General features: G+C 43.3%; 4 protein-coding genes and 1 pseudogene across 4 annotated transcripts; 2 read left to right on the top strand and 3 right to left on the bottom strand.

The window, feature by feature from the left end:
* The first annotated feature begins 35225 nt into the window (after nucleotides 1-35225).
* Nucleotides 35226-36305, top strand: LOC136536424 (putative cyclin-dependent kinase F-2). The gene has a single exon (XM_066528731.1). It carries the CDS (start codon nucleotides 35226-35228, stop codon nucleotides 36303-36305), a length of 1080 nt encoding a protein of 359 aa, XP_066384828.1.
* A 4939-nt stretch (nucleotides 36306-41244) lies between these two features.
* On the bottom strand, nucleotides 41245-57552 carry LOC136536423 (zinc finger protein ZAT10-like). Its single transcript, XM_066528730.1, has 2 exons — nucleotides 57312-57552; nucleotides 41245-41720 (listed from the first exon to the last, which is right to left on the bottom strand). Exons 1-2 carry the CDS (start codon nucleotides 57550-57552, stop codon nucleotides 41245-41247), a joined length of 717 nt encoding a protein of 238 aa, XP_066384827.1.
* LOC136513345 (uncharacterized) lies at nucleotides 42334-43298 on the bottom strand. Its single transcript, XM_066507343.1, has 5 exons — nucleotides 43181-43298; nucleotides 42980-43090; nucleotides 42789-42873; nucleotides 42613-42705; nucleotides 42334-42531 (listed from the first exon to the last, which is right to left on the bottom strand). The coding sequence occupies exons 2-5, from the start codon at nucleotides 43048-43050 to the stop codon at nucleotides 42334-42336; spliced, it is 447 nt and encodes a 148-aa protein (XP_066363440.1). The 5' UTR covers nucleotides 43051-43090; nucleotides 43181-43298.
* On the bottom strand, nucleotides 43728-45689 carry LOC136513338 (uncharacterized; annotated as a pseudogene).
* On the top strand, nucleotides 46501-50158 carry LOC136513333 (protein BONZAI 3-like). The gene is made up of 15 exons (XM_066507323.1): nucleotides 46501-46544; nucleotides 46649-46703; nucleotides 46787-46837; nucleotides 47039-47086; nucleotides 47519-47664; nucleotides 47745-47793; nucleotides 48228-48284; nucleotides 48435-48605; nucleotides 48695-48829; nucleotides 48927-48988; nucleotides 49071-49158; nucleotides 49252-49363; nucleotides 49449-49525; nucleotides 50016-50033; nucleotides 50129-50158. The coding sequence occupies exons 1-15, from the start codon at nucleotides 46501-46503 to the stop codon at nucleotides 50156-50158; spliced, it is 1143 nt and encodes a 380-aa protein (XP_066363420.1).
* Nucleotides 57553-72089: the final 14537 nt, after the last annotated feature.

The following is a 72089-nucleotide window of genomic DNA, read 5'->3' as shown; positions in this document are numbered from 1 at the left end:
GATAGATGAGGTTGTAGACTCCACCATCGGTTGCGAACTGCTCTCCTTCCTCGACTGTTATTTCAGCTATCATCAAATATCCCTAAAGGAAGATGACTAGATCAAGACGTCGTTCATCATGCCTTTCAGTGCGTACTACTATACCACCATGTCCTTTGGACTTAAGAATGTCGGGGCAACCTACCAAAGGGCCATCCAGATGTGCCTCGATCAACAGATCGGTTGCAACGTCGAAGCTTACATCGATGATGTGGTTGTCAAGTCCAAGACTGCTAATAATCTCATCGCTGACCTCAAAGAAACGTTCGCCAACCTAAAAAGGTACAGATAAAAGTTGAACCCTTCAAAGTGCATCTTTGGAGTTCCACTCGGCATACTCCTGGGCTACATCGTCAGCGCCCGTGGCATCGAACCCAACCCCGACAAGGTCTCCGCCATCACCAACATGAAACGTCCGACATGCGTAAAGGACATACAGAAGCTTATAGGCTGCATGGCCGCTCTAAGCCGCTTTATATCATGCCTTGGCAAAAAGGAGGCAGATACAGCTTTTGAGCAGCTCAAGTTGTTTTTAACGAAGCCTTCGATTATGACGGTGCCTCGACCAGATGAAACTCTACTGATCTACATCACCGCCACTTCTTGTGTTGTTAGCACAGCTATCGTCGTCGAACACGAGGAGGCCGGGCATGCCTATAAGGTGCAACATCCGGTCTACTTTATCAGCGAGGTCCTTAATGAGCCCAAAACTCGTTATCCTCAAGTTCAGAAACTGCTATATGCTATTCTGATCACGTCACGCAAGCTCCACCATTACTTCGAGATTATAAGATTGCCATGGTCACCGAGTTCCCTCTAGGGGACATTCTCCGTAATAAAGAGGCCAATAGCCGCATCATCAAGTGGGCTGTCGAGCTCGGCACTTACTCCATCGAATTCAGAAGCAGGCCTACCATCAAGTCATAGGTGCTCGTTGATTTCGTCACTGAGTGGACCGAGATCCATGAGCCCATCGCCACTACTTGCCCCTAGCATTGGGTGATGTACTTCAACGGCACCCTCAACATCAATAGTGCTGGTGCTGGCACTCTGTTCATTACGCCGACCAAGGATAAGCTCTAATACGTTCTCCAAATATATTTTCTGGCCTCCAACAACGCCGCTGAATATGAAGCACGTCTCCATGGACTCCGTATAGCCGTTGAGCTTGGCATCAAACGTCTCATGGTATACGGGGACTCCACGCTGGTCATCAACTAGCTCAACAAAGACTGGTCCTGCTCTAGTGAGAAGATGGACGCATATTGCGCCGAAATCAGGAAACTCGAAGGAAAGTTCTACGGTATCGAGTACCACCACGTGGTACGAGATCAGAATCAGCTCGCCGACCACCTATCTAAGATAGGATCTTCTTGCACCATGATTCTGCCTAGGGTCTTCGTTCAAGATCTCTTTACGCCATCCATTAAGGAAGAGAAGGAAGTTCAAGAAATCCCCCCCCCCCCGAGTAGCTAGTACTTACAATACCTTCATCGACCGCCGATTGGAGGGAACAGTTCATCAAATACCTCACCAGCATCGAAGTACCCGCCGACAAGACTGAAACCGAATGCCTAATCCATCAAAGCAAGCATTACGTGCTGGTGGACGAAAGCTTGATGAGGAAAAGTGCCAAGGAAGGGATAATGCAGAAATGCATCACCCAACAAGAAGGAGTGAAACTACTTCTTGAAATTCACTCTGGTTCCTATGGCAACCACGTGGCCTCGAGAAACCTGGTCGGTAAAGCTTTCCAAGCTGGTTTTTACTGGCCCACGACCATCTCTGATGCAGAAGACCTTGTCCGACGTTGTGAACGATGCTAATTTTTCGCCAAGCAAATACACGTGTCGGCACAAGAACTGTAGACCATCCCAGCTTCCTGACCTTTTGCATGCTGGGGACTGGACATGATCGGGCCCTTCAAGCCAGCGCTAGGTGGTTTTTGGTACGTGTATGTCGCCATCGACAAGTTCTCCAAGTGGATCGAATACAAACCGCTTGTTTCGGCCACTGCTAAGAAGGTAGTCGAGCTCTTTGAAGATATCATCCACAGATTTGGTCTCCCGAACAGCATTATCACCGACCTCAGAACTACATTCACTAGTCATCATTTTTGGGACTTCTGTGAAGACTGATGCATCTTCATCAAATACGTCTCTGTTGCCCATCCTAGAGCCAACGGCCAGGTCGAACGGGCGAATGACATGATTCTTGATGCCCTCAAGAAGAGGCTATAATAGAAAGAGGAAAAGCATCCGGGCAGATGGCTCAGAGCTACCAGCTGTGGTCTGGGGACTGCGCACTCAAGCTAGTCGCAGCACCGGTGTGTCTCCATATTTCTTGGTCCACGGCTCTGAAGCCATACTACCAGCAGACATTGTCTTCCAAGCACCTAGGGTGGAACATTATGATGAAGAGGAAGCCACAGCTGTTCGGACGGAGGATGTCGATAGGGCCGAGGAAGAACGCATGATCACCTACGCCCGCATAGCCAAATACCTAGAAGGTTTGCGGAGATACTACAACCGCAACATCAAAGGTCGTTCATTTGCTGTCGGCGACCTCGTTCTCCATAGAAAATAGAAAACCGAAGGGATGCACAAGCTCTCCTCCCCCTAGGAAGGGCCTTACGTGATCAAAGAGGTTACCCGACCAGGGTCTTATCGGCTATGTGACTTGGATGGACTCAACGCCCCCAATTCATGGCACATCGAGCACCTGATACGTTTCTATCCTTGAAACGCTCCAAATATGTATTCTCCACTCCATAATGAAAAAAGTTTTGGTCACCATAATTTGTCTCCATTATATCTCCATTATGGTTTTATCTCCATTTGCAGTCGCTAGGTCTAAGCTACTACTTAACAAACTCCAATGCATGATCTCCATAAACGCTCCACCACGTTTCTCCATATCTCCAAAATATTTCACCGACTGCCGAGCAGCACATGTTCTATTCTGTGCTCTATGGAGAAGGCCCAGTCTTCGATCTCTCCCTACATGTGCTATGGGCTCTACACTCTGCATTATGGGTGGTTGGTTACAGTTCCTTGATCATGCCTATTCCTCCTACACATGCATGGGCTCTGCGCTCGATGTTATGGACTATGGGCTAGCCAAGGCCAAGAGCCTAGAAAAGAACTAACTGCTCGGACGCCACTTATACTACGTATATCTCCTAGTTATTTCACCAACCGCTGAGCAGCACACGTTCCGCTCTGTTCTCTATGGAGAAGACCCAATCTCTGATCTCTCCCTACACGTGCTATGGGCTCTGCGCTCTGCGTTATGGGTGGTTAGCTATGGTTCCTTGGTCATGCCTGTTCCTCCTACATGTGCACGGGCTCCGCGCTCGACATTATGGACTATGGGCTAGCTAAGGCCAAGAGTTCAGTAATGAACTAACTGCTCGGACGCTACTTATACTATGTATAATTGCGTTAGGGTTAACACTACAACGATTTTTTTCACCGCAATACTAGCAAACTGCATAAACATGCACATGTCACTTTACAACATTTATACATATATATAAATGTCTGTCTACGCCCTTGCGCGTTTTCACTACGCTCTCCAGTTATTACAGAATTTTCTCCGAGCAGATCATGGGGCTTCGCCATCGTCGTCCATCTCGCCAAACAGGTCAACGTCGTTGGCTAGTTTCTTCGCCGCGTCTTCCACCTCATCTTCCAGCTACTGATGCTTCATTGCCTCCATCCCTCTGGAGAATCCAGACCCTATCGTTTGAAGGTCAATGGATGGGTAGTGGGACCGGACCACCGCTAGGGCGTGTGTAACGACAGTGATGGTGGCATCACAGTTGAAGCTTTTGAAGTTCTCCCACGCCGCCTTGTACCTATTGATGATAGTGTCTGGACATGGCGGCCCGCCGTCGGGCTGAGGATCCACCTCTAGGTCAACGTAGTCGAGCACCGGCTTGATTCCGACAACTACGGCGTCGAGTTTGCTCCTCTAGGTCCTGGCCTCCTACTCCAGCACATTGAACTATGCCTTGGTCCTCCGATGATAGTCTGTAGGCATCACAAGGATCAGTCAAACAAAAGAAATCAATTCAGCAGTAACTCCGACCATGAAGTACTCACCTTTCAGCTCCTCAACCAGCTTCTCCGCTCGCCCAGCCAATTTCTTCTCCTCCTCCTAGAGTTGCCCGATGGTTTGGCGTAGCTGGCCGAGCTTCTCATCTTGGTCTACAAGCACAACAGTCATCAGCAACAATATGATTGTTCAACAACGCAAAGCAAAATCGCCGATACGCCATACCTTTTCTCTGCTCGGAGACGTTTCGGAGCTGCTTGGACTTCCGCTCCAGCTGCTCGGACACACTCGTCAGCCGCTCGGAGATGGTAGCTAGCTGCTCAGACTTGCCCCACAACTGCTCAAACATGGTCGCCAACTGCTCAGACAGAGCCCCCTTTTGGTATTCCAGATCCTGCGCTTGAGACTCGGTAAGGTCCCGCTCGCGCTGGGCCCTCTAGACATTTTTCTCCATGAGCTTCATCGCCTCCTTCAGCTTTGCGTTTTCTTCGGCGAGGGGCTCCATCCTCTTGATCAGTTGGCGCCATTGTTTGACAGTTCGAGCTATCACATGCAAAAGCACTAAGACTATGACAAACTCCAATCTCCAATGTTAAAGATGAACATTGATGATGTAATGCCAACCTTGATCTGCTTCATTGCCATCGACAGGGTGGACTCCAGCCTCCTGAGCTCCCTAGTGGTGTCCTCCTCCTCAACGACCACCACTTCATCGCCTCACTTGCGGAGGATTCAGCCAGATTGAGGTCATGATTCCTCATGTTCGATCTCTTCCACCTCGTCCTCCTCCTCCATAGCTGGTGGCACCACCAGGGCGCTCGGTGGTTGGCAGCGTGTCCGATCACGCCCTCCGACGCCTGAGGGAGCGATGTCTGCTCCTCGAGCACCACCGGCTTATCCGCTGTGGACTCTAGGGCGGCGTCGGCAACTCCAGCGTCCACCTATGAAGACCCAACGGCCACCGCCGTTGCCCCAGGCACCGCCGCTGACCCGTCCACCATCGGCGCCAACTGTTCGCCACCCCCAACTCCGCCGACAGGGGCGCTTGACTCCTTCGTAGGCTACCGTGCACCCGAGGACTCTGGGATGGCATATGCCAGTGTCGCCTCTGCGCCGGGACCAGCCCCTGGCTGCTCGCCGGTCTGGGTGAATGGATTCAATTCTTCTATATGCCTCGCTCTGCATCAAATTAGCTCATCAATCACCGAAAGAGATAAGGATACGATAGCAAAATACCAAAAAGGCAAGGATACTTACGTGTCGGCCTACCGGTACACTTTTCTGAACCAGCGCTGCCTACCTGAGCCCCCAGGCGCGGCCCTGGGGTCGACTCCCGTGCCCTGGGGTGGAGGTCTCGCGGTCTTTGCCGTTGGCCTCTCTTCCGCCCGCTGCTTGGAGACTCCCTTCGCCTGCTGCTCAGGGACTCCCTCCCCTCCCTTCGATTGCTCCTCCGCGCGCATGTTGTGTGGAGATGTTTTAGTGCTAGGAGAAGGAGCTACTAGACCCCCATCATCATCCGATCACTTAGACATTGCCGCACTCTACGTCCGAGTGGTCTGGTCACCACCAAGCGAGATATCGCTCGGCTTGCGGGGAACAGCACCCGCCATCTTCCTCTTCTTTCGAGCCGGCTCATCTACCACTGCCCTCTTCTCTGTACTTTCTCCAATACCGCGGGAGGACTCTTCGTCCGACCAGCGTCCGCGCCTTCAAACTCCGACGAGGCACTGACGGCACCTTCCTCAGGCTGAGCTAGTGATCGGACATCTACCGCCTGTGGCCAATCGCCCCTCGGCACGCCCGAGAAGTACACCGCTCGTTCCTACAAATGGATCTTTCCATAAGTGAATCAGTTCACTGCTCGGCAATGGTACAGGATAAAAAGCATAAGGAACTAACAATTGGGATGTTTACCTAAGGAGGTGGGTTCATACAGTTGTAGGCCCTGGTCTGCTCGGATATGCTGAATGAGGCATTTGGAGCGAACAACTCTATGGCCCGCTCGAGCACATCGTTCCTCGTCAGCCTCTTCGTTTTCTCCTGGGTGCTGTTGGTGTCCCCCTTCAAGTCGAAGCCCGCATGGGCCCACTCCTTGTAGGGATAGAAGCGGCGCACTATGAAGCTCGCCGCCACCAGTCCGCCATTCATCTTCTCGCCTTTTATAAAATTAAGGAGCTCCCTCACCTGTTCCATATCCGCACTGCTCGGCTTCTCCGACCAGCTCTTCTGGCTCTCTAGGATGTGGTCGACATCGCAGCGGATGGCAGGGTGGCTCTGCTTCATATAGAACCACCTGGCATTCCACCCCTTCAGCAAGGTGTTCAGCGGTACAATGATGTACTCACCTGCCATTTTGTCGTGGAGTTGAAGATACATGCCACCGACCACCTTTGACCCGCTGCCACCCTTCTTCTTCAGCCAGAATAGATGACGGAAGAGGTTGAAGTGGGGAAGACCTCCGAGATATGCCTCATAGAAATGGATAAAGATGGAGATGTGCAAGATGGTGTTTGGGTGGAGATTGCATAGACTAACTCTCTAGAACTCTAATAGATCCCTCAAGAAAGGATGAATAGGAAATCCTAACCCGCGCTAGAAATAATCCTCAAACACTATGACTTCGTCGATATGAGGCATGGGGAAGGGCTCATCGCTGGCTGGCCGCCATCCGACGGTGACACGGTCCAAGAGAATGCCGGCCTCCACCATCCTATTGAGCTCCGCCTTCCCCATGAGCGACGACACCCACTCTTTGTCATGGCTTACTCTGGCGCTCGCCTTCTTTGGGTTACCAGCTCCCTTTTTCGGCGCCATCTCTCAGATCTGGTTTGGGGATTGGCGGTGGAAACGCGTGTGAATATGAATCTGGAAGCGCAAGGGCTGAGGAAGAAGATGAAATGACAAAGTGACAAAGGTGGGAGCACGGGGTGCGGCGGCACAGTTATAAAGCACTCCCCCTACCTTTTCACATTCGAGGGTTTTTAGGAAACCGCTCCGCGATTTGCGCCTCTCTGAATTCTCCGAAATGGCGTGGTGGGCCGTTACCTAGGCTTTCACGCAACTGCAGCCCGTATCGCCCATTTATCACTACAAGTTGTTACTGCTCACCGAATATTCGCCGACATCTCCGCCATCTGTTATGGCTTAGTAATTACTACTGTACATCCATTACTCCAGTTTTTTCTCCGTGATTTGTTTTCTCCAAGGTTTCCACTTGTGGCTCGGAGACTGCCTCCTCAACATGACGTGGCTCCTCACCGCACTAGGGACTTTCTTTTGTTGACTACTATTTCTGACCCTGGCACCATGTGACTACATCACCTACTATCAGGCTTGGGGACTAAGTGGGCACACTTTACCTTGCGATGAATGTGCTTTTCTCATTTCAGGGCTACGCTCAGGGACTGTTTGCCTGCTCGGCTGGTCTTCTACTTTTCTTCTACTTTGGACCCTGGCACCACGTGACTACGTCACCTACTGTCAGGCTTAGGGACTAAGTGGGCACACTTCACCTTGCAGTGAGTGTATTTGCTTTAATCTGGAAGACTCCGTGCCTCTTGAAGCTGAAGAAGACTATCTCTCTTTCTCATGGTCGGACTCTAAGTGGGCACACTTGGTCCACTGCGAGGAAATTTTCGATTCTGAACTTGAGCTCCTTACACCCTTATGGCAAGCCGTACTTGGGTTACACTGCTCGGCGATGGTTCACACTGCTCAGCGATGGTTCACGCTACTCGGCGACGGTTCACGCTGCTCGGCGATGGCACACAACTGCTCGGCAACTCATCACGATGGTCGGACCATGAGTTTGACTGCTCGGCTTTGTTCGCAACTACTCAGACAAGCTCAAAATGGTGTTGCACAACGGATACAAGGCGCTCGGGGACTAGTTGTGGAGGGTACGACCCTAGATATCCACGGCAGACCACATGGGCTGCGCCCCCAGGGGCGGCCCGGCCTACAAGATGAAGCCTTGCGGGGCACAACATTGCTCAGCGTCTTCCGCAAGACACCAGGAAGATATCCTGAAGATACTACGAGATCTGTTAGGATACGTATGATCACATGATTCATGTAATCTGTTATTACTTTCCGTTTATCTCCTAGATTTAACCGACTTGTAACCCTGCCCCCGGACTATATAAAGCGGGCAGGGACCCCCTCTAAACTCACGTAATATCATACGATAGCCAATACAATCCAACAGACCATAGAAGTAGGGTATTACGTCATACTAATGGCCTGAACCTGTCTAACTCGTGTGTCTCTGTTGCCTTTTTGTTCTCAATTACACGCATCTCTGCCAATCAATCTACCTTCATGGGATACCCCTCGGAGGACTGCTGACGATATTCTGTCGACACTCGGCAAACATTCTTGCACTCAGCAAACACCAAGTTTTCGGTAGTGCAAGCTAGCAAGAATGTGAAGCGCGGCTGTCTCTCCGCCTCTGGCCCTGGCCACACACGCACAGCAAGCAGCATAGGCGTTAGGCAAACCCCACACATCGAATTTGTAATTGAATAAAGAGTCAATTGAAATAACATAGATACTTATCTTTATTGTTTAACACTCCACTATGCCAAAAATAGCACACAAAGAAAACACCCAATTGACGTAGAAACGGAACACGTCTCTGATATGTGATCATATACACATCTAGATGAAACGTGTCTATAATGTGTTGGCTCAGAAAATATAGGTCTTCCGAGAACACATATCACATATGTGGGTCAAGAAAACAGATATGCGATGATTGATTGAGATGTGTCTGTGATACAGGGGAAAATCACGGACACGTATGAACAATCCGTGTCACGGGCATAGGTCAAGGACCCAAAAATATTATGAAGTGTAGCACACCACACTAGGTCACGCTAGGTCGTCCGCTACCTCATATTTCTCTCATGTGTCTCTTTGTCTCTCATGTCACAAGAGCCCACCACCCTTCCACCTTCTTGTGTCTACCCCTCCTCTTCTCCCCATGCCTCTCAGCCACTAGTAGGGCATCATAGTCCGAGCCACTTTCTCCTTCCCACTACCTCTCCACTATTGCCCCCTCCACCTTCCCAACACCCAGGGGCCAAATCAGCTAGGGGCATGATGATTTGGATTGCAGTGCGATGATTCAGGTGTAGCGTCGGTTCTAACAAGTGTACAGTGGATCAGGTAGCGGCATGACCCCACCTCCTTCCTGGATTGCTGCTTGGAGAGATTTGGCGAGCACCCGTTCATGCGGCACAACTCAAGTTCGGGTGCCGCTAGCCTTCGTGATCCTGACGTCGACTGACAGCTCTCCCTGAGCGGTGAGGTAGTCCATTGCTCATCCCGATGTCGAGCGATACCCTTTACCCAGCAACCTCAAGGTGTGTTGCCTCCTTTGCCTTTGCCTTTGCCTACCCACCCAACTCAGATTCATCATGCTCACCCCGCACCTTGCTGTTGATTTCTCTACAGGGCTACACATTGATCTGCTTTCGCCTCAAAGATTTCTACACAGTTGCCTATATCTCCGCATCAAGGTGAGGTGACCAGCAACATTTCCAGAGCAAAATATTGTTACATGATGCATTCATTTATAATTATTAGGTCGAGCAAGCAACAGACAACTAGTCCATTTATTCCTTTGCCTTGATGATTAGATTATACCATAATGAAATTTAGTTTCAAATATTATTACCATAAAATCATTGCATCTGAAAACTCAGAGAGATCCTGTTGCACACGTGTCCCCATGTACATTCAACGGTGATGTATATGGGGGCATATGCCCCCTAGGCAAATTTTCTTCATCCGTAGTTATTTGGCACATTTGTACTCCTAAATTCATTAGTTGAAAGATTCTGTGAGGAAACCTACTCTCAAATTATTAAAGCTGAAGAACTCTTAAATTGAGAAAATATGCATAGAATTCTAGAATTACACCGAAAATTCCATTCACTTTGAGATTGATCACTTCAATTGAGGGGAGAAGCGACATAGAGTAATGTATAGACCAACAAGACTACAATATTCCATGCTAAAAACCTAAAGACGAGGAACAAAATTTCCAAGAGTTCTGCCTCGGCCCGGTCTTAACTTCCAATAGCTAAGTTCACTCAGTCAAGGTAGAACTCTCTCAAATTTGTGAGTTTTGACACTAGTGTCTTGAAACTAGGCTCTTCTAGGAGCAAAAAAATATAGCTATCAACAACATTATATAGTGTGACTATTTTAGCACCATCAATGCTATGGATTGAAGAAACATCAAATGATGTGACACTCGGGAGTTTGCCAAACACAATTGGAATTCATCATAGAAACCTCTGCATAAGAAAGGTTGAGGTGTGTGAGTACCAAAAGCCTCTCAAAGCTAACCACCAAAATACAGGATCCTTCAAAGTCACTCTTACTCAGATCAAGTCACTGGAGTGAGGTGAGGTTGAAGAGCTGAAAGGTCCTAATGGCTAGAGGGGGGGTGAATAGCATATTAAAATTTCTACAACAACACTTAACAAACTGGTTAGACAAATATGAGGCGAAGCGAGTGTCGCGCTAGCCAACTAAAAATGCAAGCCACCTACCACAAGTCTAGTTTCTAGAGTCTCTATCCACACAATGGCTATGTCACTACACTAAGTTAGTATGCTCTCAAAGGCTAACTAAAGAGCCACACTAATCAAACTAACAAGCTCTCACAACTAACTACACTAAAGAGCTTGATAACTAGTTTGCGGTAATGTAAAGATAGAGAGCAAGATAGTTATACCGCCATGTCGAGGAATGAACCAATCAATCACAAGAATGAAGACCAATCACCTCGGAATCAAATAATGACACAATAGTTTTTTACCGAGGTTCACTTACTTGCCGGCAAGCTAGTCCTCGTTGTGGCGATTCACTCACTTGGAGGTTCACGCGCTAATTGGCATCACACGCCAAACCCTCAATAGGGTGCCGTACAACCAACACAAAGATGAGGATCACACAAGCCACGAGCAATTTACTAGAGTACCTTTTGACTCTCCGCCGGGGAAAGGTCAAGAACCCCTCACAATCACCATGATCGGAGCTATAGACAATCACCAACCTTCGCTCGACGATCCTCGCTGCTCCAAGCCATCTAGGTGGCGCCAACCACCAAGAGTAACAAGAGAATCCTGTAGCGAAACACGAACACCAAGTGCCTCTAGATGCAAACACTCAAGCAATGCACTTGGATTCACTCCCAATCTCAGAAAAATGATGAATCAATGATGGAGATGAGTGGGAGGGCTTTAGCTAAGCTAACAAGGTTGCTATGTCAAAGCAAATGACCAAGAGAGTGAGCCTGAGCTGGCCATGGAGCTTAAATAGAAGCCCCCACGAAAAAGAGTCGTTGGCTCTCTGTTCACTGAAAAATCGGAGCGATTGGACGCGCTGGTCAGATCGACCGGACGCAGGACCCCAGCGTTCGGTCGTGCGATGCACGCCACGTGGCCCCTGTTTCAAATGCCGATCGCCCGATCTCAACGGTCATCAATGCACTTAAGTTGTGACCGGACGCACTACAGTGTTGGACCGGACACAGGACCCCAGCGTCCGGTCACTTCCAGTAAGGTTCCACTCGCGACCGGACGCGTCCGGTCATGCTCGACCGAACGCAGGACCCTAGCGTCCGGTCACTTCCAGTAAGCTTCCAGAGGTGGAAATTCGCGATTGGACGCGTCCGGTCATGTCCGACCGGACTCGCCCAGCGTCCGGTCACTCACAGTCTTCTCTGTGCGTCGCCACATCAGCAGGCCCGGACGCTGAACAGTGTTCAGCCAGAGTCCGGTCGCCTGTGTCTGGTCAAGAGACTGAGGGTGGCCTTCACTGTGCGCCACTGACCGAACGCAGGACCCCAGCGTCCGGTCACTGTGTGACCAGCGTCCGGTGCACTCTGTGAACCCCTGTCTTTTCTGTACAGGACGCCGGTGGCACCGTTAGACACTCCGCCGCTGAAGTTTCGAACCCTTATTCCCAAGTGCTAAACACAATGTGTATCACCTTTGTGCATGTGTGTTAGCATATTTTCACAAAAACATTTTCAAGGGTGTTAGCACTCCACTAGATCCTAAATGCATATGCAATGAGTTAGAGCATCTAGTGGCACTTTGATAACCGCATTTCGATACGAGTTTCACCCCTCTTAATAGTACGGCTATCAATCCTAAATGTGATCACACTCTCTAAGTGTCTCGATCACTAAACCAAAAAGCTCCTAACAATTTCACCTTTGCCTTGAGCTTTTTGTTTTTCTATTACTTCTTTTCCAAGTCCAAGCACTTGATCATCACCATAGTATCACCATCATCAAGTCATGATCTTCATTTGCTTCACCACTTGTAGTGCTACCTATCTCATAATCAGTTTGATAAACTAGATTATCACTTAGGGTTTCATCAATTTACCAAAACTAAGCTAGAGCTTTCAAGCGCGCTTTGTCAAAACTATAGCTATATAAGCCATGACTACTGAGGTTAAAAACAGTGAAGTGGTCCTGCTTCCTATGAAGGAAATGTATTGGTGGAGTAGTTGAAGAGGAAGGATCGCTTGAACTGGAGTGTTGTTACAGCGGAAAAGTTATTTTTTCCTTTAAAGGCATGTGCCCCCTTTGTGCATTCGATGTGTGTGCAGCAGGATCATGATGCATTTTGTTCTGAAGTGCAAGGAGAACAATGGCTAACTGTAGTGCATTAGTAGCACATACGAGATTGACAAAATTATCATAAGCGTTTTGTTGTCAACAAACATGCACCTGTTGTCTTGCTACGTATAGAATAGGGTTGTTACTTCTTGAATTAAATTAGAAAAAAAGCAAGTATTCATGTCAAGTCAAAAACTTAAACCTAAATAGATAGGTCCCACTACTAGTAATTCAACCAACTTAGCTACGGTCACTTCATTAAACTATTATCCTTTCAAAGGTCATTGCTAGTGAATCATACACCTATAAACATCTTGAAACCGATAGCTTTAAAAATTCATAGCCACGCTACCGCTGGACTTCATTCCACTTGTAGGTAACTTGAGTGCCTCCCAAGAGGAGGAGAGGTAATTTGTTGAGTTGGTAGAAACTTAACCTTGGGTCCTACTTGAAGTCTCATTACATCTAACTAATTATAAGTTGTGCATTTAAGTTTATCTAGTGTTATCTATTTATCCAAACTTACGGAGATCATCAAACTAGAGCTAGTTATATTATTGACTAGCGTTAGCTACTGCGCGAAGAAGGTAAGCCACACTAGTAGAACACATTTGGAACATATAAATGTGGTAAGGAAAGAGTTCAAGTTAAGAGGTGCAAAACTCTCAAAACAGGACGATGTATCGATCCCATGATGTGAGTGAAAATTGACGCTGCTGGTCAAAATTTGTGCAGTACCACATTGTCCAACTGTGACTTTATTGAAGAGTAGTATGCTTGAACAAAAGCTATTACGAATAATGCGGCCTTCAGTCAATGGGATAATCTCCATATCGCGTATGTTGGTTGTTCCAGATCCGGGAGCCTACTGCTAGCTATTGGTTTCGAAAAAGGCACGTCGCTCGGTTGATTGGCGCGGATGCATGGTGTGGCTTGCACATGCTGTCCATCCATCCATGGATGGAGTCGCTTTCCCCGTCCCATCTCGTGCACGTCGGCGCAGCACTTGTAGGCCTACAGTTACATTTTTTGTGGCCTATAGGAGTACTCCTCATATGCTAAAACTTGGGATTTCCTGCTTGGATTTTCTCTCCACGTAGCCTGGAGCGGGCAGACAAAATCCTCCCCTGTCGCTGCCACCAGGGGACACAGGTACTCTTGACAATTGACGCTGCTGGTCAAAATTTGTCCCTAGTATTATGCTTGCTGCCATATAGGTAGCTTTGATTTCTTTTTTCTTTGCCCAAGAGAGACGCTACTAAAAAAAAGATTTGTAGCGACGCTTCTTTTTTAGACGGCTTTATATTGAGCCAGCCTTATAAATGGTGTACAAACGACCCGCCTCTATAAATCTATTTGTAAAGGCTGTTTGTGTAATTAGACGCCCCTATAAATGGCTCTATTTGTAGGGACGACTCTAGATTTGTAGGGGCCACTCTATATTGAGTCGTCCCTATAAATAGACGTCGAATAATAAAAATTAAGCACTAACATTTGAATTTTTTCAAACAACCTTGGATGAAGAAATTATCAAAATAAAAGTTGTAGATCTCGAAAAGTAATGAAACTTTGTTGTTTACAACCTTTTCATTTGAAATCATTTAGTGTTTCAAAATGTTGTTTGAAATTCAATTTTGAAATTATCGGAGAACTCTGATTTCTCTTTTTAATCTCTGGCTAAAACTTATAACTAGTTTTTCTCCCTCGTACTAACTCTAAATTTGATGATTTTTTTAATTTTTTTTCTAAAATCATGCTCTATCAATTTACTTTGTTGTTACAGCTATTATTTTGTCAATCTTTTCATGTGACAGTGTTTTATCTATTTAAATTTTGAATTTTAAAAAATAGCAACTTCAAATGTCATTTTAAAATATTAAATAATTTCAGCTGAAAAAGTCATGAACATAAAAGTTGTAGAACTTATCAAGATCTACAACTTTTATTTTGATCATTTCTTCATCCGATAAAATGGTAGTAACATTGGTCACAAAATTTACATCTCCCTTATAGTTTCATAAACTATAAGAGAGAGATGTGAAATTTATGAATAATGTTACTGCCACTATGTTGGATGAATAAATGATCAAAATAAAAGTTGTATATCTCGAAAAGTTATGAAACTTTGTAGTTGACAACTTTTTTATTTGAAATCATCTTGTTAAGCAAAACTACATTTGAATTTCTCAAATTTGAAATTTGGATTTTTCAAACGACCTCGAATGGAGAAACAACCAAAATAAAAGTTGTAGATCTTGAAAAGTTATAAAGCTTTCTAGTTGACAACTTTTTTATTGAAATCATCTTGTCAAGGAAAACTACGTTTGAATTTCCAAAAATTGAAATTTGAATTTTTTAAACGACCTTAGATGGACAAACAGTAAAAACAAAAGTTGTAGATCTCAAAAATTTATGAAACTTTGTAGTTGATAACTTTTGATTTGAAATCATCTTGTCAAGGAAAACTACATTTGAATTTTTCAAATTTAAAATTTAAATTTTGTAAACGGCCTCGGATGGAGAAACTACCAAAATAAAAGTTGTAGATCTCGAAAAGTTATGAAACTTTGTTGTTTACAACTTTTTCATTTAAAATCATTTAGTGTTTCAAAATGTTGTTTGAAATTTAATTTTGAAATTGTCGGAGAACTCTGATTTCTCTTTTTAATCTCTGGCTAAAACTTATAACTAGTCTTTCTTCCTCATACTAACTCTAAATTTGATGATTTTTTTTAAATTTTTCTAAAATCATACTCTATCAATTTACTTTGTTGTTACAGCTATTATTTTGTCCATCTTTTCACGTGACGGTGTTTTATCTATTTGAATTTTGAATTTCAAAAAATGATTACTTCAAACGTTATTTTGAAATATTAAATGATTTCTATTGAAAAAGTCATGAGCATAAAAGTTATAGAACTTATCAAGATCTACAACTTTTATTTTGATCATTTCTTCATCCGATGAAGTGGTAGTAACATTAGTCACAAAATTTACATCTCCCTTATAGTTTCATAAATTATAAGAGGGATATGTGAAATTTATGAACAATGTTACTGCCACTATGTCGGATGAATAAATGATCAAAATAAAAGTTGTATATCGTGAAAAGTTATGAAACTTTGTAGTTGACAACTTTTTTATTTAAAATCATCTTGTTAAGCAAAACTACATTTGAATTTCTCAAATTTGAAATTTGGATTTTTCAAATGACCTCGAATGGAGAAACAAAAAAAATAAAAGTTGTAGATCTCGAAAAGTTATAAAACTTTATAGTTGACAACTTTTTATTGAAATCATCTTGTCAAGGAAAACTAAGTTTGAATTTCTAAAAAATTGAAATTTGAATTTTTTAAACGACTTTGGATGGACAAACAGTAAAAACGAAAGTTGTAGATCTCAAAAAGTTATAAAACTTTGTAGTTTATAACTTTTTGATTTGAAATCATCTTGTCAAGAAAAACTACGTTTGAATTTTTCAAATTTGAAATTCAAATTTTATAAACAACCTCGGATAGAGAAACTACCAAAATAAAAGTTGTAGATCTCGAAAAGTTATGAAACTTTGTAGTTGATAACTTTTTTATTTGAATTCGTTCAGGGCTTCAAACAATTAATTAAAACTCGATTTAGAATAATACGTGGGGAACCAAAATTCAATATAGACACACTTAGAGTGTGAGGTGCAGTGGTGACATGCTCAACACCACGCTAAAACTTGCAACGCCAAACCACTGCAATATCCGATGGCATTGTTGGCATTTTTTTTTTTGTTTTTTGTTTTTTTTTGCAAACGGTGCGTTACCTACGTACGCGGGCAGTTACCAGTTAGGCAGAGGCATATATATGTAGGTTTAGGCAGCGATATATCGATGGATGAATTTGTCATGTCCGTGTGCAGTGTGCGTGATATATATGTTTGTGGCGGACAACCCACGGTATCTCACCTCCCAGTGGCATGGATGGAAGCTAGGTACTACAAGCGATGACTGCGACGTCTGAGGACCAGCACGACACCAGATTTCTACGCGGTCTATACAGAGGGCGGCTGGTACCGGCCGGCGGCCTTTCCTTCTGCCTGATCGATCGTTTTTGGTTACTACCTCAGCTATCTCGAGCTCGAGCTTAGCTTGGCCTACCAACTTGCTCTCCATTATTTGGCTGCTAGCTGCATAGGAGTACTCCAAGCTATATGAGTGTCCGGTAAACAGGACAAGTAGACCCAAGAACCAAGCGACATATATAACCGCACCCAGGAACCAAGAAGCGACATATATAACCGCACCGTGTTGGCTTAGGCCGAAATTTATAAAAAAAAATTATGGCTGAAAAGTAGTCTGAATAAGTTCAAGCGAAACTGATATGATGCGTTTATTCAGCATATGATCTTGCAAGTTACTGCATCATCACAAAACTAGTGCAATTCTGGAGTTCACTTTCCCCCTTAAAACAATTTTAGCTTTCAGACCAGCTAGCCGGAAACCTGCAGCTTATGAAATCCACGACTCATGGACTAAATTCTTTAGATAATGGATATATAATCTGACATCTTTAAAGAAGATGCATCGACCCAAAATTATTTTAAAAATATAATTAAATCACTATTTAGAGAGTTATTTTTTTAAATAAAAATCGCTTTCTATATCTTTATACCCTCTAATATATTTTTCTATATTTAGGTATGTTTCAGCTACCTTGCATAACAGCGACTAGCACAGTACGTAGTAGGGTTGGCATAGATCGAGTGGCCGGGAAGTCAAAAGCGTGATTTGGATCACTTCTTCCTGTCTATTTGGAATTGGTAGAGGGGCAGCGCCACGCCAAGCAATCCACGGTCCTCCTGCACGGCTTCATTTGGCACTCAGCCAGTGGCATCGAATCTTTTTGCACTGAGACGGCCTCTATGCATGCTTTGCCGTATGTTAACCCTCTCTCACTTTTCGAGCTTAGTATGTAACCACATGTTTATTGTGCTTAATAACGTACTCCGTATTTATATATATAAAGTATATATAAAGCCTATTATTAATGTATTCCTATATATATAGATACAAAAGGTACACACATGTATTTTCTCCTTAATTTGAAGGAGTAGATAGGTACATCGGATTTCGAATGCAAGGGAACTATATATATATATATATATATATATATATATATATATATATATATATATATAACCACGGTTCTACAGCTGGCTATAAAATAACTTATTCTGTGGTCACTTTGAGTTACGATAATTACTATGCTAATTCACGAGAGTATAGTAACTCCTTACTATGTGATTTACTATAACGTTATGGTAAATATCCTCATATGTTATGATAACACAACTATCGTAAATATGTATTCACTTTATCGTAAATTAGTATATAAAATTATCGTAAATGGAGGTGGCTACAAAATAACTTATTCTATGGCCAGCTGTAGAATAGCCTTACCATATATATATATATATATATATATATATATATATATATATATATATATATATATATATATATATATATATAGACGACAGGTCTGATATGATGCATGCAGATGTAGTGGATCGCGCATTCGCACATCACTGTCGATTCAAAAACACACTTCACTGCTGGATTTTGAACCGACAGTGATTGGGGATTGACATCACTGTCGGTCCTTAAAAACCGACACTGATCTACAGGAAACAGTGTCGGTTCCTGGCTCCGCCCAGCAGTGTCCAGTTAAACAACACTATCGGTTTGTAGTGCCAACCGACAGTGATGGTTGCTTTAAGAGTGTTGGTTCTTGGCTCAAGCCAGCAGTGTTGAGCAAGCCTATACTGTCGGTTCATGAATCAAACCGGCAGTGTTGTAGTAAATATCAGTGTCAGTTCATGGATCAAACCGACAGTGTTCTTGTAACTATCAGTGTCGGTTTATGGTTTAAGCCAGCAGTGTTGAGCAAGACAACACTGTCGGTTTGCTTCTAACCGATAGTGATGGTTACAACAACACTGCCGGTTTGTTGCTAACCGACGGTGATGGCCCATTTGTATTTTATTGTTTTATAATTTATTTTAATTTATATTTTTTTGTGGAATCAGGTTTCACTTTATATATGCTACGTAGACGACAGGTCCATCAATATTAAATATTACAAATGTTACGATTACAATTCAAATGTTTTTATCCATATCTCGATCCCTCAAAATAAAAAAGAAATATTCTTAGACTTCACACATGCTTCTCGGACTTCTTATAATAATCTGGCGAGCCGCTCTGGGCCATACTGGTCCTTATACTTTACGGATTGTGCAATGGAAAATACTCCATCTTTTTCCAATACCTCGGCTAAGATGAATTTTGCCATCTCCGATTATAGTGCGACGATCTCCATGTCTAGCAGCCTTCGTGCTTATATTTCTTGCGCTGTCGTTCAAAAAAGATGATATCCAAAGAGGAACAGTAAATTATTTTGTTGAATTATTAACAGACATAAATGAAATGGGGATTATACACACCTACTTATCGGCTTCTTCTGATTTCCCGCCGATGTAGCGAAGCATTGCCTACATTATATAAAACCCGCATTCGTTGTTTCTCGTCGGCTGTGATAGGTACTTCCCCTCTATTTCGACAACCTTAAATGGGACCGGCGTTCCATCGATATGTCTTCTTCGAACACTGAGCAACACTAAAAGGAGAAACATTAGAAAGCGGTATGTGTGATTAGAAAATAATAGTTATTAGGATCGCTTACTAATTCAGCAGTGATTGCCGTATAGCGGTTACAGCATAAGTAACTTATCTTTTTCACACTTTTCGAATACCTCCTACTGGCTCAACGGTTAAGACTCCGCAACTCAACCTCTGATACCCGTGTTCGAATCCTAGGCGGCCCAATTTGTTTGTTTAATTTTATAATTTATTAAGCATATGTATTCCTATGACGAAATGGCTTATTTTTTTTTGTTAAGTGTCTGAACTCTGTAGCCTGAGACCCGAGCTCAAACCGGAGGGCTGGCACAAATTTTTTTAATTTTTTATATATCACTGTCGGTTTTCAAAATAAACCGACAGTGATAACAAGCATCATTGTTGGTTTCTTCTCATCGCTGTCGGTTTTTTGAAACCGACAGTGATGTTTATATATATTTAAAAAATTCTTTTATATACTGAATAAATAGAAGTATATGTATTCCTATGTCGAAATGACTTGAAATTTTTTTAGCAAGCTTGTACACCCAAATTAAGATCCCACACAGGATCTTAGGTTTTTCTAATAAATTTTTTATTAATTATATTTTTCTATGTGCTGAATGAGACAAAAGAGGGTGAATTTCATCTTGGACACAATAGATTTTTTCATCCACCTCTATAAAATTCTTATCCCTAGGACACATTAGAGCCTGTGTAAAAGTTTGGCACCATTCTAGATCTTTTCGTGGGTAGACTCAATTCAATCTATAATTAAACTGTCTCATCGCACGAAAATTCAATTAAACCTCAGAAAGTAGCAAACTATCTCCGGAAAATCTCAAACTTGGTGTTTCGTTCACACGTGGCACGTGCAATGCTAAGAAAAAGTTTGAGACCAATACAACACCGGAATGCCTATTAATCACAGAAACCTTGATAATCTATGTGTATAGTCAGGGTTCGATGAAAGGTCACATGTACCTGTGTGAAGCATGTATACTCCGCCTATGTCGAAATGGCTTGAATTTTATTTGGCAAGCATGTACACCCAAATTAAGACCCCACACAAAATCTTAGGTTTTTCTGATCATTTTTTTATTTATTATATTTTTCTCTATGCCAAATGAGACAAAAGATGGTGAATTTCATCTTGGACCCAATAGATTTTTTTATCCACCTCCACAAAATTCTTATCCCTAGGACACATTAGAGCCTATGTAAAAGTTTAGCATCATTCTGGATCTTTTCATGGGTAGACTTAGATCAACCTATAATTAAACGATCTCGTCGTGCAAAAATTTAATTAAACCTCAAAAAGTAGCAAACCGTATCCAGAAAATCTCAAACTTAGTATTTTCTTCACACGTGGCATATGCAAGCCTAAGAATAATTTTGAGACCAATACGACACCGAAATGTATATTTCTAATTACCCAACAAATGTTACACGAATTACATGCATGACAATAATTAAACACACAAAGTCATACATATTAAAATTAGAACCCAATTAAACTACGACATTGAAAACCTGGCTAAATAAACATTAATTACTATCGGAATCACTGTCGGGATCGATCGGGCCATGCACGCTGACATGCCTCTATAGCCATATATGGTAGTTGATGTCATGGATTATGTATCCGCTTGTATCGATGAAGTTCAATGCCCGTATGAGTGCACTCTCTCGTGCCTCATAATACCGAAAGAATGGTCGGTCATAGATGTAACCTACTGAACGACCACTGCCCCTGTTAGTAATCCTTATGCAGTACGGGCGTCCTTGTATAGTGAGCTAGCCGATGTTTCCATTGTAGAAGTCCCAATCGTACCCGAGTTGCTCCGTAGCTTGGTCTAGAACGGCCCACAAGCCACAAGCAGCATAGGTAAGGTTCTGTAGCGCAATCTGCATGTGGAAAAAAAGAAAAAAATTAGAGAATGTTATTACAATAATAAATAACAAATAACCATGACTCAGGTATAAGTGACCATTTTACCACATCCACATGGTTGTAGCTTGCAAACCATTCGCTTGCTTGCGGGACGGGGATATCACCAGCATTCAAAGCAAGTGCCTTGAAGTGCGAGAAATCAGGCACATCATAGCAAATACGTCGAAGTGCCTCTAAACAGATGCGCACGGTACTTAATTGGGCGCTTATCACGTCCGGGCTCTGTATTCCCATCCCATGGATATGGTTCCGATGATTTGAACCCCTCATAGGGATGAAAAAACTGAGTTCACACGTCCATAGCCGACCACTTGTATTAGATCCCGTGTTCTTGACGATGTTCGAGATAAAGAACCAGCTAAGTGTTGTTCGCAGCCAATCTATTGGGGATATAGTCTGCGACATATATGCATGCAACAATGATATTAAACTAATTACACTTATTTATTAGCATAAAAAAAGATGTTGGAAAATATTTCATACAATACGTGGAACAGGGAACCGTGGAATGACCACATTAGGAGCGAATGGCTCATCGCCAGGGTGGAAACCTGGTTCTTGTGGTGGGGGAGATCCATTGTTCATACCACCTGATCGATAAAATGTAAAAAAAATATGAACATAAAATATATGCACAAAAAAATTCCAAGTAAAATGTGGCAACATAATTAAATATAGATCGAATGCAAGGAATAAGAATATATATAAATGTAGAATGCAAAGAAATATGAATATAAATATAGATCAAATGAATATAGACACAATATTGGAGAAGACAACATATCAATACCATTGAAAAATGCAGGAGCCATGACCAAATCATGTAGAGAGAGAGTGGATGTCTTGAGAAGTGAGAGTGAAACGTGAGAAATGAGACTAAGAGAGTTCGTAGGTGGATGGGATCGATGTATGTGGCCGACAGTTTGTTTTATATAGGGGGGCATGGACATCGCTACCGGTTTTTAAATAGAACCGATAGTGAAGGTGGTAATCACTGTCGGTTTCTAAATAGAACCGACAGTGAAGGTGGCTATCACTGCCAGTTTCTAAATAAAATCGATAGTGAAGGTGCATATATGTAAAGGATATATTTATTTAGATACCACAGTGAGAAAGTTTTAACAAGAATGATATATTTATTTAGATAATAATGAAATACATCAAAAAACTACAAAAAATTAGAAATAAGTTACATATACGATAACAAAGACCTTACACTAAAATTCTATATACGATAACAAATACCTATTTGCATATAGATCAATGTTACCATCAATGTGTATCAACACATTATAATTTAACCACCTCATGTGTACCTCAGTAGCATTCTTCTAGTACCTCATGTGTGCACCATTTTGGTGGACTACGATGCATAACGATATCTATGGTTTGCTGTGAGAGAAAAATATTGTATCATGACTGATAAGGCTTGGCTGAAACCAACATGCATAGAGAGGCTAGCTCCTGGCTGAGGGCCATTTTATAGGGGCTAGCAGTCGTGGTACATTTTTATTTCTGAACTAAAGTTATCAGGGTAGGTGGGAGCAGTGTTCCAACTGTTGTGGTCATGGGAGCACTGTTGGCATGTGAGAAGTATCTACACATCACTGTCGGTTTTAGTTTAAAAACCGACAGTGAATTGGGCCTTCTGTGTCGGTTTGAGCAACCGACTGTGATAGAAGCTATCACTGCCGGTTTTAAAACCAAAATCGGCAATAAAGGGCCCTGCCGCCATCTTTTAGTAAAAAAATATAAAAAAACACTGTCGGTTTGGAGCCTGCCATCGTAGCCTTTTTGTAAAAAACATAAAAAAGTTTGGCCCATCTGAGATTCGAGCGCGGGTCACGGGGTCGAGAGTGCGCGACCTTAACCGTTGAGTTAGGATAGGGAGTGTCGGGGACCTAATACCGGGATACCCTAGAAGGTGGAACCAATAACCACCGACGTTAAAAACTTCTGGACGCATAAGAGCGCCGTTTCATCCCTTATTCAAATGATAGGAGTTTGGTTCCGCCTCGCCCGACGCCTTTTGAGATAGCTCTACCTCGCCCGAGGGCTCAGGGTTAGTCTCCGCCTCGCCCGACGCCTTTTGAGGTAGCTCCGCCTCGCCCGAGGGCTCAGGGCTAATCTCCATCTCGCCTGATGCCTTTAGGGCGGGCTCGGTCTCGCCTGAGGGCTGAGGGATAGATTCCGCCTCGCCCGACCCCGGAGGGGCAGGGTCGGTCTCGCCCAAGAGATAGGGATTAGTCTCTGTTTTGCCCGACGGCAAGGAACGAGCCTCACCCTGCTCCATATCTAAAGACTGAATTCATCTTACCTAACAACTTCTCCCCATACCCTCAAGATGATAGGTACAAGGCAAGATAAGACGTTCGGATCAACCATGGCTCCAAGGACCATACCCTGCGCCCTGGCAGGAAAAGTACTACCAGGGGATGACAGGACGGGTGCTTTAGACCCTTCCGGGCACCGCAGAGCCCGAAAGGTTGGACAGTTGTGTGCTCCTCGCCTTGTAGAGTTGTAGGCGCTGCCTTCAGCCCTAGGACACAGAACCCGACGAAGATATTCGACAACCGCTACGCTCTAGAAAAGGATTGGCTATCTCCACGAATGACGGATATTCTGTCACCACGCTATGGACCTGAGGGAGCGGCGCCCACTTCCCGACCCCTCAGGTCTGCCAAGTCAGAAGGCCTCAACCACGGCGTTACGTCGGACCCCGACCCCTCGTCCCTCCGATGAAGACTCACAGGAACCAGAAGGTGTGCGGAGCAAGGCTGGGAGAGGCTAATAAGTCAAAACCACTGTACTACAGCCCATACCCTGCGCAGGGCAGCGTTCTGTAATCAACCTAACATTCTACAGAGACATCAACAGTATTGTAGGCACTTATCTTCCTTCGCACTCATCAGGATGAAGAACGAGGCCGGGTAGACATGAGCCATAAGATTAAGTAAAGCCCTCATCCTTGTAAAGCCAGCCCCTTCATCTATAAAGGGGGGGGGGACTTTAGACCGAACGGGGGGAGACAGACACCTACAGATAGTCAAGCTGCTACGAAGCTCTTGACCTCCTTTCAACCATTCCATTAGAGACCTGGGACCAGTCCCTCTCTCGATTGTTTGTACCCCTTACTATAGACTGTTCACGGTGCTAATAACACGAGCAGCAACAAACTAGATGTAGGGACATTCGGCCCGAACCAGTATAAATCTTGTGTCCTTTAGCACACCATCCGAGCCTAATGCGCATTACTATAAATTTACTTGCCGGTGCTCGTACAAAACACCGACAGGGAGTTTGGTTAGAATGGTTTTATTTTTTTTATCCCATCATAATGCACTACTAAATAATAAATGCAAAATCAAAAAAGTTTGGTCCACCTAGGATTCGAGCGCAGGTCTCAGAGTACAGAGTGCGCGGCCTTAACCGCTGAGCTAGGATAGGGAGTTCGGTTAGTTTGCTTTTCTTTATATATTTATTAATAGAAATAATGCAGTTAGTTTATATTCTAAAATAACACAAAAATTTATGTCTTAATTATTTAATTCTATGATAATTAATTAATGGTCTATAATTATCAAATAATAGTGTTTGTGAACATCATCTTAATATTTGATTACATAGTCAATAATTAAATTGTAGAGATGCACAAAAAATATAAATTAAATATTCAGTGCGAATTACTGATACAACGTCTACATAATGATTACATAGTTAATAATAATCTAACTATCTTTAGGTGCATCAACAATGAGGGCCTCATTGTGATCAATTCGTACGTAAGCAGGTTCGTCACCCTCTTGAAGGATAGGTAGGGGTACGTTTGCCCCGAATGGATGTATTTTCTGATAGCCCCTGTAGTCTTCTTCGTCTGTCTCTCCATTGACACCGACAATCTTCCTTTTCCCTTCTAGGACTACTTTTAGCCTTCCTTTTGTCTTGTTGTCTCTTGTATAAAAGACTTGTATAACATCTCTTGCAAGGACGACGGGGTCGTCTCTGTATGCGGTCTTAGTGAGATCAACGGTAGTGAGCCCTTCGCTGTTAGTGTTGATTTCCTCGAGCCGGACCCACTGGTAGTGAAAAAGAGCTGCCTTCAACGGACCATAGGCTAGCTCCCATATCTCCTCTATGAAACCATAGTATGTCACCTGCACATTGCCATTCTCGTCGTGAGCATCAAAACGAACACCACAATTTTAGTATGTGCTCTTTCCATCTTGCCTTTTTTGTGTAAAATGTGAATCCATTGATCTCGTACCCTTGGTACTTAAGATATGTACTCGAAGGCCCCTTGGCTAAGGCATCCAGTTGATTACCCAACTTTATTCTAAGCAAGCGACGTCGCAACCATCTGACAAATTCCTCCTTATGTTTTTTATCTAGCCAAGCCTATGACCTGTTTGGGTACAGAGTTTGCAGCGATTGTCTATGCTCGTCAATGATGGAGAACATCGAACTGTGCCTGTCTGAAAGAAATAGGGTTATCTACTGTAACGGATTTCTTCCCGATCGTTCCTTTGCCACGTAGCTTTCCCTCATGATGAGATTCTAGAACTCCGACCCTTTTGATGTCCAGATAATATGTGCAGAATTCAATGGCCTCCTCCGTTGACCATCCTTCAACCATGTCCCCTTCTGGCCTGAATCTGTTCCTAACATACCTCCTGAAAACTTTCATCAATCTTTCGAAAGGAAACATCTAATGCGGGTACATTGGGCCAAGGGCTCTAATTTGGTCAACAAGATGAATGAGCAGATGAAATGAGATATCGAAGTAAGTCGGCGGGAAATGCATCTCAAGCCTAACGAGAGTTTCGTCTATGTCCCGCTACAGCTGCTCTAGCGTGGACACATCAATAACCTTTTTTGAGATCACGTTGAAGAACGAGCAAAGCTTTATGATTGGGGAGCAGACCTTTGGGGGGAGGATACCACGCAGGGCAATAGGGAGCAGCTGAGTCATAATGACATGATAGTCATGGGCCTTCATAGAGCCATAGTTAAACTTGAGTTCTCTCATGTTCACTAACCTCTTCGAGTTCGCACAGTAGGTCGTCGGGACTTTGAGTTCATTGAAGAAAGAAACAAGTGCATGTTTTTCTTCCTTCTTCAATGTCCATGACGCAACCGAAAGTTCGAACTGGCTATTCTCTAGCTCCACGGGATGCAGCTCCTTCCTGATTCCCAAGTGTTGCATGTCCAGGCATGTGGCTAGTGAATCCTTCGATGTCCCCCCGGTGTCCATTAAGGTGTTAAGAGTGTTAGCGCATATGTTTTTAATGATGTACATGGGATCAAGACAGTGGCGTACACTCAGAAATGACCAGTAAGGTAGTTTCTAGAAAACTGATTTTTTCTTCCAAACGCTCCCATCAGGTGTTGCTACTGCATTGTCCCTCGTCCCAAGGACAACCTCTAGTTTGTTGAGTTCTCGAAGTATCGTAGGCCTGTCTCGATATTTTGGAGCTAAGCGTTTCTCAATAGTACCGTTGAAATCTTTTCTGTTCCTACGGTAAGGGTGATCCTTAGTTGGGAACCTACGGTGTCCCATATAAACTATCTTTGAGTTATTTGGCAGATTTACCACATCGGTGTCGTCCAAGCACTTGACACATCCAGTATAGCCTTTTGTCTTCTCTCCAGACAACGAACCTCGACCTGGCAGGTCGGTGATTGTAGCGATAAGTACTCCCCTGATTGTGGTATGCTCTTTTTTGTACTCGTCCCAAACATCCGGCACACCATTTTCAAACATCTCCACTAGTTCATCGATCACTGATTCCTAGGCTGTCTTGGCTCTTGGATCAGTAGTGGCATCTGGATGTACGACTGCTTCATACAGACCCAAGGTGGAAGGTTGTATATACATAGCATCACTGGCCAGGTGCTATGATTGCTTCTACCCTGGCCGAAAGGATTTATCCCATCTGTGCTCAAAGCAAACTAAAGGTGTCTTACCTCTTCACTGATGTGCTTATAGAACATAGTATTGACAGTCCTCCAGTCATGCCCATCGACGGGATGCTTCATCATTGTATCTTTATTACGCTCTTCGCCATGCCAGCGCAACAACTTGGCTGGCTTTGCAATGCAAACAGCCTATGCACCCGGGGAGCTATAGGGAAATACCAAACGACCTTTATGGGACCTCCTCTGGTCTTGGTGCCCTTATCTGACGGCCCTTCCTTGTAGCGTGGAGCTTCACACTTGGGGCACTTGTCCAAGTCTTTGTATTTTTCTCCACGGTACAATATGTAATCATTGGAACACGCGTGGATTTTTTCAACCTCGAGGCCGATGGGGCAGATCATTTGCTTGGCCAAGTATGTCTTTTCTGACAACTCGTTTTTTTCTGGGAGCATTTTCCTTATTATACCTAACAACTGATCGAAGCCTTTATCGCTCAATCTGTTTGTCGATTTGAACTCTAACAGCATGATGTCGGCTTCCAGTTTGCTCATTGGACAATTCCTATATAATGGTGTTTTGCCATCTTGTCTCATTTTCTCTAGCTTTCTCAGCTGTCTTTCACTAAGACATCCGGTCTCTACATTACGTAGCAGCTGAGAAATGCCATCATTATCCTCGGTGTTGTCAGCTAGCATGTTCCTAAATACATTATTAACTGTGGCCATAGGTTCCGTGTTGACACCGGATTCCTCGTCAGCATCGTGGATAGCTACGTCAGGCATGTCCACATCATCATTATTTTTCTGTAGAACATTCACATCAACCTCGCCATGCATAGTCCATATCATATAGTTTGGCATGAACCCCTAGTAATCAAGTGCGATCGTATAGATTCAATTTGATGAAAGTTCATATGATTCTTGCAATCTTTCCATGGGCAGAAGACAGGGTTCTCATTTTCAGCATGGGCTTTGGCATCGGTGATAAACTGGCTGACGCCATGCGTGTACCACTTGTCCGTTCGGGACAGATGCATCCACTCTCGATCCATCTCTGTACAAAAAAATACTGAGACAGTAATTACAAAAAACTAATAAGAAATCGAGCTTCATGAACAATAATTGTAGCTCGAAAGTACCATTTTTGGAAAACATTATTGTACACTAATTATTGGAAAATTAAAATTGGTAGCCCCGACCCTGTAAATTAAAAATCATAGTAAAAAACAATTATTGCACAATATTGAAGAACAACTATTCTACTCTACTTCTAAGAACTAATTATAGCATCACATACTAATAATAATGATCTTGACCACTATGGAAAAATTAGCTAGGAATTTAAATGTGTTCATAGACACCAACCTTTTGGATGATGAATTCACCACAATTTAAGCTTGGCACAAATGTCCAATTGGAAAAGTGCCCTCTAGAATGGAGAAAGAACTAGAATGAGAATCAGGCAATGTAGCCATCAAAACGAAGTTAATTAAGCAACAAAATCAAAGGAGTCGATGTTTGTTACTAACCTTAAAACAAAAAGATCAAGCCATTCTTCAAAATCCAAGCACTAGCTTCATGGTGAAGAGCAGCCGCAACAATGGAGGGAAGGGTCCAAACGCGCGCCTCTGTTCTCGGGATGGAAGAGAGGAGGAAGGAGAGGATGGCCGTAGCATTTTTATGTTGTAGGCTTATCACCGTCGGTTCTTGGCTAGAACCAACAGTGATAGAGCCCAATCACTGTCGGCTCTTGGCTTAAACCGGTAGTGATGAGTGCCCGCCAAAACACTGCCGGTTCAAGCCACAAACCGGCAGTGATGTGGTCCTTCACTGTCGGTTTTAGCCTAGCTCCAATCATTTTTTTCATTTTCAAGCTCATAACCGACAGTGAAGGTACATCACCGCCGGTTCTTATAAATTCGACAATGATGATGTCGACAATGATGTACAAATCTGACGCAGTGGCCTATAGCGGCTTGACGCCGAGCTAGTACACGATGATCTAACTTGGCGTACGTACAGGTTTGCCAGGCTGGTTTCTTGCCGGTCCAATAATTAACTTGCTCATTTTCTGTGTGGAGGACCTAGCTATCCAAATTTATTGATGATGACAACAACGTTTGTACAATCTTGTCCGTCTCCACTCTCCACGCACACCCAACACTACTACTGGAATATATATAAAAACAATTTGGCCAGAGCTCACAAAAATAAAAACAAAACTACGACAACAACAGGTCAACGACGCACGGACTATGGGAACAAAATAAATAGAATCACACTAACACCTATTTTTAAATGAAAATAATGAAACATTTTCTCTTTGAAAAAGTTGTACGGTTTTGTGTGTGGAACTCTGATGTAATTCACACGTTAAGCACGCCTACATACAACCAGTGACGACCCTCTTTGAAAGTGGAACATCGCGCGAAGTTGTCCACAGAAAACCAATCATTTCTCCCTCGTAAAAAGTTATCATAGACGCAGCCCTCTCAAAAGCAGTATTTGAAAATTTGCATTGCATTAGAGGCAACGGCTTTTTAATGCTAGCACATGTTCGATCATATACCATCCTTCGTCTAAAATTATTACTAGATGTAGTTTGTAAAACGAAATAAAATATGCCTAATAATTCAAATGGATGGAGTATGTGCTTGTCTACAACCTTTCATATTGCCAATTTTGAACTCTTGATTTCGTATGGACTTGCATTGTGGAAAACGATATTTACCGAGTAAATACACCTATTGATAAAAGTATCTGATTTCTTAAATATAGTAATTGTTGGTATAAAACCGCCCCTCATGTCTAACTGGGCTCAAACTTCTAGACCGCCCCTGGGAGTCGATTTCCATGAGCCACTTGCAACTAATTAAATGTCATAAGCGAGTCATAGTCAATACATTGGACAATTAATAGAACCAATATAATCTATGCATAACTTTTTTTAGGATGATCAGTTAATGTATAACTTAACATGTTGTCATAAGCATCTCACATTAGCTATTACATAAATATTTTTCAGGCCGGGATGGACAATACTGGTTTTCGGAGGCATGTTATGGAAAATATCAGAGGCGGGTGTCATCCCCATCTGTATTAGTGACACATAAGAAACAAAAAGAATAGTTCGACAATTGTCGCGCCTTCTGTGTTGGAACCCTACCGCCACCCGTTGTGGACACTTGCAACATCCTCCATTGCGGATTTGCAAGGTAGGGCCAGGGGCTACTTGCTCCGTTGCAGATACGGTGAGTTAGACCTTCCACAACACAGATCGAGCAAGGTAGAACGCGGTGGCCTTCACCACCACGGATTCGATGAGTTAGGGCTTAGGGATACCTCCTCCACTGCAGATCTAGTGAGGTTAGGGTCAGGGCAAACCTCTAGCACCGCGAATCCAGCGAGGTAGGGGCGAAGGTGACCTCCTACAACATGGATCCACATGAGGTAGACACAGGGTGCACCATGGGCTCCTTCATCATGGATTTGGCGAGCTAGGGCCAGGGGTGACTTGCACCGTCGTCACATACTTGATGAGGTGGGAAGGGCCACGGGGCAACCTCGCTCCACCATTGTGGACCCGCTCCTAAGGATGAAGTCATCATTTAGTCACTTCATCTTCAAGAGAGAGGATCGCGCTCCGACCATAAATTAGGTCGTGGACCCACTCCCAAGGCGTGGATATGGGAGGGGCATGAGCACGGAGGTGAGAGAGGGGCATGAGCACGGAGGTGAGAGAGGGGCGGCGGCTAAGAACCCTAGCTAGGAGACGCGATATATAAGCCCAAAAAGTATGTGGACCACACCATGTGTAATTGGTTATGCCAGTTTTTCAAAAGAGGACTCTTAAGAGAGTTGCATCGGTAAATAATCCTTATTTATAGAGGCGGTGTTTATTGGATTGTCGTCGTAAATGAATGCCCGAAATTCACTAGTATTTTTAGAGTTACGGACATTTTGAACCGCCTCTACATATAAATGAGGCTGTCTTCTAAAATTACTTTTTAGTACACATTCACTCATATCACATGGACCTCATGATCTACACCTGTGAATCCATAATCTACACCCGCTCCACCATCCTCTCGCCGGCCGGCGAGCGCTAGCTGATGCTTGACGTCACAACTATCATATATATTCATATCCAACTGACCAACACTTTGACACTGCCAGCGATCGCTCCTAGGATAGCTTCAAATTTACTAGAACGAAAATAAATAAAAGTTGACCTTTCCCCAGACAATTACAGTTAGGCCCGGCCGCCCAACAGAACGAACCGTATATATACCTACCCAGGCCACTCACATACAATAAAGAATTCAAATAAAGAACATGTCAAAAAAATAAAAGTACATAACAATTATTAAAGTAAAGCAGCTAGCATGCATGAGCATCCAAAGACGGTGAAACAGATAGATGCATGCATGTGAATATAATGCATGCACACGCACTAGCTTAGCAGGGATGATTCCACATAGGATGCCACTCTGATTAACCTTACTTAATAAACAAAACATTTGTTGTCCATCTGAAGATCGAGAACAATGGAATCCCATGCATGCATATGCAAGCAGTGCTGCATCGACTTACGTATGACATCATGTGCCGCCATGCAGGTTTTTTTACAAAGAGTGCCTTTGCCTTGTCCCCTGCGGCGGGCGACGTGGCCGGAAATGGCGCCTCGCCAAACGTGGCCGCCTGTCGCAGAGGGAGTCCCATCCATTACAATGCAAGTGGGAACGGTGGCGTGACTACTTCTTCGCCATGTTTCGCTGAGCTTTCCATGCATCCTGAAAAAAAGAGTACAAATTATACGTACTGAAATTTCTTGAGATAAATGTACGGATTTGATACTCTCTTACGTGAGCTGAGCTTGTGTGATTTGACAAAGACCCGTCCATTGTGAATCCACAATGGTGACATTCGCCATGTTTCGCCAGCAAGCTCCATCATTATCTCAGCCAGCGAGAATCTATGGGCAGTTGGACACAACGCCGGCGAGCTGGGGGCGGTGCGTCCAATGGTGGGTCCCACGGGATGGAACACACCATCTTGCCCACAAGGTAAAACGGGCGGTTTTTCTTCATGGCTTGAAGACTCATCAAGAGTCAAGAGTGTGAGTGAGGCATTACAATACCCTTTCTTTATTTTTCTAAATAGAATTTTATTTTGAAGCGTATAACAGCCAAGTATCTATGACTTACATTATATCGTGATGAAACAGAGAAAGTAGACTTCTTTCAATTATTTTGTGCTGCATATATATTTTTTGTTTTATTGAATTCATTGTAAATAATAATAATGTCAACTACTTAACAATTCGAGGTATAACTCTTCCTATATAGAAGCCCAACTGTTGATCCTTGGGCTTAGCAAGAATTCAGGTCCAGACTCCAGCCAGACAACTGCACACCGAGCATGGCCTGAAATGCGCGTGGGTAAACCTGCTTTGGAGCTTTGGACCCATGATGCTAGTTCGGCCTAGGACTAGGAGACAAGCTAGGCAGATAATGCACACACTCTAAGGATGTGTTTGGTTCAAGGGATGAGCAGGGACGGGATGGAGCGGTTCCGTTCATACCGTTGTTTGGTTGGGGAACCGATCGAAGGATGGAGCGGCTCGCCTGACTCCAATATTCTCCAAGATTCGGAGCCTGCGCATTCCACAAAAATCACCGAACGCGCTCGTCCCACTCGGACGGCGTGAGCGCCAGTCTCGCGCAGAGCGCGAGTGCTACGCGTGTGGAGGGAGAAGAGCGGCGTGGTAGCGAGGTGACCTCTTCGACGTGCAGCGTGCAGATGAGAGCTCCGGTGGGCCGGCCACGGAGAGAGGGCGCGCCACCAAGGTGAGCTCCGGCGGCCTTCGGCAGACGTGCACACCGTTGAAGGCGAGAGTGGAGGATTGGCGCGGCCACGCGGGCCGCCGCCCGCCGCGAAGGGACTGCGTCGTGGGTTTCTGGCAGTCGGATAGATGGGGAAGAAGATAATTAAGGTTGTTAGACTGGAAGTGGGACCCACTAACGGTGTCTAACAGATCTGTTATCCCATCTTAGCTCTGGATTTAAACAAAGCCTCACTTTTTCCCGTGGAGTACGAACCTTAGGCTGATTTTGCAAACAGTACCGATACTAGTTACTGCTGCAATGCTGACTGCCTGTGAGTACTTGAACGCCTGCAATTTTGGATCAGCTACTACAGCTAGTCTGATGCCTCCAAGTCAGCAGTCAGTACCATACAAAAAGGCAAAGAATAGGCAGTGGACCATACCGTACAACGCAGAGGGCTTGAGATTAGCGTCACGTAGGAGTAGTTACTTGCTCCGTCCTCCGTGAAAACGTACAACTATGGGTTGAGTGCTAAACAAAGTACTTTACGTTTAACTAAATTTTCAATAAATAGTATTTATAGTTATGGCTCCAATTAATTTATTATAAAAATATATTTCATAATTAATCTAATGATATTTATTTAATATCATAAATATTTATAATTTTTTATCTATAGTCAGTTAAATTTGATGTACTAAAATATGACACTGTACTAGAATTGTATATTTTCTTAGATACGTATGTAAGTAACAAAGCGACGAGACAGTGCCACAAATTCAGAGTTTAGCGTAAGCTAATCTGGTTTTTGCTGCTGCCAGTGCCAAGCTTGGCATGGCTGGAGCTGTTGCCTGGAGCCCGGACGGGCGGTGGACCGGGACTGGGAGGAAATTTAGCCAAAATGAAACACATCCGGGTCTTGGTGTCGGACGTACCTGCGCCGCAGGGAGGAGTCGTCTCGGGTTAGTTCCAAAAACTTTTCTAAAAAAGTGCTACACTAGTCATCGCATCAAATCTTCGATACGTATATGGAGCATTAAATGTAGACGAAAAAAAACTAATTGCATAGTTTGGTTGGAAATCACGAGACGAACGTTTTGAGCCTAATTAGTCTATGATTGAACACTAATTGCTAAATAAAAACAAAAATACTACAGTAGCTAACTTCCCAAATTTCGTACAACTAAACACAGCCTTACAGTTCCACCGCCGGCCCTGCAGGTCCAGCGATCCGGGGCTGCAGCGCCCAGCGTACATGCTGCGTGGGCCGGGTGAGTCGGGACCCTGAGGTCTCCGACAATAAACTCAAACTGACATCTAAACCTAAAATGAATAGCAAGAGATTTAAAATTAGCCTCCAACAGAGTACCTATACGGGACATCTATTTTGGGCTGTCTGAGAGGCACGACCTAAATATGGGCATCCTCTCTGCTGGAAACCTATTTACAGAAAGAATTCTCTTTTGGGTCTGGTTGTTGGAGAAGATGCTGAATAGGTATTAAACTTTTTTTTTCCATAGCGTTACCCAAAAGACAAATAAATCTTGTATTTTGGATATTGTTGTCGGAGCCCGAGGCCCAAACTTGTCGCTCCGTTCCTTCCTTGCAGGCCGGATAAGCAGCCGTGATTTACGTCTCCGACGGCCCACAGCCCAGAGCCCAGACACTTAACGACTACGGAGCCCAACAACGATGACATCTCAAAAAAAAAAAAAACGGAACTTTGGACTGTGCCGTGCGCCTTGCGCCGTGCGCGCAACCGCAACGCAAGGTCGCAAGCCATCGCCCAAAAGCTTTTCGGAGTCGGGAGCCTCGCAGTCGGAGTCGCAGGCAGGATCGCATGAACGCGTCCGCGGCACGCGCCAGGTAGTTGCTGCTCCCAACCTTTGTCGGAGACGAGAGGAGAGATCGATCATGCGGTCATGCGGATGCGGGAACCGAGTCGAAATCGAGCATCGCTCGTCGTCGTCGGACTCACGACGCACCCCCAGCATATAGTCGCCGCCGCTACTCGCGCATCCTCACCGGCTTCCCGCCGCCTCTCCCCCACCTCCCACGATCCACGTCCCCCTGCCTCAAGCAAGCAGCCCGTCGAATCGCCCGCCTCCTCCACTCGCCCTAATGGCCGCCTGCGTAGAGGCAGCTGCACCAGCCGCCGCCGTCCGCGACCCCGGCGCCGCGCGACAGACCCGCAAGAGGACGCGCGTCGCCATGGGCAGCACCGACGACTACGAGGAGACCGGCCGCATCGGCACGGGCGCCTTCGGCTCGGTCCACAAGGCGCGCCACCGCGGCACCGGCCGGACCGTCGCGATCAAGCGCCTCGCCGCGGCCCACGGCAGCCAGGCGGCGCTGCTGCGGGAGGCGTCGCTGCTGGAGGCGAGCGGCCGGGACAATCCGTACGTCGTCGGCTTCCACGGCCTCGCCCGCAGCCCGGCCACCATGGACCTCTGCCTGGTCATGGAGTGCGTCGGCGCGAGCCTCAGCGACCTCCTCCACCAGCGCCGCTGTGGCGGGATGCCGCCGCTGCCCGAGGCGACGGTGCGCGGCGTCATGTGGCAGCTGCTCACGGGCGCCAAGAAGATGCACGACGCCCACGTCGTCCACCGGGACATCAAGCCGGACAACATCCTTGTTGCCGAGGACCGCTCCACCGTCAAGATCTGCGACTTTGGGCTCGCCATGTACATGGCGGAGCCGCCGCCCTACGAGAACGCCGGCTCGCTGTGGTACATGGCGCCCGAGGTGCTGCTGGGGAAGCCCGACTACGACGCCCTCGTCGACACCTGGTCGCTCGGCTGCGTGATGGCGGAGCTCATCGACGGGTCCCCTCTGTTCATGGCTTCCAATGAAGCAGACCAGCTCGACGTGATCTTCAACGTCCTCGGCGCGCCAGATGAAACGACGTGGCCATGGTTGTCGTCCACGCCGTTCGCCACCCAGATGATGCCGGAGCTGAAGATGAAGCGGCGCAACCTACTGCGACAGGAGTTTCCCATGAAAAAGCTATCCATGCAAGGATTCCGGGTACTCAGCGGCCTGCTCACTTGCAACCCCGACAAGCGGCTCACGGCAGCTGCCGCGCTCAAACACCCATGGTTCGCCAAGATGAACAACGCACCGGAGCTGCACCTGCCAAAGAAAGAACAAGTGCCATCAACGTTGCCCAAGATCAAGAGACTTAGGGTGGTGTGTCCGTGACTTTGAAGTGTGCTTCCACCGCTGTGTTTGTGTGCGTGTAAAACTAACTTGTTCTTTAGAACACAGATTGTAATGCCTGCTTATTGTTGTTCTGAATACATACTGTGATATACTGATATAAAATGCATTATTTGATTTGGATCTTTTTTTTATGTGCCTTTGAGTGAATTTGATTCGCCTTGCCATAAATAAAACACTAAACGCTGAAAGTTATCTTCTTTCTAAACATTGGTATGGCACATGGCAGCAAATGGAATAGTATGTACACAACAAAACAGCCGGCTTTATCAGCCTGCTTTAATACCAGCCGGCTTATTAGCTAGAATCTACAGTGTTTTTCTCTCCCAACAAAACAGTTCAGCCGACTTATCAGCCAGTTTTAATACCAGCCGAACAGGGCATAGAATATGGATATTGGTTCAAGCACATGCGTTCGTCCGAGATTGATCCTCAGTCTCACACTTAGTTGTGCCATGGTTTTTGTGAGCTTGAATGTTGTGGGATTGCTAAACTGTAGCAATCAAGGATCACACTCCGGTTTAGTGGTTTTGTATAGAGTACATAAAGTAAAATGAGTGGTGCATCACTAAACTTGCCCCAAATTCTGAACAGGGTTAATCAACTTGACTAAACTTGCCGCAAATTCTCGACTGGATCATCCAAGTTGAAAACGGAACGAAGCGCATCATCAAACTTGCCACAAGGTTTACCCAATGAACGTAAGCGCTTAGCACTAGTCATTCCACGTAAACAGGTTGAATCCATCGAGGCAGTAAAAGATTGTAGGGGGCACGTTCGTCGTCCGCTTAAGACGGGTGACCTGTGGAGCTGGGAAAAATTTCACAACAAAAAAAAAACTGTATAGAATTAGGCAGCGGCAATTGTTCTGTTTCTGCCCAACAAATGAATGGTGTGGAGCATTTTTTTAGTGATTTTCCGAAGTGTGATATTTGGCTGAATAATGATTGGGAAGTGTTCAATAAGTGCATCTTTGCATATGTAGTAACTAATTGTTACCACTACTGTACAATTCTTTATGTTAGTAGTACTCCATTCGTTCTAAATTATAAGTCGTTTTAACTTTTTTTGGTACATTTATTTTGCTATGTATCTAGGTATAATATATGTCTAGATACATATCAAAATAGATGAACAAAAAAATATCAAAACGACTTATAATTTAGAACGGAGGAAGTAACTAATTGTGTCTTGGTTCGGCCATTCCATCCCATAGTCCCTCGTCGTCGTCCACCTTCAACGCCTGCATTAATGGTGCCTTAAGGTCTCTTGAGAGATGAGAAAAGACAGGAGCAAGAAGAAAGGGGTAGAATGCATGGTCTATACAAAAATATGTGTATTGCGTCATATGCCTACAGGTATGCCCAAAGCCTCGCTAAACGCAGTGCGTGATGCATTTCATGGGAAAAAGGAATTATAATGGCACATCTAGGGGCGGAGCCACCCAAGGGCATGGTTGGACGACCGCCCCAGCTACTAGGGTGGTCACACCAAACCTCCTTCTTCCTCATTTCCTGATACTGAGTGTTGAGCCGAGTGTCCACCACGGCTGCGACATGGTAAGGAGCAACTGAGGAGAGATAGAAGAAGGCGCCGGTGACTAAGCCTCACGTTGGTTCAGCCCAACAGGTAGCAACAGGCCATTGAAGGCTCAATCGTCCCACACAAGTGACCGATTTCTTCCCCAATCAACGCATTGACCATCCATCGACTCGAATCCTTCGTGCTTGGATCCCAAATCCCAACCCTAGCTGGCGAGCATGGAGCACTGAGGTCCGCGGACCGATTGGCGCAGGCATCATGCAAACAGCCACGGTGCCACCTGCTAGAGGTCAGACTGCTAGAGGACGGAGCCCCGACACCCGAGCACTCGAGGGGCAAGTCGATGCCCTCAACGTCTCAACAGACGTGTCTCGTATAATCGATCGCCCTTAGTGGCTTTGTGCCGATGTCTCTCGTAGTCGGCCGCCCTCAGCGCCTCCATGGTCGTATCCTGTGTAGCTGGCCAAGTGGCCTTCGGCCACACGAGCGCGCGATTACTCAGAGAGAGTGGAAGCTATTCATGCCCCATGGCACGCTAATTGGTTTTCATACAATTTACATGTTCCTTCATTTTCAGCTTTTGTTTGTATTTTGCAATGTATCATATATATGGATCAACTCATCCAGAACTATCAATTTATTCTTCAAATTTAAGGTAACATTATGTGATTGCGGTGTGATTTGGTCCGTAAACCTTTTGATTTATTTTTCTGTTAGAACTCGTCCCATTTATAACTTTTTTTTAGTTTCGCCACTAGACACATCTTAAAACATCTGAATTTTTTGGTGCGATTTGGTCCGTAAACCTTTCAGTTTATTTTTCTGTTAGGACTCGTCCCATTTATAACTTTTGTTTAGCTTCGCCACATCTGAAACCAGGTGAATTGTAATTTTTTTAATCCACGAGCGAAAGTTGCAATGGCACCCATCAATTGACCCAATCTCCTTATCTCGGCAAGATAGGAGACACAGGAAAACGATCCATCCTATCCGTGGGTCCCACTCCAGCCCCTCCTTCCTATATATGGCCATGCAGCCCGAGCCCGTCGGCCCGGCCCAAGGCCCGTTTTTTTGGCCCGGCCCGACGACGAGCGGGCCCGGGCTGGCATGGCCTGGAGGAGCAGGCCGTGCCTGGGCCTTACCCTAGGCATGTGGGCCGGCACGGCACGGCCCGCTCCTCAACCGGAGACCCGCTGGCGGCCCGGCCTGCCACCGGCCGGCCGCCTCCCCGCGCCCCCCGCATATATAACCGGAGAGCGTCGGCTGAGCCGCTCCTCGCTCGCCCACTCACCCAGTCGCCCGCTCGACAGTCCGCTCCGCTCCCAACCCTAACCCTAATCCCCACTCGAGTCTCGCTCGCTGCGGCGTAATCTCTGCTCTCTCTCTCTCTCTCTCTCTCTCTCTCCCGCATCGGCCGCATCCACGATCTGGCGAATCTGAGCTCTCTCTCGTCCGTCGTCCCCGACTCCGATGACCTCGATCTGCCTGTCTGACCCTGTCTCCACTCTCCTCCCTTCTCCCTCTCTCCTCTCGACCTCTCGCGCTCGGTGAACTATGTGAGTTCGTGACCGTGTTCCCATCCGTCCCTCCTCCACCGTTCGCCGTTGTTTCTAATCGGTGTCTCTCCTCTGGGTGGCCCTCGTCATCTCCGGCATCGGGCTCCGATTGCGCAGGTAGTCCACAAACCCTAACCCTAACCCTAGATCTGTCTTCTTATGTCTCTGAGACTGAGTGTCTGACCCTGGATCTGGATCTCTATCTCTCTGACTCTCTGTTTTTCTCCTCTATGCAGGTCGGTTGTCGATGCCTTGTCCTCTTCCTGTGGCATAGAACGGCTCCAACCAAACGCTAAAATAGAACGGCTCCATCATTCTTCCAACGAAACACACGTATGGAATCATTATATTCCCGAAAACTAGAATGGATCCGCTCCATCCTGCTAGTTCTCAAACCAAACGCATCCTAACTCCACTCTCAGCCTACACGGGGACCAAAAAAGATATCAATAAACACTCTCTCTTCAGATGAACTAGAAGATACCCCACACACCGAGATTACGAAGAAATTAGACTAAAATTGTGTGGAGATTATGTATGTTGATAGCTTGCAATTAAGAGATTGAAAGTTAGTGTGGAAGATGACGTGGATAGTTAGTGGGAGATGATATGGATGACTTGCATGTTGAGATAGACTTGTAGTGGGGATTAGCCTTATATAAGAGATATAGATTATTAATGGGTTGTTTAATTGAGACATAATACCGATTTTATCTCTATATTAAGCACCTTTTTCCACCCAGCGTGTTTGAATGATAGAATACAATTAGCCAATTATATGTGCATTTGTTTTATATTTGTATGAAATTTATCCTACTGCGATACAAAATCGTCTAATATGTTTAGACAGGTCTCGTGTTCTAATTATCTAGACGCTAGTTGGAAGGTTGGCGACTGTCTTGCGTATAACGACTAGACTAATATTGATTCTACGCTACACTAATTAAAATAGAGAAACAACTAAATGGGCCAACTAAGCCATCAAAAGAATAGAAAGCAATCTAACGAAGCAAACCAGCTACAAATTAAATGGGTCCATAGGTATTAATCTTAAATTACCGGTATCAAATGGTTTCACCAAAATTCGGATGGCTTCAGGAAGAATTCTATGAGGAACGCTCAAAATGGATAAAGAACAAGCACAAGGATCAAATGTAGTCAACTTTGACCAAATATATTAAAAAACATTAATATTTATGGTATAGATCATTGAATATATTTTTTATAAAAAATTATTTAAAGATATAAATGTTGTTAATATTTTCTATAAATCTAGTGAAATTTAAGAAAGATTGGCCGACAAAAATATCATAGCAACTCCACGTGCATTACTCGTCCAACATTGATAGTAAAACACTGCGGTCATAAATGAAAGAATCATTCCGCTGCCTCTATAGAAAATAAATGCAATTCTATACCTCTATCCTTAATTAGATTTTTGAAGTTTGACCAATATTATAAAAAAATATTGATACTTACAACACACACACACAGATATATATATATATATATATATATATATATATATATATATATATATATATATATATATATATATATATATATATATATATATATATAATGATCTTCTATAATAAACTTGATCAATTTAAAATAATTTGGCTTCATACTAGTATGTCGCATTCTTCTTATACTGAGGGAGTACATAAGCTCACAGACCTACGCTAGTTGACCAGAACATGTACTACTGCTTATTACCAACAACACATTCGTCCAGCAATCCAATTGAACAGCAAATCAAGGAGAGGAGCCTTGCATGCAGCACTGAGTAAGGAGAGGAGTACTCCGTAGGTGACTACTGACTATGCCATGATCATCAGCCCCGGCTTCTTGAAGGCCAAGGGGCTGAGCACTTCCTCCCCCTCCTCGGCCTCGGCCGCCGGTAGCAGCATGCACCAATCGGCGTCAACCATCAAGTCCGGCAGGGCCGGTACGTTAAGATCGAACCCGCGGCTGTTCAATAAGGCAGTGGTGGCGGCGCCGGCGCTGCCCTCGTAGTGGCACCGTTTGTGGCCGCCCAGCGCCTGCCCCGTCGGGAAGGTCTTCCTGCAGACGGAGCACTTGTGCACCCTGCCAGTGCTAGCAGCGCCGGACGTGGACGGGGACGCGGCGGGCGACGCCGAGGACGCCGGATCGTCCGCCGGCGGGGAAGTGGTTGCGGCGGGAGTTCTGCTGGCGCGGTGCCGGTGGCTCGACTTGTGGCCGCCGAGGGCCTGGTGGGACGGGAACGTCCTGCCGCACACGGAGCACCTGTGCTCCTGGGGCGACGGTGTGGGCGCGGGGGTGTGAACGGCGACATCGCGCTGCCCGCACTACTACAGAAGTTAACTGTAGGGGCGGCTACGCCAGCCGTCCTTCCCAGGGTGTTCCTACAGAGGGTGCCTCTGTAGAGGTGGTTTCCTGACCGCCCCTGCAGTGCCCTCTGTAGGGGCGGCTGGTGTTTTCAGTCACTCCTACAGTGCCCTCTGTAGGGGTGGCTGGTAATATTAGCCGCTCCTGTAGTGGACTTCTGTAAGGGCGGCTGTATCACCAGCTGCCCCTGCTGTGTGTATTTATAAGGGCGGTTCAATCAAGAACCGCCCATACAGTGGATTTTCTAGCAAAAATAAATAAATAATTCAAATTCAAATCTAACCACACATATATATATATATAATTCAAATTCGAATCTGACCGCCACAAATATACATATATACATCCACAAACACAAGACCATTATTTAGAACATCATCACAAGTCATAATTCACAAAAGTCCATCATTACAACATAGTCCATTATGAAGTCCATCATTATAACATAGTCTATTAAGAAATCCACAAGTTCACATGCAAAACAAAGTCCAAACCGTTCCAAAGTCTGATCCAAACTATACCACAAGTCCACATTATCATCAACGGCCTAGGGCTAGCCTATCAGTCTCACGAAAGTGTTGGTATAGAGGATTACTACCTAAGTCGGAAAGAAGATGATGGTAAGTGCTTTTATGGTACACAATCTGGTCTATTATGAAGTTGCAAAGGTCGCCGACCATCTCTAAGAGCTCGTCATCCTTGTATGGGTTCCTTCTCGTGTCTTTATCTTTCTCCAACTACAAGAGAACAAGTTTAGGTTTACTATATCACAACATATGCGAACTTTTCATACTACGAGCGAAGAGGTTCAAACTTACCAGATTGGGGTTTCTGTTGTAGCCACCGATGGTACTCATCATAATACATGTGTAGTATCCACAATGTAGACTCCCAGACTTCTGCTTGGGGCACTGTGTGTTTTGCATATGGAGATGTTAAGTAATGCTATTGACAGACATGTAATATATGGAGTACCAAAGTAAATGACACTTACCACACATAGAGTTTTGACATACAACTTTTCCTTCCTATTTGGATGATGCCTCCCCTTATGTTCCTGGACATAGTGCCTGAATGCCCTGTTCCAATGGTTTTAGCAAATGCAACTTGTTAGTATCCCACATTGAACCTTACAAGTATGTATACAAACATAGTAGCTAAAATGAGGATTGTCGATATATATACGTCTTGACAATCGCTATGAAGTCTTTGTATGTCTCGACTGGAAAATCCGCTGAATCAAAGACCCATGCCATGCTATGTGAGAGCCAGACGCCTATGCAAATCCAGTGATCGCTGCATGAATTTAGTCATAGAAGGAACACATAAGCTCTTTTGCATCGAACAAAGTATATTGAACAAAGCTAAGTATATAGTCGAACTTACTTGAAGTGGTATGGTATCCATATATTATCGTGTTGTTGAAGATTTTTAAAACATAGGGCAATGTATGCCGCAACCTTGAGGGACTCTTCCAATATTTTTTGTTCCTGATGTCCTCTTTCTCCTTAAGTGTCTTTCCACCTCCTAGTTCTTTGCAATCTAGTTTTCACTCTTTAGGGTAATTAAAATTTGTTGATGCTATAGGTGAAGGGTCTATATACCCGTGTTTCAGAGCTGGTCTTTTTCTCACAAAGTCCACTTGCATTCTACAAATCACGGCGCGGGTTAGTTACAACAAAATCAAAAGATTACATTCATATCATATCGAGAGGGCAAGGACTTATAGGCACCACATGCGAATTAGATTCATTTCCATTCGTCCAAGGTGGAAGCATGCCTGGATATCCTTAAACTCAACGGCAATTTGCCCACCTGGGGCTCCAAATGTGCCGATAGGGATCCATGCTTGTAAGATTTCTAGTTCTGTTATATGAGCACGTAAGTACCAATCGTGGAACTTTCTCATTCCATGTGGCAAGCACTGTATGACTCAGTTTGGTAGGAAGTTCTTGCCTTTTTCATATTTATCCAGGCAATCATTTGACCATTTAAGGTTATCAACAGCTGGATACTTGTTAAACCCTTTGTGTAGTTTGCTAGTGGTGCCCTCCTCAAAAGCTGGTGCTCTGAATTCTTTTACTTGGTTCTTAGGCTTGAACTGGTCATGGGCCATCCACTTGTGCACCGACGAGACGTCATTAATGCCCACATACGATGGCCTTATCTTGATTGGGATTTTGTTTCGAGCTTCCCATTTGAGCACGTCCTTGTCAACTTGTGCATCACCTGCTCTAGGGGCCACTTGTTCTTCACGTATCGGCTGTTCATGAGGCAATTGCTGTTCATGAGACACTTGTTGTTCATGTATCGGCTGTGCTTGTTGAGAAGGATGTTGCATCTCATCATGCCTTTGCTCGGTACGAGCTGGAGAAGGACATGGCATGTCATCATGCCCATGCTTGGTATGAGGTGGAGAAGGACGTGGCATGTCATCATGCCCTTGCTCGGTACGAGGTGAAGTCTCTAGCGTGTGGTGGTCATGGTCATGGGCCGGTGAGTATACCTCCCCGTCCTCGACGGGTCGCTCCAGAGGATGAACTTCAGTCAAAGTTGGCGAAGACTCGGTCAATACAATGTCTCGTTTGTGCCAGAGGATGAACTGGTTCATGACGTCTCTGAGTAACACGAGCCCCTCGGGAGTAGGGTGTTATATCTTCCAAGTCATGAACTCGGGCTTCACGGTATGCACCTCGACCTAAGTGTAGTCCTACGGGATGTCCCTATTGTGCCACGTGTCGCCCAGAGGATGTGCCATGCCCGTTGCCACCTCAATGATCATGTTTTGCCTGCCCATCGGAGCCACCAATTTGCAACTGGTTGGCACCCGTATGCGATCGACGGGGGTTCTGGTTGCATTGGAACCTTGACTGTTGGGAACATCCGGAGGGCTGCCAACTACCGCCAGTTCTCTGGGCGGCCCCATTAGTGTCTGTGGCTCCATCGTAGATAGTCCTTTCTCCACCAACATCTTTTCAACTAGAGCCTTTACTTGGTGCTCAAGATTAGACTCTCGGTCTCTGCCATGTTTCTTGTACATGTGCCTCTCCTCTACGAATCCGTGCTTCTAGGACATCCTCTTCCCTAGCCCCCTAGTGCATCCTGTGTGCTCGGGGTTTCCCAAGGCAACGGTAAGCTCGTCCCTCTCTCTGGAAGGGTTGAATGCGCCCTTCTCCTTATCTTCAGCAAGTTTTAGTATCTTTGATACTACCTCTCCGGTCTCCGGCTTAGCAAACTTGAGGCTACTACCGGATGAATTCACACTTCTCACGTATATCCACTGTTTGAGGCGTGGCTTCAACTTCGGCACTTCCGTATTCTCGGTAGCTTCGGCCTCTGCGTTCATCTTCCTAAAGACCTCTTGCTTGCCAGCGTAGCCACCGAGGCCTAGACGAGGGTAGTGTTGGTTCTTCTTCGCCTGCTCGCTGTTACAGGCACTGAGGGCCAATGATGCCTCTGAAGTCTTCTCACCCACGAGCTCCTCCCATTGACTAGGAGTTATGTTGCCATACTCGTGGAAATGAGTTAACTTCTGTTGGATAAAGTTCTTGTTTAGATCCGACCGCCAACGTCGGAAGTTCTGCCCCATTATCTTAAAAGCATTTTCTTTTACCAACTCGTGCGTTCCCTTCGGAAACCTGAAGTTCTGCTTCAGCTTCTCCCATAGGTCTACCTTTTGGCTCATAGGTACAAGATTCTAGCCACGGATAGCTGGGTTCAACTTATCTCTAACTACAAACTCGATGTGATTACGGAATTTCGCCCTGTATGTATATGGCTCAAGGATCTGCCCGTCTGGCCCGACCTCCGTTATCACATAGCATGCCTTGTCGTGATATTGGTTTGGCTTTCTAATCCCCCCTCGTTTCCTCTTTGGCTGGGCAGTCTCAGTCATGGTTGTGTCCTAAGGTTGTGGAGCGGAGGCCTCATTGTGAGTATCTGTGGCTCCTTCCTCTGATCTCCTTTGCCCCACTACGTATTGTTCGGCAAGACGAGCCGGAGGCCGACGTCGTCTTTTCAGAGGTTGAGTAGGGACGACCTGTGTATACGACAGGTCAAAAGTGTTAGCAGAGGTAACATATAGCCATAGCATTAGCCAAATTTACAAGCTACTAAGGCTTTATCCGTACCTCGTCGTTCGGATCAAAATCCTTGTCCAACTCGTCCTCTGTTGGCCTCCGTCTGGGTTCTCGTGGAAAAGGATCTTTGGGACTTACATATCCCCGTGATGAGGTGTCGTCATCCTCATCCTCATCCTCATCATCATCCCCTTCTTCGCCTTGGGCATCCTCTCCGCCTTCTCTTCCCTAGGCTCCCCCCACTGGATCCTCATCATCGACAAGGTCCTCCTGAGTAAGCATCACTTCTAGACCCTTTTCTAACTCGTTATCGAACTGCTCCTGAGTAAGCTGGTCATCTAGTTCTTGCTCTCCATGGGATGGCTGCTCATCATTCACGGGGCATTGGGATGCACTCTTTGATGTTCGCGACATTTCGTGCCTTGTTCTAAGAGATGCAAGAAAAAAGTAGTATAAGTAGTAGTACTAGTGGTAGAAGTAGTAGTACTAGTAGTACAAGTAGTAGTACTAGTAGTAGTAGTACTTGTAGTAGTACTAGTAGTAGTACTAGTACTACTTGTAGTAGTAGTAGTCAAATAAAGAGAAAGCAGGACTAGCCCACTGCATATGCTGTATGACTCAAACAAGATGGACAGAAGAAAAGATAATGAGGATCTACAGTCCTTGCATGAGTGACTACTTTTGGTTACTCAGAATTCTATTGTCCAGTAAATAAAGTTACTGCTCATATTTGGTTATCTCTGATTCTCTGTGTTTCTTGGGTTTCTAATTCTAGTGATTATTGTGGTAAATTCAGGTTGACTTGGGAAGTCATTTTTGTTAGTAGATTGGTGATTGTTCTCTGATCGTCCTGAATATGGGGTCCATATTTAAGTTTCTATGCTTTTTTCTTTGACTTGTATGGACTTGTTAGGTACCTCCAGAAAAATCTCCAAGAAAACCATGCCCATATATGATTGTACTGGTATTGTGTTTAGGTATTGATTGATTAAACCAAGTAGACATCTTTGTAGAGTAACTTCTATGTGCCAGTTTTCCTTGTGATGTCAGCAGTTAGGCCTACCTGGCACAGCTTACTTACATCTTTGTAGAGTTAGCTGTGGATGTCAATCTGACGATCTCTTGTGCTGATGCCTGATATGTTATTTTATTCCTCTAATTGCAGCTGTCATTTTCAGCATCGAAGTTGCGGAATTTAGATGCCTTTTCAAAGGTGAAACCTAACATTCTCAAGTACTTTAATCTTAATTAATATCTCCATCGTGATAGTAGTAGTACTTACCCCGTTCTCCAGAGGCATAATAGTATTACTTCAAAAAAAAATTAAGTTACATCAAGCCTTGAATTGGTTGTCTCTGACTTTTGTGTTGTTGAATATTCTTAGCTACAAATGATTGGTTGTGCTGTGAAAAATGAGCAGACTATAAGTTAATACTGTTTAAAATGGTCCTTGTAATATTAATTTCATATTGGTATGCCTGTATTTTACCAACAACCATCACTTATCTTATGCCTTACTCACATAAGATTAATATATCACAGTGTATAATTACTGAAACTGGACATAGATTGCTTATGTTTGCTTGGGTTACTTTGCATCTCTACTTTTTTCTTCCAAAGGTGATATATTGTATGTTTGCTCTAGAGTGATCCTATGCTAGTGGTCTACACTAACATAAAAGGAAAACTAGAGGAGATTGGCCGTACTGAAGTGATTTTAAATTCACTGGAGCCCTCATGGATCACAAAGGTTACAATGTCTTACCAATTTGAGATTGTGCAACCACTCATGTAAGTATCTTATGATGGAAATGTAGATATTACTTGCAGAAAACTCCTACTAACTGCTACTGTTTTTCAACTCATGGTAGATTCAGGATATATGATATTGACACAAAGTACCACAACACTCCAGTGAAGGTATTAATATTGTACCCTTAATTCATTTTTTCTGTGCCTCTTCTCAAATTCATTACTTGATGACGAGATATTGGTTTCAATCAGCCAACAATCCTTTCTTATTTGATACAGTATTCTGTGTATGGCTACTAACCATTTATTCTATGTATTGCACACGTCAGTAAAGATTTGCTTCAAAGGAGATGGGTGATTAGCTGGCAGCAATTCTCTCAAGTTCTGTTTGTAGGAAAAAAAATAGCAAATACAAAATAGCTTAGAATAAAAGTTCCATTTTACCTCAACCACTTGTATGCATTAATTTTTGGAAAAAAAAAAATCATCATGTAACAATGGGAAATGATTCCTGGCTCATATCAGAACTATAGATTTGCTTTGATTTATAGTGATTAATTTTCTATACAACTTACAAAATATGCATTTGTTGATCTATGCAGATGTTGAATTTGTCTCAGCAAGATTTTCTGGGGGAAGCATGCTGCAACTTATCAGAGGTTGTTACAACATCGATTAGATTGATGATTGCAAATACCGTGAATATTTGTTTTGGCATTTTCTGTATTACACAAACTTATCTAAATATTTGCAAATTTTAAGAGGGAAGGAAGAATGCATTGCCTGATTTGTTTTATTTTCTTTCGCAGATTGTAACAAAATTTAACCATAGCCTGACATTGAATCTTCGGAGTGATTGTGGACATGGACTTCATGGAACAATCACAGTACATGCTGAAGAAAGTGACTCCTCTAGAATAGCAGTTGAGATGACTCTGCATTGCGTGAACTTGGAAAACAAAGATGTGTTCTCCAAAAGTGTATGGATAAATAAACTTCCTTCGCTAGAGTAATGTTATAAGCTGATAATTATAATTCTCATAAGTGTTACTTGATATTAATTACACAGGATCCCTTCTTAAGAATATCTAAAGTGGTAGAGACTGCTGGTCCCATTCCTATCTGCAAAACGGAAGTAGTACCTGACAACTTGAACCCTGTTTGGAGGCCAATCACTTTAACATCACAGCAGTATGGAAGCAAGGTAAGTAAATTTTACAGATATGATGGTATTTCCGTTGGCATATCTTAGCACATGCATAACTCATTGTTGACCAACCTTTTCTTGTGCTATATTTCAGGATAACCCACTTCTAGTTGAGTGTTTTGATTTTAATTCCAGTGGTGACCATGTACTGATAGGGTATGTAAATGACTATTGAATTATTTCTTATCTTTTGCTGTCCATTCTAAGATGAGTTATGCCCTTGGTTGTCTTATAACAGGGCCTTCCAGACAACTATTACTCAGCTTGAAAATCTATATACCTCAAAGTCTGGAGCAAATTTTTACAGCCACAAGGGACAAAGAAAGGTTTGAAACTTGGATTTTTACTATATGATGGGATATACTGAAGAAAAGAGTCACTTAAGCTAACTTTTCTTCATATGTCTAAACTGGTGTCAGATGAAAGGACAATTGTTTGTGGACAAGTTGCAGGAAACAGTCCAGCATACTTTCTTAGACTACATTTCCAGTGGATTTGAGTTCAATTTCATGGTGGCTGTAGATTTTACTGGTTAGCTTGATTTGTCAGCTGATGTTATAATATCTGTAACTCTGTCTATATTTAAATTATGTGACTGATTTTTCTGTCTTTTCAGCTTCGAATGGAGACCCACGTGTACCACAGTCCTTGCACTACATTGACCCCTCTGGCAGACCTAATTCGTATCAACAGGTTAGGATCTGTTTTTTGCTGAATTTTTTTGGGCAACATTAGCCAGCTAATTGGATTCAACACCAGGCAATACTTGGGGTTGGCGAAGTTCTGCAGTTTTATGACACTGATAGGCGATTTCCTGCATGGGGTTTTGGAGCAAGGGCTCAAGGTCATGTATCACATTGTTTTAACTTGAATACTGCTACAAATGACTGTGAGGTGAGCTTCATGTCTGTTGAGATATCTTTTGACCATGCTGAACATATTTCTGTGTTATATTCTATTCTCTACCTTCACAACCATATATCGTAACACAGTAGGTAGATTTAGATATAGTATCTTTGTTAGGTGCAGTTATGGGATTGCCAAATCATGTGGGGCCCTTGCAATTTTGCTGAATATGCGAACAAACTGGGCAACATATGAACTATACTACTGGCAGCATTCGCATTGCTTATATTGATGCTATGTTTATTTATTCACCTAATGATGGTGTTTAAATTTCCAGATCATCATTGATGTTAAGGTTTTATTTATGAACACAGGTGGTTGAGTTGAAGGCATTTACTCTAATGTGAGTACCATTCAGGTAATTATGTCCATATACTTATTTCCTCACAGGACAAGTCTTTCAAAAATGAAAAGCAGTAAAGCACAAATATCTAGCTATGATACTAATTTCTTCCCCCCTCAGAGTATGAAATCTAACGTTAATACTATAGACATTCACAGAGTTGACGAGCATCCTAATTTATTGTCTCGATGGGATTCGGAGATTACCTCGCCTTGACGAGGTCGGTCCACAACCGCCGCCGCACCTGGTCGCAATCGGTTAAGGGGCTTCGCGGCGAGGAAGATCCAGGCGATGCTGCTTGACTGAGAGAGAGGTGGGAGCACGTCCGGGCGGCGAGGGAGATCCAGGGGATGGTCCTCAGCGGATTAGGGGGGAGCTTGGCGTCGGGCAGGTCGTGGACACAGGTGGGCGACGCTCGTCGATGCACGCTGGTTCGGCGGGTAAGGCGCGGCAAGGCACGGACGGCGTGGGCGGTCAGGCGTGCTGGCCCCGGCTTGCAGATGCGGAGAGGGCTGCAGCGGTGGAGGACAACGACCTCGGTGCCGCGGAGGTCTGAATTTGGGCAGCCCTTCCAAACCCTAGCCGGCCCGGCAAGGACGGAGGTCGAGGTCGAGGTCCGAGACGGGCGTCGCGGCCTGGGGAACGACGGTGGATGGGGCGGGGGCGGCGGTTGGGGTCAGGGAGACGGTGGAGGAGGCGGTAGAGGGGTCAAGGAGGGGCAGGCGACGGCGGTGCAGGTGTGGCGGTGCAGGCGGCGCCAGCGGTGAAATTGGGCAGCCTGACGGTGGAGGAGCCCGATTTCGCCCAACACTTAGCGCCCACAGCGACGGTCACTGTAATATACCTCAGAGGCACTGTAGGGGCGACTGAGGTTACAAGCCACCCCTATAGTTGATTTTTTTTCAAAATTCTAAATCAAAATGAATTATTCACATGTAAATAATAAATAATACAGTATAAAATTTTATAATTATTTTTTATAGATATATTTATATATACAATAACTAAAACAACAGCAACAGTTTAAAATTGCAAAATTAAACCTTTAAAAATAGGGAAAAAATTTTAAATTTTAAAAAATTAAAATCAAAACTACTAAAATAATTTTGAGATACCAAATGATCTCAAATGAAAATTTGATAAACATCAAAGTTGTAGAGGTCATGAAGATCTACAACTTTTATTTTGGTCATCTTGTCATTTGATAAAATTTGAACCTTTCAAATTTGAAATTTTAAAAAATAACAAGTTCGAACCAAAATTTTAGACCCAAAATGATTTCAACATAAAAAGTGATGAATACCAAAGTTGTTCAACTCATTAATATCTATAATTTTTATTTTAGTCATCTTGTCATTTGATAAAATTTGAACCTTTCAAATTTGAAATTTTGAAAAACGACAAGTTCGAACCAAAATTTAAGACCCAAATTGATTTCAACATAAAAAGTGATGAATATCAAAGTTGAACTCATGAATATCTACAACTTTTATTTTGGTCATTTCTTCATTTGACAAATTCTTAACACACATTGTTCACTAATCTTACACATGTCTCATATAGTTTATAAAACCTTATGAGAGATGTGTCACATTTGTGAACAATATCATTACCACTTTATCATATGAAGAAATGACCAATACAAAAGTTGTAGATCTTGATGAGTTATTCAACTTTGGTATTTATCACTTTTTCAGCTGAAATCATTTGGGGTACCAAAATCTTGTCTGAAGTTGCATTTTTTTTAAATTCAAAATTTAAATTGCTTAAACTTTTCATATGTATATATTGACAAAACCAACAAAATAAATTGATATGGAATGATTTTAGAAAATTTTAGGAAAAAAAATCATCAGATTTAGAGTTAGTATGAGGAAGAAAAACTAATTACAAAGTTGACCTATAGATTAAAAAAAGAAATCACACTGTTCGCTATGATCATGTAAGGATCAACTAGAATAGTGTGATTTCTCTTTTTAATCTGTGGGTAAACTTTATAACTAGTTGTTCTCCCTCATACTAACTCCAAACGTGATGGTTTTTTTTTCGTAAATATTTCTAAAATCATGCTTCAACATTTAAGTTTGATCAAACTTGGATGTGACAATGTTTTACATATTTTAAAATTTGAAATTTGAAATTTGACAAGTTCAAACTAAATTTTCAAACCCTAAATGGTTTCAAATGTAAAAGTGATGAATACAAAAGTTGTTCAACTCATCAAGATATACAACTTTTATTTTGGTTATCTTATCATTTGACTAAATTTGAACCTTTCAAAATTTGAAATTTGAAAAAAGATAAGTTGAAACCATTTGGACCCCCAAATCATTTCAACTGAAAAATAATGAATACTAAAGTTGAATAACTCATGGAGATCTACAATTTTTATTTTGGTAATTTCATAATTTGATAAATTCTTAGTACACATTGTTCACACAAACATACGTGAATGTAGTCTCAAACACACACATAAATGTAGTTTCAAACACACATACATAAATGTAGTCTCACATACATGAATGTAGTCTCACACACACATACATAAATGTAGTCTTACACACACATACATGAATGTAGTCTTACGAACACTGACACACTTACATAAACTAGCTAGCCCACCGTGACAACTTTTCCCTTGACACCTTTTCGTTCCCATGGTAATACATCTTTGGGCAGGTTCTTTTCCACAGCCTCAATCTTCTTACAAAAGTCTATGAATAGCGGTATCTCATCGCACTTATTGTAAGCTTCAACATCGTCCACGCCATCAACTCCGATGATATGTTGTTTCCTGGAGGTCACCACGTGCTTTGTCTTCTTCTTTGGGGGGTTACTTTGTGGGTCGGGCATATAGAAGACTTGCGCAACACGTTCAGCGAGCACCCAAGGGTCATCCTAGTAGCCTACATTTTGGAGGTCGACGACTCTCTGTCCGATCTCATTGAATTGATGTTGCTTGATCCAGCGACATCGAAACAGGGCCACCTTTATATCCCTTCCATAGTCAAGTTCCCATATATCTTCAATTATGCCAAAGTATAGGACCTTTCGCCCCACTCCATCGAGAGCCTCTATTCGGACGCCGCTGTTCTGATTCACAGATTTTATGTCCTTTGTGTCGGTATAGTATGTGTACCCATTGATGTCATAAGCATTCCAAGACGTCACCTGTTTCGATGGCCCGGCCGCCAACCGACTGATGGTAATAGAATCTATGGTTTCTCCAGGCTTTATGTTCTGGTCCTTCAACCATGATGTTAGGCGTTGCTTATGCTGTTTCATGACCCAATCATCTGAACGGCCATTCCTCTCGGCCATAATGATAGCCATGTGTTCATCAATGTACGGTTGCATCACTGCCATACTCTGCAAGACACTGTAATGCGCCCGACTCATCTCTCTATAATCATTGTCGAGGAACACTTTCCTACCACTTTTGCCCTTCCCAGCTAGCCTTCCCTTGTGACGAGAATTGGGATTACCATTCCCTCTCTGTACTTTTAGCCACTCTTGGCAGCACTCGATGACTTCTTCGGAATTGTAACCCTCTATCATGGAGCCCTCTGGGTGTGTTCGATTATGCACGTATCGGCTTAGAACCGACATGAACCGCTCGTAGGACCACATTTCATGCAAAAAGCTAGGGCCCAGCGCCTCGATCTGATGAACCAGGTGAATCATGAGATGTACCATTATATCAAAAAAAGTGGGAGGTAAACACATCTCTAGCTGGTTCTGGGTCTCCACCATAAATTCATGTAGGTCACTCAGCTCTTGCCTACGAATCATCTTCTGTGAGATCTTCGAAAAGAAGTAGCACATGTGGGTGATGGCCATCTTTAGGAACTCTGGCTTTATAGCCCTGATTGCAATTGGTAGGAACACTGTCAGCATCACATGATAATCGTGAGCCTTGCAGTATGTTAATGATAGGTCCTTCATCGACACTAGCTTCTTCGGGTTCGTTGAAAACCCAGTCGGCACTCTAACCCCCCTAAGGAAATTGCATATAGCTCTCCTCTCCTCTAGGGTTAGGTTGAAGCTAGCCGCGGGAAGACTGTACTTGCCATTATCCTACTGTACTAGCCAAAGCTCCCGCATCACGTTCAGCTGCACCATATCTTTTCGTGATTTGAGACCATCCTTTGACTTGCCCGTGTCCATCAAGGTAGCCATGAGACTCTCAAAGACATTCTTATGCACGTGCATCGCATCAATGGCATGGGGGACCTCCAAGTCTGGCCAATAAGGCAGGTACTGAAAGAAGATCGATTGCTTCTTGAATGGTACACCTTCGATGGGAGGTGTGCTTCTATCTCTGATCGTTCCATCTGGATTCTTCTTTCCATAGACGACGTGTATGTTTTGGACCATTGTGAACACATGTTCTCCATTACGACGTCTCTCTAGAGGGGGTTCATCCTCTAGGATGCTACCATAGTATCTTAGGTACAATTTGCCGCGGTACTTGTGACCTGTCTTTAAGAAGCGCCAGTTCCTTATATAAACTATCTTCCTGGATCCATCTAGGAACACCCATTTAGTACCATCCAAACAAACTAAGCATTCAGTCTTGCCTTTGAACTGTCCAGACAGGGCAAACAGCGTGGGGTAATCATTGGTAGTAACAAATATTATTGCTTTGCATATGAAGTCCTCCCGTCGGAACGCATCGTACATCGGCTCCCCATACCTCCATAGCCTCTCCATTTCTTGCATCAGAGGCTCCAAGAATACGTCTATATCAATGCCTAGTTGTTTGGGGCCGGAGATAAGAATAGTGAGGAGAAGGTACTTTCTCTTCTGACACAAATACGTTGGGAGGTTGTACATGGTCAAGATGACTAGCCATGTGCTGTGGTCGGTCATCCTCTCATTGAAGGGATTCATTCTATCGGTGCTCAAGCCGAACCGTACATTCCGTGGGTCATCACTGAATTCTGCTTTGTACTTGGCATCGAACGCTTGCCACTGGCTACAATCGGTCAGGTGTGCGATCGTATCATCATCCACCTTGCGCTCATCATCCCACCATGTCATTAGTGCGGCTTCCTTAGGGTTTAGGAACATACGCCTCAAGCAGTCGGTCACTGGCAAGTACCACATAACCAGGGCAGGAATTCTTCTCTTATTTGCATCATTGCCTAATAGAGTTTCCTCTGGGGGCTGAGATTCTTGCACCACCTTCTTCCCACCCTTCTTCCTCTTTCCTGTGGAGACTTCCACCCCACTTTGAAGGTCATTGTTCTTGTATCGACTAGCCCCACACCTAGGACATGTATCTAAAGTCTCGAACGACGTGCCACACCGAAAAAGGATACAGTGGTTGGGGCATGTATGGATTTTTTCAACCCCCAATGTGAGTGGACTTATAACCTTCTTCGCTTGGTATGTGTTGGCGGGAATTGTGTTCGGTCGTGGGAGCAACCGTGACATGAGGCACAATAGATCATCGAAACTATAGTCCGACCAGCCGTACTTAGCCTTCAGGATGAGTAGCTCAAGCACAAAACGTAGCAGTGTGAAGTATGCCGGACAGCCCTTCTCAGCATCATACACAGTCTTCTTCGATGCTTTTGTCACCCTCTCAAGATTTTTTAGACCTCTCTTACTCTTTTCTAATATTTCTGGTCCAAAGGCCCCAAGCATTTTGTCCAAGTTGTCACCGTCATCTGCATCCCCCTCACGTGCTTCGCCATCATTGCTGGCACCACCAGCATCATCACCACCTTGTTCATTGCCAAAGCCACCACCTTGTTGATTGCCAAAGCCACCACCTTGTTGATTGCCATAGTCACGATCCATTTGTTGCTCAAGATCGTCTATGAATCGGGACAAGTATGCTTGGGTTTCAGCTTCATCAGCTAGATCATCGTCGCTGTCATCAACAACCACTGTTTCACCATGATAAATCCACACTGTGTAGTCTAGAATAAATCCTCTCCTAATCAGATGTTCTTTAATGGTACTCACATCTCGAAATACAATAAGGTTCTTGCAATCTTTGTAGGGACAAATAATCATGTCACTATTCTTTTTCAACATCGCTGCATGCTTCTCTACGGCTTTGATGAATTTGTCCACCTCATCACGAAAAAGAGCGTCGTGTCTTAACGAACCATACATCAAAGAGTTCCTGTAGTCCATCTTATAGAAACAAAACAACCAAAGAAAGAATATTACTCGAGAATAATTGTATATACCTGAGACACGCACCATGGTAGTAGAGGATAGTTAATTAATTGACTATTAATGCATAAATATTTTAAAATATAAATTAATTGGTTCAAATAAACAATTTCAAAAAAAACAATTAGCAACATTTATTAATATTTCATCCACTACCTTTCATGCAAACTCCATTCCAATTTCATGGTAGAGGATAATTAATTAATGGCCTATTTATCCATAACTAATTAAAAACACACATTATAGAAAGGAATCAAAATAAATATTAAATGATAATTAGTAGCCATGGTAGAGGATATTTTACACATTAGCAACAATTAAAATCTTACACATTCACCTACATGCAAGTCACATAAAGAAAAAATTGAAAAAAACAAAATCCTAGATCTAGATCTAGATATAAGGTTTCATGACACATGCACCAAACTTCACTAATACTACACTAAAATCAACAAAGATGTACTAACAAAGGGTGCAATCTTACTTCCCTACCTAATTTACCCTAGTATAGTGAAAATTAGGGTCCATTTTCACTCATAACTAGCTCAAGCTCCATGGAAGAGAGAGAAAACCAAAAAATCAAATTACTCATTAACCAACGAATTAAACTTCAAATAAAGAGTTGGAGAAGCATTTCCTTACCTTTTAGAGCCTCTCCACCAAAGAATTTGAGATCAAAACCTCTCCCTTAGTAGAGCAATTTTTTGGAGGAGCCTAAGGCCTCCCAACCTTTTTTTTGTGTGTAGAAGAGTGTATCCCGAGGTGGAAGAAATGTGTGGCTGCTATTTATTCGTGCGCCATTAGTAGGGGCGGCTGGTGATTCAGCCGCCCCTACAGTCGAATAGCAGGGGCGGCTGGTGGCAGCCACCCCTACAAATGGGCACTGCAGGGGCGGCTGGTGATTGAGCCGCCCCTACAGATCAGCCCCATCTGTAGGGGCGGCTGGGTTGCTGGGGTCCGAGGACGCCCACTGTAGGGGCGCTCCCAACCCCAGCCGCCCCTACAGTAAAAATATCCCATTCCTAGTGTAAGAATCTGGCGTAGTGCCGCGCGCCAGCATGAGGAGGCAGAGCGCGAGGTGCTCCTCCTCGGTCAGGGTCGGGGTCAGGGCGGCGTGGGGGTGGTGGCGCGGCTGGCGCCTCGACCGCTTGCAATTGACGGACCCGTCGGCGGCGCAGCGCGCCTGTGCATGGACTTGGACGACAGTGCCGTCGTCCTCGTCGATCTGCTGGCGTGACCACGGAGTAGTCGCCGCGGCTTCGAGAAACGCCTCCGCCATGGCCGTGCCAACGAGCTGTATGGCTAGGCTCTCTGCTGGCTTCAAGATCACTGGAGCAGAGTTAGAATAGCTGGGTAGTGGTTGGGTGACTGGTGACTGGTGAGTGCAACACATTGAGAAGCAGAGTTAGCGCGGTTTTATACTGCAACGCTAACAAGGAGAGAGAAGAGAGGCCAGCCAGCCAGCCGGCCGGCCGGTCACAATTCCGAAAGGGGCAGTAGAGAAGCTGGTGGTGTGCGCAACTGGAGGAACTGGAAGGGAGGTGCACTGGCAGTAGTGTTTGGTCAACTAGAGAGGATGGACACGTGGGTGGATGAGAGACGACGGAGGAAGGAGGACTTTGTCTGCCAGGTAGGCACGGTCCGGCCAGTCAACAGGGGAGAGTAGCGATGGCTGGCTTGGCTTTGAGTACGTGGACTGTAACTGTGCGCTGATTCGCAAGCCCACGCCATCCATGGAAGTTATGCTGCTGCGATGGTGGAACCAGCAGGCCGGCCAAGACCAGGGCATTTGGCAGTGGCAGTAATCTAACAGGAGTAGGAGTAGTCGAGGTCGGCAAGCAAGACCGGTGCCGGCCGAGTGAGTGAGTGGACTGGTGGAGTGGAGCTGGAGCCTGCTGCTTGCTTGTTTCGTTTGTCACCGCGCGCTTGTGGTCGCGTGGAATCTCTACAGCTAATAAGACCCGGAGGCCATCGTCTGATTACTACTAATGGCTTCACCCCTTCTCGTACGTAATCGCCCCGCTAATCCCCTGCCCCGCGCTCCCTCTGTCGCGAGTCCGTGGAACCGCTGCTAATATTCGCATAGTATATATATATCCACAGAAAGGTATGCCAAGTGAATATTTAATTTTATGTCATACTATGTGATTATTATTACAAGTAGATGTTCTTTTTAACAACTAATATAATTTACTCTGTTCTAATATTTACATATAGACTTGGAGATGACATTTCCCATGACAACAAATTTGACTGAAAAACTATTTTAGAGCTCATTAGTAGTCTATATGAGGAAGAAGAAGACATGATTGTTTCAGCTGAAGGTGTGGCAAGTGACGAAAACATACGTCACCTTAAGAATCAAACTACTCAAGGGCTAATCAATGGTGCAGATGGCTGTATAGTACGTGAAAACAATGAATTTTCCTGCCCTTTCTGTCCTGACTACTTGAAAATATGCTCATGCGCTGATCTCATAGTCCACGCCCACGACATGACAAGGGATCATGAAAAAAAGAAGCCAACGTTGTGCATCGAGTTCTAGTAGAGTACCTGATGTGGAGCAGGGACCTAGTTAAGTTCCGTGAAGAAATAGGCATTCACATGTAGATTACTGCCTAGAGAAGCAATTTGACTTGTGTACTGTTATGTGTCAAATTGAAATAATTATTGTAACTTATCCCTCTCATATTGTTATGAAGAGAGCCACGTCTGAACTTTAGATTTTATATTCACCGAATAGTGCTGTTGTAGTAATCCATCAAAAGTCAACAAACACACTAATCTGAATAAAATATGGTTGTAAGATCTAAAGGTTCGCTCTTTTAAAGTTCCTATTTCCATCATTGGCCATTTCACAAATGAAAAAAAATAGGAGATATTCCTAGTGTCTCAGAATGATTTAAATTGGGAGATATGAAAACGTCGGGGTGCCAAGTTAATATGAGACCTAAATATAAGGGATACTAATTCGGCCAATATCCAAACGTGGGGGACGAGAGGTACCGAACTGGACAAATAAAAAGGAGGAACTGATCCAAACTGATAATACCAAGATGTAACAAAAAAATGTTCCAATATTGGAGGGGCCTGTACCAAAATGCTTAGGCCAATATCAAATAGTTTATTTTATATTTCACTTGCTCATAAGGGTAATTCAGTTATAACAAAAGAGTGAAAAAAATAGACAGAGAAATGCGACTGCGACCAAATGGAAAAAAGGGACGGTCTAAATCAACAATTCAAGACGAACAATGTACCCACTGCAACCATATAATTTAAATTAAGTAAACTAGAACACATAATTTAAATTAAGGACACAAAATTTAAATATAACGGATCTAAAAGGTTTTTTATGTTATTTTTCTAAAAAAGTCAATACTAACTGCACAAACATACTATACAGTTCTAGTGACATATTCCGAGAGTAGGGGCGTCTAGTAAAAGAACCAGAGACACAAGGGCAGGATAAAGAAAATAATATAATAGTATAATGTGCTATCAGGTCTAGTCTTGTCCAACTTTTGGGAGATACATGAGAGGTATGGATGGAGATAAAAAAGATAACAGTGCAGTAGGTAGATTTGTCAAACTTTTGGGCAGTAGTACATGGCATGTACCTGGTTGAAAAAAAGGATGCCAGTACAAATAGGTGACAAGAAAGGCTAGAATACTGAAGCGGCTGGGACTGAAATATTTCAAAATTCACAAAGTAAGGCTAGAAAACTGAAGCGGCAGGGACTGAAAATTATTAACAAAAACTTGTTAAGTAAAATAATTGATAGTGTCTAGATGACAGTTTAAATATGGTTTGGTTATAATAAAACCATGAATTTGCTCTAATTTCTAAATTAGTAATACAGACACCTAGAACACGTTGTTTTCTAAATAAATACTCGCTATTAAATGAATGATAAAATATATCAACCGTAAAGCGGAATGAATGGTTTAAATAACACGCACATAATTTACGTAATCATGGGAAACCAAGGGAGGTAGCACCAAGATGTAATTAAAAAGAAAATAAAAATACTTTGGCTATGATCTGGTGTTCTAAAGGCTGAGCCAAGTTCATAAAGTTCAAAGATACAAGTGCTACATGAACTACTAAGAAATTACTACAGTAACAAACAACGGAGTAAAGCTCAGTTGAATGATTTGGCTAGGATCCAGCAAACAACGAAACAAAAAACAGAAAAGAAAAAAAAGCCTACGGCGACTACTGCTTCTGGCAGCTGCAAGCTCTTCCATTGCTTCGGCCAAAAGGACAGCCTTAGCTTCAATCTCAGATCTAAGACCAAAAACTATGTTCTGATGAACCATATCAGCTTGAGACAACCGAATGTTGACATAATCCTCAAGGAGGTCGTCCCAGATCTAAAGAGCACAACCATTGTCCTAAAAAAGCATCATCAAAAACCAAAAAATAGGAAAAAGATACTGAATGCATGAGGTGAAGATCTATTACATGCTTAGAACGCTTAATGAACCGGTGTCCTTGGTTGCGAGGTGTGCCAGCATGTAAAACGACAGCCAGATCACCACAGGCACATCGAAGCAAAGGATGCCTAAAGCAGTGGCCACGACCACTAGAACGAGAAGTCTCAGATCAATCGCCGGAAGCACGAAGAGCTAGGGTCTGGTTCATGGCTGGGAGTTCGAAATAAGAGGAAAACACGAGCAGGAGGATAGAGTGTGGCTTCTTAGACACGGAAGTACTAGAATGGTAGAGAATATTTAAGACCACACGGTACTAATACAACTACAGGAACAAGAGAGAGACGCGCATGTCCATAGAGCTGAACGAGCCGAGCTCTAATTCACAGCCGAGCCAAAGAAAATGAGCTGAGCGTGTTGAGGCGGACGTACACACATTCAAGGCCCGAAAAATTTGGCAAAACGACACTGTAGCGCTTTCGTTGTTATTTGGCAATTAGTGTCCAATCATAGTCTAATTATGCTTAAAAGATTCGTCTCGTGAATTTCGTCTAAACTGTGTAATTAGTTTTATTTTTTATTTATATTTAATGCTTCATGCATGCGTTTTCGTATTCGATGTGACAGGGAATCTTGAAAAATTTGGCGTTTTGGGAGGAAACTGAACAGGGCCCAAGTGGTCCTTTGTCTGACAAAAAGTATGTATGTATGTGGGTCCCATGCCAAAAAAGCAGCCAATCAGAGGCTGCAATAGGCTCCACGGCCGCTGATAAGGTATTGCATCCCGTGCATGACGTCCAGGCCACGATCCTCCATTCGCTGCGCCAGCCGCCATTCACTGCTTCGTCTCCCCACGACACCGGCTGCCCCCACCACTTCCCCGCGTCATGCTACACGAGTCAATAACAAGGTCCCTACGCCAATCCAGATTACGGCCGAGAAGATCCTCCGGCAGGCTAGGGAGCAGCAGGAACCCAAAATCCACCCGCCCAAGCAGAAGCAACTCGTCGTCGCCGCCGCCTAGAAGCCGGAAAGCGGTTCCATCTCCTCCATGGTCGCCTCCTCCGCGGCAGCCGCGGCCACGAACTTCACCTGTTGGGCCCAAACCTTCGGCCCCGAGAAGGCCGACGCTGCCAAGGCTGACCAAGCAGAAGCGACTCGTCGCCGCCGCCGCCTTCGCAACCGGAGAGCGGTTTCATCTCCTCCATGGTGGCCTCCTCTGCTTCCTCCGCGGAGGCCGCGGCCGCGAACTTCACCCGCTGGGCCCAAACCTTCGGTGCCGAGAGGGACGACGCTGCCAAGGCTGCCCAAGCCTCCGCCACCACCTTGGCCACCTCATCTGCCTCCGCGACCACTACTATAGAATGGACCTGTTGTCCCGGGCGGTAACAGCCTTTAGTCCCGGTTACCGCGCCGGGACAACGATCCCGGGACTAAAGGTGGAACCTTCAGTCCTGGGTCATCGAGCCGGGATTAAAGAGGGACCTTTAGTTCCGGTTGGTAAAGGCCCTCCAGCCGAGCGAACCTGGCGCACCCTTTAGTCCCGGTTGGGGTTACCAACCGGGACTAATGGTTCACCCTTTAGTCCCGGTTGGTAACCCCAACCGGGACTAAAGGTTCCTTTTCTTTTTCTTTTTTTTGTTTAATTTGTTTTCAGTTCAGTTACACGTATTTGTTTAATATATAATATGTTTTTATGTACGTATTCTACGTTGCTAATATAAATACACGCATGCATATAATTACATCTAATTCTCATCTTGAGCATTATTATATTCGAATAAAGTATAAAACTATATATATTATAGATATATATATATATATGTATATATACAACACTTTCATAATCTTGTTCTCGAAAATAACGATATCAATAAACATTTAATTTACATCATTTATTCCTTAAGATCAAAGTAGAACTCGCCGTTGGGATTTAGCACTTTTTCTAGAAGATATCCTGCTATTGACTCTTGAACTACTTTCAGATGGTCTTTTTGCATGACCCTTCGTTTCAACCATTCAGTCTTGCATTTGAAATAAAAGGAAAAGTATTAATACACATATATGTATATATATTCATTTAAAAATAAATAAAAATTGATATATACGTACTCTGAGGACATCTTCAGGAGTTCTTCTTATGTGCGCAGTGATAAATTCACAAACGTAGTATCCACACAAGTTATTACCTGGTTCCTGCCGCAAACACCACTGTACGAGAAGAAGATTATTCTCATCATCTCACACGTAAATTGAAGTACGATATAGTAATTAAACACGTGGGGAAGTGTATATAGTACAACTTACTGGTATTTCAACTACATTAAGTGGTGCCTTGCAATCCTTGCGATGTTGCCGAATAAACTCTTTCCAAACCCTGTGCGACCAATAATGTACGATCGTTAATAAATTATGGCAAAGTCTATTCAATAATAGTTGTGCGCGAGAGATCGAAATTACCCCTGGATAATGTCTATCATATCTTGGTATAGTGCCCGTTCTTTTCTCAACGAGTCAAAGATTAGTAACCGACTTGAGTTTAACTCAATGACAATGAGTATCCAGTGAAAACTACATTGGTTTATACACACACGTACATGCATATAAGTTGTATTGATATTACATAAAATGTGTAGACTACATTATTATTAACACTTACTCAAAGTTGTACGGGAAAAGTATTGTTGTCTTATCGTGCTGCTTCACGAAGAACTTCATGATATTCGTCTGTGCTTCAGATACCCAGTGGTCCTTTACAATAATATCGGTTTTGAATACGATATAAGGATCAATGAAGCCAACACTGGTGTCTTGTATTCTTTGGAGCTCTGACATCTGGAATCTATATATAAATATAAGTTACATGTGAGGATAATTATATACACGTACGCATGGAAGTGAGTTTATTAAATAAAAGTAAGAATCACTTACAAACAAAAGGAGCTCATGATTGATTTATCCAGAGCGTCCAAGTGGAATAGTTGATGCAATTCTTCGAAACTAATATGTAAGATGTCATCGCCACGGAAGTAATGATGGTCTCTAAATCTGACAAAGATCCACTGCTCACCCCTGCCACACGCCTGCATGTACCACTTGTTGAGCAAGTATATTTGCGTACCCAATTCATTCAGAGCCGCAGGGTTGTATAGACTTTTGCCATATTTATAAGTCTTCCAGGTATCAACTTTCAGGTTCTGGATTGGAGCTTTGCCCGTCAATTGATCCAAGGTTAAACCAGTATCTTTAAAAAAAGCATTAAGGGCTTGAACCGACACTTCTCCAGAGTTGTCTGGTCGATAGACTTCTATGTTGGAACCATATTCATTAGCAACAACAAGATTTTGCATTGGTTGCTTCTGTTGTCCGAGCTGTGGGACATCCTTCCCTGATGCTCTTTTCCTTTTCTTATCTGCATCATGTGACTTCACGAGAGAGCGGTCATAGTCTGATAGTGGCGAAGGCTTACGAAGTTCAATCATCTTTTTCTTGTGAGCATCGACCTTCTGCCTCAGCACATCTCGTGGTATGTAAAAGTACGGCTTCTCCTTAAGCTTTGCTTGACTCTTGTTTTTGATATCTATAAAAAAATCTTTTACTTTTTTGTCTTCTTCAGCTGCTATTTGCTCATCAGTCTTTTCAGGAAGTATTTCTTGAGAAATAACTCTTTTTCTTAGGGTCTTCTTTGCCGCCGGGACCTTAGACGTCTTTGTAGTGCGTCGCTGTGGAGGGGGTGGGGGCGGTGTTGGAGATCGGCGTGGAGGCGATGAGGCCAGTGTTGGTGGAGACCGGCGTGGAGACGTTGGAGATCGTTGTGGAGGCGGTGGGGCCCGGTGTAGGAGTTGGAGATCGTTGTGGAGGCGATGGGGCCGGTGTAGGAGTTGGAGATCGTTGTGGAGGCGATAGGGCCGGTGTAGGAGTTGGCGATCGCCATGGGGATGAAGTCGTCTCGCCCCCCGCGACGCTGTGATGAGATGGGGAATGAATGATTAGGCTAGGCTGGGGAGAGACCCTGCTATAAAAACAATTTGTGTGTCAATTATTTTTGAAGCCAATAGAAAATTAATGGAAAATAATATTTCATTCACTTTCATTCGTACCTAGGGTGAGGTAGGGGAAGCGGTGGCGCCCCAGGAATGATGATGAAGCGTTTGCGCCATTGAATAAATGTCTTCTCTGTTTCTCCTAGTGTCTTCTCCCCATCACCGCCTTCAATGTCAAGAGGAACATTGCTGTAACCTTTGAGCACTCTATCGACCGAGACGCTAGCATATCCAGGTTGAATAACTGACCCATGGATTCTTGGTGTCTTCGTTCGGTCTATTGGAGATACAACCCCGACAGCCACCATGATTGATGCATTACCATCTGGAATGTGCAGCTCACATTTTGTTAGAGGCTCGGTAATGTCATCAACAGGGAAGCGCAACCCAGCGTCGTCTTGAATAACTGGCAGCTCCGTAGAAGCACAACTGCTTTTCATCTGACCAACGGGGCTAATGGTGACTCCCGGCGTTGATTGCGATTGCATTTGACTCATTGCTAGCTACACTTGCCTCTTGATCTCCTCCTGCATTCTTGCCTCAAGAGATTTTTCTCGTTCACGTGATTCAAGCAATGCTTGTCGTGACTCATCAACAAATTGCTCCAATGCACGAATTCGTTCTGCCTCCTCATCCTTCTTTCTCTGGCGGCTTCTGTAGGTATCCTTGTCTGCTGGGAATACGTGTAGCCACGGAACCGCCCCATAGCCTTTTGTTCGACCACCGTGTTCGGGATTCTCTAGGGCATATGTCAATTCATCCTTCTCTCTGTTGGGCTTGAAAACACCACTATTAGCTTCTTCCCTAGCATGAGCTAGTCTCTGTGTTGCTCTCTCAATTTTTTGGCCGAAAATTAGCTTGCCAGTGTCTGGGTCTAGGCTTCTCCCATGAGCGTAGAACCAATTCTTCGCGCGTTGAGGCCAGTTCTTTTCTATTGTTTCAGGTATGATTCCCTTGGCAGTAATCTCTGCTTCTAGGTTCTGCCACTTGGGAATAGCACTCCTATAACCACCTGATCCCATGCGATGATGGTATTGCTTCTGTCGAGCATTCTGCCGATTCCTCATCACACGTTCCTCACTGTCTTGAGATGTCTTGTATTCTACGAAGGTATCCCAATGGGACTCTAACTTGACAAACGCCTTAGCATTGAAATTCGGCGTAGCATTCTTCAAGATAAACTTTTTATACAATGTCTTCTTCCAACTCTGGAACAATGCTGCCATCTTCTTCATTGTCCAATCCCTCACTAGCTCCTTCAAAGCATCATCTGCTTGTAATGTGAAATGCTGAGTGATATCTCTCCAAACTAGGTTCTTATCACGATCAGATACAAAACTAACATTAGGAGCGGATATCTTCTGCTTCCATTCACGAGCACTAACTGGGATCCTATCCCTTACAATGAACCCACATTGATTGACATATGTCTGAGCATGTGGTCCCAATGGTTTGCCGGTGTCGGTGTCGAATTCTGATATTATGAAACGGCCCTCTAATGGCTTTTTTGGCCCTCGGACTTTCCTACTTTTGTCGGTGGTTGATGTAGATCCAGAGACCGGCTACATGAGTAGAAACACAACGATTAACAACAAATATACGTACGCATGCATTTATAAGAGATGATAGATAATCGAATATACCTCGCCAGTATTTTCTTGCGCGACAATTTGTTGATCTTCAACCACCGGCATATTCAGGATATCCTCATAATCAGCAAAGTACTGACTCGTGTCATCTACATCCACATTGGTGCCGACGTTGATAATATCCGCCATTATGTCATCACTCAAGTTATCATCCGGAGCAGCCATTTGTATCTTCAAGATAACACATATATAGAATTATTATGGTATATAACATAAGTACATGTGATAACACATATAGAATTACTAAATCCAATTAAATATAATAACACATAATATTTCATAAGGATAAACAATAATAAGGATAGGCTTTGGAATCGAATCAAAAACACTTTCGATCCAAAAACATGGAAATAAGTACATGTATATATATACACATAGAATGATACAATATATTTTCTCTCTCTCTCAACACATAGAAATAAGTGCATATGTCTATATCTCTAGATATGCATGTGATAACACATAAAATGTCTCTCTAGATACAATTTTCTCTCTCTCTCAACACATGAAAATAAGTACATGTATATATACATATAGAAATAATTAATTAAGTACCATATGTATACATATAGAATCTCTCTCTAGATATATATATATAGAGAGATAGAATATATAATTACTAAATCCAATTAAATAAATCTAACATGAAATTAGATAAACTAGTAATAGATAATACATTTTAATCTAACATATATAAAAAACTATAATAAAAAACTATCTAAAAAAAACTATCTAAATAAGTACTAATTAAAATTTAATACATTTTAATCTAACATATATCAAATACTATAATAAAAAACTATCTAAAAAAACTATCTAAATAAAGTACTAATTAAATTTTAATACATTTAAATCTAACATATATCAAAAACTACTAATTAAATCTAACATTTTAATCTAATATTGGCCGGCCGAGAGCAAGCTAAGCTCTAGCAGGCTGTGGATCGAGGCGGATGGCGCGGGCCGGCAGGGCGTGCTGGCCGGCCACGCGCGGGGCCGAGCTGAGCACCTCGATCGCGCGAGGACGACGTACGGCGGCGGAGACGGCGGGGCTCGACGACGAGGCCGCCGGGCGCGCGGGAAGCGGTCGACGGAGGGGGCTCGGGTGCGGGCAGAGACGGGGCCGGGCGAATGGCGCGGCCGGGCGGGGGTAGAAGACGACGGCGGCGCGGCAGAGACGAGCTCGATGTACGGCCGGGCGGGGCTGGGGCGACGGAGGCGAGATCGAAGATGGCGGTGGCGGTGGCGATGATCGACGTGTAGATCGAAAGGTAGAAGATGAAACCGTTCGATATATATAGGCCGGGACCCTTTAGTCCCGGCTAGTAACACCAACCGGGACTAAAAACCCTTTAGTCCCGGCTTGTATTACCATCCGGGACTAAAGGCCCAACCCTTTAGTCCCGGCTCGCCTTACAAGCCGGGACTAAAGGGTTTTTAGTCCCGGTTGGTGTTACTAGCCGGGACTAAAAGTATTTTGGGCGGGCACCGAAATTGTCGCTCACCCTTTAGTCCCGGTTCTTGGTCTGGGCCGGGACTGAAGGCACCGAAAATTTTGGCAACCCGCCAGCGTAATTGGAAAGACCTGGGATTTTGATTTTGTTTAATACTAGGTTAATCAATTAATTCCATAGCAACTTCAATACTTTGCAATATTTATTTTAAAAAATTCTATTGATTAACTAATTATTTATTGTAAATAGGAAAATTTTGTAACCTATAGTTTTTAATTTCTTTTATGAATATAGAATATAAATGTTACTAATACTAAGTATTTTGTTAATGCAAAAATATATTTGTAACTTAAAATTAATAAAACTAATATTATTCGATAGGAAATTTATTATCACATTATTGTAACGTCAATGTTTTAATTTTTTCTCGGTTTTTGACCAAAATTGACAGGAAATTTTTGTTAAACCTATAAAAATAAAGAAAATATAGTATTTTTTGTTGTACAACTTTTTCAAATGAAAAAATGGCCTATATAAGGATTGTTGTTTTTTCAATTCGACCAAAATTAACAAACTTGGTATTCAAAACTTTTCAATTCGAAGTCATTTAGAGTCCATAATACTAGGGTCAAAGTGTTGTTTTTTCATTTGACCAAATTTGACTTGGTCAAACTTGCTCAAATGAGACACTAAATGACCTCAGATGAAAAAACTCTGAATACCAAGTTTGATCATCTCAGCAAGATCTACAATTGTTACATAGATCATTTTCCCATTTGAGAAATTTTTATCAAACACTAGTCACAATTTTCCTTATCTCTTATAGACTTTCTAAAACTATGTCACACACTTGTGAAAATTGAACTACATTTTATTCAAGCTTTCTCAAATGAAAAAATAGGTCTATATAAGGATTGTAGATATTGATGATATGAACAAACTTGGTATTCAAAACTTTTCAATTTTAGACAATCTAGGGTTCCGAAAACTAGTTTGTAGGCGTCGAAATTTAAAAATCATAAATTTGAACCGTCCAAACTTTCTCAAATGGAAAGTTGACCAAAACAACAATTGTAGATCTTTTTGAGTTTAACAAACTTGGTATTCAAAACTTTTCAATTCGAAGTCATTTAGAGTCCATAATACTAGGGTCAAAGTGTTGTTTTTTCATTTGACCAAATTTGACTTGGTCAAACTTGCTCAAATGAGACACTAAATGACCTCAGATGAAAAAACTCTGAATACCAAGTTTGATCATCTCAGCAAGATCTACAATTGTTACATAGATCATTTTCCCATTTGAGAAATTTTTATCAAACACTAGTCACAATTTTCCTTATCTCTTATAGACTTTCTAAAACTATGTCACACACTTGTGAAAATTGAACTACATTTTGTTCAAGCTTTCTCAAATGAAAAAATGGTCTATATAAGTATTGTAGATATTGATGATATGAACAAACTTGGTATTCAAAACTTTTCAATTTTAGACAATCTAGGGTTCCGAAAACTAGTTTGTAGGCATCAAAATTTAAAAATCATAAATTTGAACCGTCCAAACTTTCTCAAATGGAAAGTTGACCAAAACAACAATTATAGATCTTTTTGAGTTTAACAAACTTGGTATTCAAAACTTTTCAATTCGAAGTCATTTAGAGTCCATAATACTAGGGTCAAAGTGTTGTTTTTTCATTTGACCAAATTTGACTTGGTCAAACTTGCTCAAATGAGACACTAAATGACCTCAGATGAAAAAACTCTGAATACCAAGTTTGATCATCTCAGCAAGATCTACAATTGTTACATAGATCATTTTCCTATTTGAGAAATTTTTATCAAACACTAGTCACAATTTTCCTTATCTCTTATAGACTTTCTAAAACTATGTCACACACTTGTGAAAATTGAACTACATTTTGTTCAAGCTTTCTCAAATGAAAAAATGGTCTATATAAGGATTGTAGATATTGATGATATGAACAAACTTGGTATTCAAAACTTTTCAATTTTAGACAATCTAGGGTTCCGAAAACTAGTTTGTAGGCGTCGAAATTTAAAAATCATAAATTTGAACCATCCAAACTTTCTCAAATGGAAAGTTGACCAAAACAACAATTGTAGATCTTTTTGAGTTTAAGAAACTTGGTATTCAAAACTTTTCAATTCGAAGTCATTTAGAGTCCATAATACTAGGGTCAAAGTGTTGTTTTTTCATTTGACCAAATTTGACTTGGTCAAACTTGCTCAAATGAGACACTAAATGATCTCAGATGAAAAAACTCTGAATACCAAGTTTGATCATCTCAGCAAGATCTACAATTGTTACATAGATCATTTTCCCATTTGAGAAATTTTTATCAAACACTAGTCACAATTTTCCTTATCTCTTATAGACTTTCTAAAACTATGTCACACACTTGTGAAAATTGAACTACATTTTGTTCAAGCTTTCTCAAATGAAAAAATGGTCTATATAAGGATTGTAGATATTGATGATATGAACAAACTTGGTATTCAAAACTTTTCAATTTTAGACAATCTAGGGTTCTGAAAACTAGTTTGTAGGCGTCGAAATTTAAAAATCATAAATTTGAACCGTCCAAACTTTCTCAAATGGAAAGTTGACCAAAACAACAATTGTAGATCTTTTTGAGTTTAACAAACTTGGTATTCAAAACTTTTCAATTCGAAGTCATTTAGAGTCCATAATACTAGGGTCAAAGTGTTGTTTTTTCATTTGACCAAATTTGACTTGGTCAAACTTGCTCAAATGAGACACTAAATGACCTCAGATGAAAAAACTCTGAATACCAAGTTTGATCATCTCAGCAAGATCTACAATTGTTACATAGATTATTTTCTCATTTGAGAAATTTTTATCAAACACTAGTCACAATTTTCCTTATCTCTTATAGACTTTCTAAAACTATGTCACACACTTGTGAAAATTGAACTACATTTTGTTCAAGCTTTCTCAAATGAAAAAATGGTCTATATAAGGATTGTAGATATTGATGATATGAACAAACTTGGTATTCAAAACTTTTCAATTTTAGACAATCTAGGGTTCCGAAAACATATTACATAATATCCGTCTCTAAAACATAATATATTAAACATGCATCGTTGTATCATGCGGGCACAACAGTGAATTTCTTCTTGACGTATGACCCTTGGTTATGATCTTGTCGTAACCATGGAGTGTCTTCATCATTTAACATGATGCTTGGATCTTTCTTCACTATGAAGGGTGGAATTCGGATATTTCTTTCGTAATCTTCTGACATGTCTGACTTGTCTTCAATTCCTACTATATTTATTTTCCCAGAAAGAATTATGTGGCGCTTTGGCTCATTGATCATTGAGTTGATGTCTTCGTTTTTTCCTCTCTTTGATTTTGTAGACATGTCTTTCACATAGAACACCTGACTCACATCGGCAGCAAGGACGAATGGTTCCTCTTTGTATCCAATATTGTTGAGGTCCACTGTTGTCATTCCATACTCTTTGTCGACTGTTACCCCTCCTCCGGTCAGCTTCATCCATTGGCACCAGAACAAAGGGACTTTAAAATTAGGTGCGTAGTCTAGTTCCCATATCTCTTCTATGCGGCCATAATATGTTTGTATATTCCCATTTGGATCTGTGCCATCTATGCAAACACCACTATTTTGATTGGTGCTCCTTTTATCTTGGGCAACTGTGTAAAATGTATTCCCATTTATCTCGTACCCTTGGTACGTGAGGATATGCCACGATGGCTGCCTAGCCAACAAATACAGTTGCTCATCAATATTGTCATCGCCTTGACATTCTTTTCGCAACCAACCACTGAAACTTTTCATGTGCTGACGCCTAATTCAAGCTTCAGTCTTCCTTGGAAACTTGGATCGTAAGAACTCCTTATGTATCTCGATGTACGGATGCACCAATGACGAGTTCTGAAGAACTGTGTAGTGTGCTTTATTGAAATAATCGTCTTCCATGCCAATATATGTTTTCTTCCCTAAAGTTCCTTTACCACTGAGTCTCCCCTCATGTCGTGATTCGGGAACGCCAATCGGAGCAATGTCAGGAATAAAGTTAACACAGAACTCAATGACCTCCTCTGTTCCATAGCCCTGGGCGATGCTTCCTTCAGGCTTAGAACGGACTTTCACATATTTCTTCAAGACTCCCATAAACCTCTCGAAGGGGAACATGTTATGTAAGAACACAGGTCCAAGAATACTA

This window comes from Miscanthus floridulus, chromosome 2, assembly GCF_019320115.1.
Source record: "Miscanthus floridulus cultivar M001 chromosome 2, ASM1932011v1, whole genome shotgun sequence".
NCBI classification, from domain to species: Eukaryota; Viridiplantae; Streptophyta; class Magnoliopsida; order Poales; family Poaceae; genus Miscanthus; species Miscanthus floridulus.
Note: the sequence above shows the minus strand (reverse complement) of the source record. Positions and strands in the feature narration are given on the sequence as shown.

Bases quoted from the DNA above. Each gene is read 5' to 3' on its own strand.
- LOC136536424 (XM_066528731.1), top strand. From the start codon at position 35,226: ATGGCCGCCTGCGTAGAGGCAGCTGCACCAGCCGCCGCCGTCCGCGAC.
- LOC136513345 (XM_066507343.1), bottom strand. From the start codon at position 43,050: ATGGCATGGGTCTTTGATTCAGCGGATTTTCCAGTCGAGACATACAAA. The intron at 42,706-42,788 runs GTAAGTGTCATT...CAAAACACACAG, and splicing joins ATGTCAAAACTCTATGTGTG to TGCCCCAAGCAGAAGTCTGG. The intron at 42,532-42,612 runs GTAAGTTTGAAC...GTTCTCTTGTAG, and splicing joins ACAACAGAAACCCCAATCTG to TTGGAGAAAGATAAAGACAC.
- LOC136513333 (XM_066507323.1), top strand. From the start codon at position 46,501: ATGGACAGAAGAAAAGATAATGAGGATCTACAGTCCTTGCATGA. The intron at 46,545-46,648 runs GTGACTACTTTT...TTCTAATTCTAG, and splicing joins GATCTACAGTCCTTGCATGA to TGATTATTGTGGTAAATTCA. The intron at 47,665-47,744 runs GTAAGTATCTTA...AACTCATGGTAG, and splicing joins GAGATTGTGCAACCACTCAT to ATTCAGGATATATGATATTG.
- LOC136536423 (XM_066528730.1), bottom strand. From the start codon at position 57,552: ATGGCGGAGGCGTTTCTCGAAGCCGCGGCGACTACTCCGTGGTCACGC. The intron at 41,721-57,311 runs CAGATTCTTACA...TTCACACCCCCG, and splicing joins GCTGGCGCGCGGCACTACGC to CGCCCACACCGTCGCCCCAG.